Genomic DNA, 56,943 nt, shown 5'->3' with positions numbered 1-56,943 from the left:
TAAATTGTTTGTTAAAGGCCATTTGTTGCTCATTAATGAAATAAAGAAGTTCATCGTAAGAGGGAGAATCCTCATTGGATTTATTATCACTTATATCGCTACTCATACCTTTGCTCATAAGGCACTTGTGTGATGACTTACGCGATAATTACTTACGTGATGATGACCTTGAGGATGAGTTTCTCTTGGAGGAATGAGTGGTGAAGCTCTTATCACTTGAGCTTGAACTTTTATCTTCACTCACCCATGTTTGCAAATGCTTGAGCTCTTGCTCTTCATGTGTGGGTATGGTGCTTGTTTGCTTGTGAGAGTCAGGTTCTTGACGTCGGATGAGTTAGAAGCTTCAACCCTAATATTCATGGTCATCTCTTGGGTGGTGATCTTAGAGTCATCTTCTTGATGTCGTTGTTGTCGTAGATGATAAAGACTATCAACTTGTACTTCGGAATAAGAGCTTGAAGTATTCTTCTCAACACTTGATCATCGTCAATTGGCGTCAAACCTAACCTATTGATATTATTGACCAAAATATACAAACGTGAGTATGTCATATCACTTTTATAGGAAAATTATTTGATGTCATTAAGCTTAGCAACAAGCACATGATATTTCTCATTGCGCACATCTTTTGTATCTTCATGTATTTCAATGAGACTATTATAAATATCATGTGCATTAGTAAGATAATAAAAACGATTAAATGCATCAATATTTAAAGATGATAAAAGAATACTCTTCACTAATACATCTAATTGACTCTCCTTATTGGTGATGTGAGGTCGCATTCCTTCTTTAGTGACTCTACAAACATCTAGATACTTGGCTTGCAAATAACAAGACACTAGAATTTTCCAATGGGCGAAATTTGTGTCATCGAAAAGTGAAACACTTTAGGTATTCATCCCAACCCCGAATGTCATAACTCTAGAATGTTAAGCCTATAAAAAATATGAGGCTCTGATACCAATAATGAAGAATGGTGATGTCCTAAGATATGGTGAATTAGAACACTTAAAAACTAATGACTCTAAAAAACTTCACAAGATTAATCTATCTCAATTTGTATCTACATATGCTCTAGATTTATCTAGTGTGTCTCATCTACCACTCAAGAGGATTTAGAACCTATTCTAGCAAGATAAATTGTAAGTATGTAAATGCGGAAACGTAAATAAGGTAGAGAGACAAATTGTAAGTATGTAAATGCGATTTTTATCCTGTGGTATCGATGACATAAATGTCATATCTAGTCCATATTGGAGCTACACTAAGGATATACTCTCGGTCATCAAATCTCTTCCGGTTACGGCTCTTGAGCTACCAAGTCACCAAGACAAGATCTCAAACACGATGAGCCACCAAGCTAACAAGGCAAGATCTCACCACTAGCCTCTCTTCCAATCACTTGCCACCGTGATTACTTCGAAGGTTGAGCCACCAAGGTAAGGGTCTCCACATCTCCATACACATGTCATACCGTCGCTACACACCAAGTCAGAGGGTCAACAAGCTTGAGCCACAAAAGCTTGATGCCAACGAGTCACCAAGACTCTAAGGCGTCGATGTACCACTTGGTACAAATTAGGATCAATCTTTGATTCATTCTTCAAGCTGCAACACCTAGCTACAACTCACTCTAGGCCTATAAACACTAAACACTCTATAATCTTGTGCTTAATCGCATTGGATGATCACTTTAAGCACTTTGGTGGCTTGAATGTCTTCTCAAGTGTATATGAGCTTTCTCTAGACTCCAGCAGCATGCCACACCTTCAAATGACTGAATGAAGGGGTATTTATAGCCTCAAACTCACCAACTAGCCGTTTTCTAACGGCTCAGAAAAGTTGTTAACACCGGATGATCCGATGAGAATAGTAATACTAACAACGTATCGTCCAGTGAGTACAAATTGAGAAACTAGCCGTTAGAACTCCACTTAATACCTATGTGAACACTGTACACTCCGGTGTACCTTCAAATTTATCACCGAATCTTCCGAAGAGTTATCTTGAGCTATCTGACCCTTTGTAGCCTCTTTGTGTAAAATGTTTCAGTGTATTCATTTGGTGTTCATTCTATTCATATTGTACCATCCGGTGAGTTAAATCTTCTCTTCTTTTCTATAAAAATACTCTGGTGCAACTATTTTTGTGATCAACAGACTATCTGGTGGTTAATCTTCATTCTTCAGCACTTGCAGTCGCCTCTGCAAGAAATACCCTAATGCTATACTCCGGTGTGCACAAACCAAGCACCAGACTATCCGATGAGTTGATCTTTAATCTTCTGCACTTGCATTCTTCTCTGCAGAAAATACTCCGGTGTTACCCCATACATATCACCAGACTATTCAGTGAAGTTATCAGTTTTCTCCCCTTTGTTAAAAATATTCCGATGAGTTTAACCTAAACACCGGACCATCTGATAAGACTATCAGCCTCTGAACATAAAACTCCAGTGAGTATAAACTCCTCTACACTGAACTTTTCGATGGGACAAAATTTCTGGTACTTTTCCGATTAATCAAATTTTGTACCGGCTATAGTGACTTCTTGATATATTGTATTTATGAGACCTACTAACATATATTCTTGACAAACATGTTAATCTCAATAACTATATTATAATTAATTACTAAAATCACAATCATAACTAATAGAACAATTTTTGCTACCTACCCTTCGCACACAAGTTCTGCAGTTCATGCATGGTGTCAAGAACCTTGTGATATCCAGTTAGATGAGAAAATTGGTAATATACAAACTCCACCACTGTTCCCCATTTATGAGCACAATGCATTCCCCCGGCGCGCCAACCACCGTCGCCCGACGCACCAAGCCGGGAAGAGCCAGCCGCCTGAATCAAACGCCCGCGTCTCCAGGTCCAGTGCAGGAGGGGCGTCGGCGTCACCAATTAACTCTACCACTGGTACTTGGCCTTGACGAGCACGTCCTCATACAGCTCCGCGGCGTGGTCCCAGCTCAGGTCCTGCGACATGCCGCGCGCCTGCAGGCCCCGCCAGCTCTCCTTGTAGTTCCGGTACGTGTTGAGGCAGTGCCCGAGCGCGTCGATCATCCGGTTCGCCTCGGCGCGGTCGAACGTCCACCCGAGTCCGGCGTCCCCGAACGGGTCGAACGGTGCCACCGTGTCGCGGAGCCCGCCCACGGCGTGCACCACGGGCACGGTCCCGTACGCCATGGCGTAGAGCTGGTTCAGCCCGCATGGCTCGAACCGCGACGGCATCAGCAGGATGTCCGCGCCCGCCGTGATGCGGTGCGCCATGGGAACCGAGAACCCCACCCACGCGCGCACCTTGCCGTTGTGCTCCGCCTCGCACCGCCGCAGCATGTCCTCCAGGTCGGGGCGTCCCGTGCCCAGCATCACCAACTGCACATCCTGCCCGGCGATCCACGGCATCGCGTCGGCGATGATGTCGACGCCCTTCTGGTGGTCCAGCCGCCCGATGAACCCGATGAGCGGCACGTCGTCGCGTTCCTGCAGCCCCAGCTGCCGCTGCAGGGCGGCCTTGCACTGGCGCTTGCCGGTATCCAGCGTCTCGAACGTGTAGTTGGTGTAGCCGTCGGAGTGCAGGTGCACGTCGACCGCGGGGTTCCATTCTCTCATGTCAATGCCGTTCACGATGCCATGCAGCTTCCAATCGTTCTGGTTGATTATGTCGTGGAGCCCCCAGCCACCTTCCGACGTCTTCAGCTCCCACAGGTAGCCATGGCTGACGGTGACCACCCGGTCTGCCATCTTTAGCCCGGCAGCGAAAACGTTGCTGTGATCGCCACCAACAGGGTCGTACAGTTTGAAGTTATCGATGTAATGTTCAGGCAAGTCAAAATTGAAGAAGTCATCTACAGGGCCGCGGCCCTGCAAAGCAAAAAATCATGGTTCCTGGGTGTCAAGCAGCAAGTGCTAACTGAAATACATTATAGCCTAAGCAATAGTAATAGCATGAATTAATTTAATGTCTGGAGCACATTATTGGTCACTAGCTTTCATGAACAGAAGTCACTCACCTATTCGTTTTCATAGGAACTAAATTGATGCCTGAAAATAGTAAATGATTTGCATACCAAGCAAAAGCATTCCTAAAATGAATTAAGCACAAACGTGTTTCTTGATATGGGTAACATTCCTCTCCAAGAAAAAAAAATCAGCCTGCATGGTATCGCTCTGGTATCTCCGAAAAAATGAATTAAGCACAAACGTGTTTCTATTTTTCGAGAACGTGCTGGGCACGTATTTCATGAAGGGGAAGAATTTCGAAGCATCATTTCATGTGAATTTCAGATCACTTGACAATTGGAGAAAACTAAGACTATAATAGGCTTTGAGATTGACTACATCACTATAACAGGCTTTCAGATCGACTAATCTTCAGATTATTACTATTGCTATGCTAGCTAAGTCTAAAGTAAAAAACTTGCATGATAGGTACTTGCGGAAATTTCAACGACATTGGTGGAACTGATTTCAAAATAAAGTACAATAATGGGTCAAATATTCAAACAGAAAAAGAGGCAGGCTAAGATTAAGGTGCAAAACCTGATGAGCAATGTTGTGTATCACAAGAACAGAGCGAGTATACTGCATCAAGCCGTTGTCTCGGTAATAGGCTTTTAGATATACTGACAGAAGTGCAGTATGCCAATCATTAGCAATGAAAACTAAATTGCCATCTCCATAGACGGTACCACCACATGGAGCGTACCATGGAACCTGCAAATGTTCAAAATAAATTTGAAAAGAACATAACGGCAGAATAATTCACCTATAATAAGCTTAAACATATATGAGCTGTCATCGGTATTGTTATGACAAGCTAGTCAATGAGGTGCATAGACAGTTTGCTGTAATAAACTCAAAAGCGATTGACAGATTTCTGCAGAATAATATTTTCCTGCTAGAAAAACAGCTGAAAAATTATTGACTGACAGGCGCAAGTACATATTGCACAAGTCCATGAGATCAGGACACAGTTGACTTATCAAATTCTACAGGAATGGATTTATTTTATCATTGATCAGTAATCCGTTAAATATTAAAAAGTCCAAATTAGTTCTTGTGAATTGCTAAGACATATAGCTGTTAGCAGTACAGCAGGGGAAGGTACCTCAACAGCAGCCTTGCAGAACAAAATCATGCGCTTCAAAACATCCTGCCATCAGATGATAAAATGTACAAACATAGTTTAGATGAATATAACAAGCATCCAATTTGATTTTCTACTGTTTAAACAACGCAATAGAAAGATAGGGATTTACCATTCTTTCTCCTCCATAAATATCATTGTGCCGGTGCCGGAAGGGAGGGGCTTCTAGGAACACAAAATCAACTCCATCAATGTATGAGTGAAAATAAGTCACTTCTGAATCCTGCAAAGCACAGGAAAGAACAATTCAGTTCCCTGTCCTTTTTCTTTGCACACTGCAGACTCTTTGTTTCATTATTTACATACTTGTTTGGCTGTTTCAGACTTTTAGTCAAAGGAAAAGGTGTACATACCTGTCCAGCTACCTTGTAACGTCTGCGGACACCTAGATCCCGGGCTTCTGCGTACTCTCCATACCTTGGTATCACGACCTGAAATTGTAAGACGTATTTGCATTACTTTTCTCCTCACTTCTAGTTTTCCCTCCTTACTTTTTTTTTCTTGTGGAACTGTTTAGAACACTGACAGCTAAATCAGTATGAGGTTGTTTTCCATTTTGCACAAAGAATGAAACAAGAGGAATTCAGAAGTGTCGCTCTAGCATATAGGTGCTTGACAGCTAAATCAGCATCTGTCATCTCTTTTGGAGCTCTACATATAGTAATTGGGTTTACCTTTCATTTCATCGAATTGGGAATGGTGGGTAGCAATTATAAAGTAACAACTTCTCATTTGCAGTCGATGACAAAGAAAGCAAAGGATCACTTACCATAACACGATGTCCTCTTCTTGCCAAAGCCTTGGGCAAAGCACCCACGACATCTCCGAGACCACCTATAGACGACAGCGATTGTTAGAGTGAGCAATGAAGCGAGCTTAGAACTAGTACTACATTGTAAGTAAGAATTCTTAGTTTGATTGCGAATTGCAAAAAAGCACACTGCGAATTTAATTTACCTGTTTTACAGAAAGGAGAACATTCAGAAGCCACCACGATGACGTTCATGACATTTGGCCCAGCCAAAGGGCCAGAGTCCTTGCCCTCACTATCATCGGCAGAACTCGCCGCCGTATCTGTAACCGCAGCACCGGCATCAGCCTTAGCTTCCGCCGGTTCGGCGACACCAGTATTGTTCCTGTCATCCAACGCGGGCTTCAATTCCGCAACCTGCGCAGTGCCATCCGTTTCGGCCTTGGACTCGGAGGCAGGAGCTGACGGCTCGGGTTTGGGTTTAGACCGCGGCGCGGCGGATTTGCTAGCACTGCTGCTCCCTAGCGCCCCGTTTTGCTTTGCCGCGCGGCGACGTTGCTTCGGCGCGGATGTCACAGATTTCGGTGACGAAGCAGAATCCTTGGTTTCTGCAGCCTGATTACAAGGCGGGATTAATCGACAACTCAGCATCAGTGAAGCTGAGCAAAGTAAACTTCAAAGCGCGTGTCACATGTAGTACAACAAAAAGGAAGGAGAAAGCCATGGCCAAAATTGCACGAGATGCTACATTTCCGACAGAAACGGCGATTAGCTGCGCAATTTGCACTAAATAAACCTCAATTCTGACAAACAAAACTGTGCACAAATCCAAAATATTTTTTTAAAAAAATCTGTAAAGCAGAATGAAACGTTCAAAGTGTCAATTGTTTAGCGGATTAACCTTGGCCTTGCTGCCCTGCACGGCGACCCCCTTCGACTTGGAGCTCTCCCCCGGCGCCGTTGCCTTCGCCGCGTCATCAGCACCCCCAGCCGCCACGGCGCACGCCACCACCGCTCCATCCCGAGACGGGCCCCGCCGCTCCCAATGCAACCGCAACCCGGCCGCGCCCCCGTACGAGCGCAGAGCAGCGCCCACTCTGCTCCGCCTGCGCCGCGGCGAAGAGGAGGCGACGAGGAGGAGGAAAGCCGAGGACGAGGAGGCGACGGCGCCCGACATGGGATCCGGATGCGCTGAGTACGGGACAAGGACTGGAGCGATGAAGTGAGGACGGCGAACGGCTCGGCGCACGAGGGAATTAAACGTGATAAAAGATCTGCGCGAGATGTGAGGCCGGTGTTGAGGTTGAGGCGTGACCGGTGGGCCCTGTTGGGGAGGAGGAGAACGAGTTGGAGGCGAGAGACGAGCTGGGTGGCAGGTGGCTTGTGTGGAGAGAGGGGGAGAGCGAGGGCGCGTACGGGGAGACGACGAGGAGAGGAGAGACAGAGACGGGGTCCAGTGGAGGTGGAGGGAAGGACGGGCTTTGGCGCGTTCTTAGGTCTCTTTGGTTTGGTTTTTATCAGCTTTAGAAGTAAGAAGTCGGACCAAATAGTTTAGATGCGAGTTGGTTTTTGAAAACTTAAATATCTTTTTTAAAGAAATAAATTAAAAACTGAGAAGTTAGTTGAGAGAAATTTTTTATTTTTTTATATGTTATGAAACTAAAAGTTTATTGTAAAAAATAATACAAAATATCAAAAATTAAAAACTAGAAAAACCAAAAGCTCAATCTAACTAAACAGGCCGGAACGATTGGAAGGTGGCTGGGGGCTCCACGACGGACCCGGATTCTCTGCATTAATACATCATTAATGCAGAGGATCACTGTTTACACAGTAAAATGAGTCTGATGCTACAGTGCTGTGCATTAGTTAATTATATATACTGTAGCAACAGTAATCTGGTTCTAGGCTCAGAGCAGACCTAAATGCACTTTACTGTAGCTACAGTAGCCTCTCTGCAGTTGCCAGGAGCAACTGCAGAGGATCCCGATCCCTCCACGACATAATCAACGAGAACGATTGGCCCAGTACAGAAGCGGGGCCCAGCGATGCTGTGAAAGGTACGAGAGGGTTGAGGGCTTTATTACCCAGTTGCTGTAACTGACAGGTGGGCACCACGAGTGGTGAGGGCAGATGTGTCAGAAGTGTGGTTACGTCCTCAGCACACAATACAAAAACGCGGCAAATTTCAGAGGAGGTGCGAGAAGGAGCAGCCTGAAACACGTGGGCTCGGCTGTCTGGCTTATCTCGATATCATCGGCTCGATAATACAGTAACATTCACGTCTCTGAAAATTCCTGATTCCAGCAGTGCTTTCCAGAGCCGGTCAACTAGAACGTGCATACTAGGTAGGCACAAGGACCGGTTGCCTGAGTCCACACCGTGCTGGCACGCCTCACGCTACCCCGTCCCGGCGTCCCGCCCTACCGCTCCACGCCTCCGTCCTGCCCTGCCCCGGCCGCCGCCACGCCCTTCCACTCGGCACAGCACAGGCTCTCATGAGTCAAGCCTTCAGCACACGGATCAGCATGACACGTACCTAGCTCGAACAGCTCAAGAGACACGGATGTCTATCATTCAATGAAACGTCTAGCTGAGTAAAACTGAAAATAAAGTTAGTCTTTTGAGCCCGCATCAGGCTCTGTGCTCTATTTGAGAGAATTAGTAAATTGCCCTATTTTATCCATTCATTTACAAAGGCTGAGAAGGAGTTCATGTAGAAGAAGTTTGAGTGCAGTACTCATTGGTGAATCAAAGAGGTGGAAACCCAATTAAGCTGGGAAATATTAGTTACAAATGGGTTATCTAAGGACCCTACTAATCCACACACGCGTGCTAGCAGGAGTCCGCACACATGACTTCTGATAGAAAGCAACAAGAAGGTGTCTATGTCATCGCGGGTAGCAAAAAGTTTGTACAGAGAAAATTTTGGTTCGAAAGTTTTTTAAAAAATCTTTTTAGAAAATTTGAAAAAAATTACCAAAAAAAAGTTTAGATAAGGTTGTATTTACATGGGCCCCATGCAATATGTGCGTGTAGAAAAAAAATCAGTTATATGATGTAGAGGTGTAAACAATAGATGTCGATCGTCGGATCCTATTCAATGGCTAGCGTCTGGATAGGCGAGATCCCTCATCCAATTAACCACTTACACAAAACCCCTCATATTATAGCAAAACATCATGAAAGAAAACTTGGACAACTCCTGAGCAGGGTTCAATTTATCGTTAGTAACCACTCGATTATCGTGATTATTGGATGATTCGATCCGCACGGCATTCATAAACCGAGCGGTTCTCAACAGGTTGGTGGTGATGCCGTGGCTTGTGAGGGAGTTTTCTGGTTCGTATGTGCGAATACTGGGCGGGGTTTTTCTGCAAGAGGCTTTGTTGTTTGCAATTTTGCACCCAATATTTGCTCTAATTGTACATGCTATTTCATTTGATGAAACAAATAAATTTTGAAGAGCTGTTAACATGTATCAAAGTTAGGTTATATTCTTTTTTTAACTATCAGCAGAAGCGCTGCTTTTTCATTCAAGAATAGTGAACACATCAAAATCCGTCGTTAAGATGGTAGGGAAGTTGGATTACATTCTCGTTATAATGATTTATAGAGATATACTACCTTTGTTTTCATTAAAAAATAACATAGCCACTTGAAAGATGTGCAAGGAATTGACGTGGCAACGCACCACCCACCAACTGCACACAAGGATCCAAGAGTTCACCGCTCATGTGACTTGGCACACAGCTCAACCACAAAAGCGGAAACGAACGAAACCTGATCCTTACCCGATCCAGACCGTAGAACCGCCAGATCCAACGGCCAGCTTCCCTCGCAATCTCCCGTCATCCTATCCTCTACCCGCTCCACCCTCACTTCACTATTTCGTACAACCCGCCGCTCACACTCGCTCACCTCGAGCTCAAACGAAAGATCTTCCTGAGGCGAGGCCGAAGCCAAGAATCCCCGCAACAATGACCTCGCTCTCCTCCGCCGTGGCATTGCCGTCCTCGTGCCGGGCCCGTCCGGCGGGGGGCAGCAGGAGGGCGCGTCTGCTGGTGACGCGCGCGGCGGCGTCGAGCCCGAAGCTGCCGGACGGGCGGCGGCTGCGGGTGGCGGTGGTGGGAGGCGGCCCCGCGGGCGGGGCCGCGGCGGAGGCGCTGGCGAAGGGTGGCGTGGAGACGGTGCTGATCGAGAGGAAGCTGGACAACTGCAAGCCGTGCGGCGGGGCCATCCCGCTGTGCATGGTGTCGGAGTTCGACCTGCCGCTGGACCTCGTCGACCGGAGGGTGAGGAAGATGAAGATGATATCGCCGTCCAACGTTGCCGTAGACATCGGCCGCACGCTCGCGCCGCACGAGTACATCGGGATGGTCAGGCGCGAGGTGCTTGACGCCTACCTCCGCTCCCGGGCCGAGTCCGCCGGCGCGGAGGTCGTTAACGGCCTCTTCCTAAGGTACTCAAACGCAACATCAAGATTCTAGAGGAACTGAAGTGAATTTTGTCATACTCACGCACTGATACTGGCAGCATTAAAATTGCATGAAAAATGCCAACATACTATACACTACTTGTACCTACAGATTTGGTCTTAATTTGTGCATGCATGTCTTTTTAGAGGATTTGTGCGTCTGCATGTCTTTTTAGGGAGTTTGCGCATGTGTGTTAAGACCCTCAATTTCAGTACTTCCACAAATTTTAGGGATTTTGATTAAAATTGATTCAAAAGTACACGTGGAAATGGAATACCCATCTGAATGCTGGCATGCTTCAGAGTTTCTGTCATGTCAACATCTCCTCTTAGAATGTAGCTTGCATTTCTTTGAGCAGTGGGTAATGAATCTGAATGTTTTGCTCAGGTACGAGGCACCCAAGGAGCGGAACGGCTCGTACGTGGTGCACTACAACCACTACGACAGCAGCAACGGCAAGGTCGGCGGCGAGAAGCGCTCGTTCGAGGTGGACGCGATCGTGGGCGCGGACGGCGCCAACTCTCGCGTGGCCAAGGACATGGGCGCGGGCGACTACGAGTACGCCATCGCGTTCCAGGAGCGCGTCAAGATCCCCGACGACAAGATGGTGTACTACGAGGAGCGCGCGGAGATGTACGTCGGCGACGACGTCTCGCCCGACTTCTACGGCTGGGTGTTCCCCAAGTGCGACCACGTCGCCGTCGGCACCGGCACCGTCACACACAAGGCCGACATCAAGAAGTTCCAGGCCGCCACGCGCCTCCGCGCCAAGGACAAGATCGAGGGCGGCAAGATCATCCGCGTCGAGGCGCACCCCATTCCCGAGCACCCCAGGCCTAAGAGGTAACAATGCGCAAGATTTGGTTTTGCTTGTGCTGCATGAACTCAGAATCGCATCGCAGTTGGCCGATGAGTTTGACCATGCATGCATGGGCGTATGGATATGGCAGGGTGTCAGGGCGGGTGACACTGGTGGGTGATGCGGCGGGGTACGTGACCAAGTGCTCCGGCGAGGGCATCTACTTCGCGGCGAAGAGCGGGCGGATGTGCGCGGAGGCAATCGTGGCCGGGTCGGCGAACGGGAAGCGGATGGTGGAGGAGAGCGACCTGCGCAAGTATCTGGCCGAGTTCGACCGGCTCTACTGGCCGACGTACAAGGTGCTGGACGTGCTGCAGAAGGTGTTCTACCGCTCCAACGCGGCGCGCGAGGCGTTCGTGGAGATGTGCGCCGACGACTACGTGCAGAAGATGACCTTCGACAGCTACCTCTACAAGCGTGTCGTGCCGGGCAACCCGCTCGACGACATCAAGCTCGCCGTCAACACCATCGGCAGCCTCGTCAGGGCCACCGCGCTGCACCGGGAGATGGAGAAGGTCACCTTGTGAGCCAGTGACGACGTTGTCGTCAGAGCTGCCATTGATCACTCGAGGTGTCCCGAGTCGCGGCGCAGCGCATCGGTATATCAGTAGAGGTTTGCGGCTGATGATCAAGCGAGTTTGGACCAACGTACGTAGGCACGGAGAAGAGAGGAGGTTGTGCAAGTAGATCAAAATGCTATCTGTTGCTATTGATCGATCCTGCCCTGTTCATGTAAAACATCTGGTGATGTTCAGAACTCAGAGCAATTCGATTGAATTACTGAAGACGCCAATCATCGGTGTGAATGAATGGTATCATACATAAAAAATCCCCTGCTTTGATTACCGTATGTCTCTATCCTTAGTTTCTGACGAACGAGTAATTGAAATGAGATCGTTGAACTGTCTCCAGCAGAAAATATGTTTGCGGACGAAATTCATGACCGAAAAATTCTGAACTTCGTCGTGGGTGGTTGGCAAGAAGACATAAATACAGCAGAATACTGTAATTCTATCCCATTGTCCTGGTGAACTTATTGCTAAGCCTAAATGACAAACCTGACCTTAAGGTTAACACGCTATCGCCAAGTCGCTAACACTACTGCCAATTCCGAGCTGTTCGGTAGAGATCTCTCTGATTCAAATTTTTTGTGGAGAGTGATTATCTGAAGAAAGTGATTCTGTAGCTAAAAATGATTCAGAAAGCTGTTTTTCTTTCACCTCCCTAGCTTCTAGTTTATTTCAGAGAATCACTCCTACAAATTCCACTCAGAGAACTAAAAGCTAAAAGCTGCTGCTTGGTAGAATTCCCCTGATTCCAACCGAGAAGCTGCTCTGAGAGCTCTACCAAATAGACCCTGAAATGAGACAAAATTCCTACGATCAAACCTGCACAAAGCAGAGTCATCTATGATAAAAAAAACTCAAATATCTGCTTCTAAATTACCAACATATACCATTATAAGAAAATTAACCCCTGATTAAAAAAACATTAACCTAAGGCGTCAATGCGTTGCAACGTTCCATATGTTTTTCACTTATACATTTCTTTCAATTATGTCATAAAGTCCAAAGACAAACTAAAAAAGAAAAGAATATTATACCATAGATAGCCACAAACATATTATCAAATATTGTGAATGTGAGGAAAAAATAAGAAAAATAGCTTTGCGTAAGACTCTGCATCAATAGAGGAATATAGTAAGGAAACATGATCAATGTATGAACATTAATCACCTCTAAATCCTAAAACATAGGTATTTTATAAAGTTCTATTATCTATATATTTTTTTAAAAATATTTCTAGCTCGCGCATGCGTACAGGTTGATTGATTAGTATTTATAAAGCATAACAAACTTATAATATTGTGAAAATCTTTTCAAGACTTTCATATGTTCTGCTTCATCTTGTATAATTATATGTTTCTAAAATTTGTCTTTTTTATTTCTCATTGTACAAGTTATATTTTTACCTAGAAAGTTTTAGAGAGCTAGATAATGACATCCTCTACACAACATAATATTTTCAAAATTTTATGACTATTTTGATAGTGTTTTGAATTTTGCAAACATTAGGATATAATATTTTTATTTTTAAATATGTCGTCCGTGGGAACAGCGACATGAGAGTAGATCTGTAAATTTTCAAAATGGACTTATATATTTGTATTTTTTATTTAAAAAATAATAAATTCTGAAGGTTACAATGTTGACTTAATAAGGCCTATTTACGAACAACCAACTCTAATAAAAGACAAATATGGATGTAGACAGCTGGCGCGGGCCCATTTACCAACAATCACTTAGCGAAGGCCCGAAAGATGCAAATAGCGACTCGTAGGATCCATTTACCAACCACCAACTGACGTAAAGGCTCAAAGGCTTACCTCGTAAAGGCTCGCAAGTCTATTGAGAGCACAACATCAAGTTACAAAACTATAAACAAACAAAATATACATCCACTAAAAAGCAAAAGGGTCTATTTCGTTCATATACTAATATTGTCATTATTTGCCATAATTTTCTACCACATTCGTCTAAGTTTAGTCGACAGAAATCTTCGCTACATTTTAACAAGCCTAAGGGAATCTTGTCATATTTTTTTTAAGTTGTTGACGCGCGGGATCATAGCAGCAGGAAGAAAATCTTATCACAAATGTGACTACTAACCAAATAGATGCTTAATTGATCAAACTTGACTAACTTTAGGCATGACAAACCGTGATAAGTTTTCGCTATGAACCAAACATACCTAAAATATGCATGGTACCATACTGAATTTAAAGCAGTAGTAAAGAAAATAAACATTTAAATAGTAAAATAAATAAATGATACACATTGGCCAACTAAATATTAGGGAACACATATAAAAAAGGTTAGAAAATTGTATGAAACTTTGGCTGTGCAATTGTGCTACAGCCTTCTAGAAAATCCTTAAATCCAAAATTCAAGACACCTCAGTCATCCTTAAAAAGGAAAATATTAGGTGACAAAGAAAATCTTGAGATTCTCAGAAACGTAGAAAATCACGGAAAAAGCTAGATATGAATTTGCATTGACCATTAAACACCTAAAAAATCCTTAAAAACTAAATAAATAAATAATTGAGACCTCAATGGTCCTTAAATCAGATTTTTTTAAAAAGTTCTCGAAAAAAAGAATCACAAGTACTTATTTTGTGCTGTATTTTTAACAGTGTACTTTGACTAGAGTTACAGTTGGCGTACAATTATATAATTATAACTTAGACATCAACATTGCATAATAATTCTAATATTCCCTCCAGTCATAAAATTTTGACTGATAATAAAATTCTAATATTCCCTCCAGTCGCCTATAGGGGGGTGAATAGGCGTTTTTACAAAAATTCAACCCTTTCTACTGTTGGCCTAAACTTGCAGCGAAATATAAACTAACGAGTTTTTCACAAGAGAAAAACCTAAATATGCTAGGCTCAACTAGTGCACAATCACCCTAAATAAGTGTGGAAATTACAATCCTAAGGTGACAAAAATTACTCAATTCTAGCAAGAGATATGCAATAAAACTTAAATTGAAAAAGGTTGAAAATACTGTTCATATGACTGAAATTACTGTTCACCGGAGACTCCGGTGTAGTCCGGATACTCCGGTGTGTACAGGTCCGGAAACTCCGGTAAAGGCCGGATTCTCCGGGTTCTGTACAGAACAGAGCCCGAAACTGAATGAAATAGATGTGTAGAGAGTTTTAGCTCAAACCAAGTGATGTCGTGTGTTCCCGGAGATGATTCCAAGTAGATCCACGAAGAACCTACACTCAAATACACACAAACAAGTAGATCGAGCAATATGCACAAAGATTTAAACAATAACTCAAAAGTAAAGAAACAAGAGAGGAGACACAAGATTTGTTTCCCGAAGTTCGGATTCACCACCGTGAATCCTACGTCTCCGTTGAGGAAGCTCCAACGAGCCGGGTCTCTTTCAACCGCTTTCCTCGATCCACTCTTGATTTCTTCCCTTGCGAAGGCGAAATCGAGCCCTTCACAAACTTTCCCGCGGCTCACCACAAGCACGGGAGCTCACCGGCGACACCTAGCCGGCTAGGAGGCTTCACCTCCAAGAGTAACAAACGCTTCGAGAACTTCTTGTCAAGAACTCAAGTGCTCAAGAATGGATTTGGGCCCACTTGCACTCAATCTTCCAATCTCTCAACCCAACTCACTTTTCTTCTCAAATCACACACTAGAATGGAGCGGGAGAGGTTCTTTTGGCTCTAAAAATGTGTTGTTTCGTGCCCCTTGCAGCAGCCCCAAAGGATGGGGTGAGTGGGGTATAAATAGCCCACTCCAAACAACTAGCCGTTACTGTTTTTGACAGAACTGACCGGAGTATCCGGTGAACACCGGAGTATCCGGCCCTAAATCCAAATACGGCGTCAGAACGGTCACAGAATGTGTCAGAACTAGCCGTTACGCTCTTTTCTGGACTTTTACCGGAGTATCCGGCCTACACCGGAGTCTCCGGTCGACACTTAACCCAGAAAACAGCCCCAGAGACTTCCCGGAGTCTCCGGCCACTCCAGGTACCGGAGTATCCGGACTTCACCGGAGTATCCGGACCTCACCGGAGTCTCCGGCCTTTCCAGGTACCGGAGTCTCCGACCTACACCGGAGTCTCCGGCCACAGCACAGCTGACCTCCGAAAAACGGCGATAACTTTTGATCCCGGAGTCCGATTTCGACGATTTTGGACTCTATGGAAAGCTTATTCAGAGGGCTACACATCCCAACTGAATTCATGACCTAAAACACATAGGATCAAATTAGGAACACTCCAAAACCCATTTTGGACACTTCCCCACTTTCCGCTCCGGACTCTTAACAACAAACTCTCACTTTGGGTTTGGTTGGGAACTCTTGAGCACTGAGACATGACAATTAGCTCACGTTGCATCCCTCTTAATAGTGCGGCATACCTATACTCAAATTCAAAGATAAAACTCGTTTGAACCACTTTGAGCATTTGAAAACTTTCAAGTACCGCTTCTTTTTTCTTTCAAACCTTGAGGGTTGCCAACTTCCATATATTCTTCACTCCATCTCTTCTTGATTCTTCATATGATTGATGTGAATCATCCATAGCTTCCCATGACCTCGCACGGTCCATCGGCGCAAAGCCTTTACTCGCTCTTCACCACCGCCTTGGTCCTTCGGCGCCAAGCCATTTGCTTGCCCTTCACCACGGATAGTCCATCGCAGCCGAGTCTTGCTTTCCCTTCACCGTCTTGCCATAGAAAACCATTTTGTATTCGACATCTTCAAGGAATTCAATTTATCAAATATGGAGTCCATTCTTGTTCTTCACTCTTGGCATATATGATTTCAATTCAACTTATGTCTTCTTATGGATCATAACCCCAACTTACTCTCAAGCACAAAGCACATGGGTTAGTCCATAAAACCTAAATGACAAGCATACCTTTAGTTACTTGATCTTCACAAGTAACTTAGCCTTCAAGTGTATTGCTAATCTCATTGAGCTTCTTCTTCTTCTTCTTATGAGCATCACTAAAATCTCAATGACTTTTGATGCAATTCTTTGAACTCATGACATTTCTTAAAGAATACATGCTTCATCATTTATGCATCTCCTATGGAATAACCTAATAGCAAATCTCAATATGATTGTTAGTCCATAGGCATTGTCATCACTTACCCGAGCATCACCTAGAGCTCATGCATCTTGATGCATTTTCAATCTCCTCATTTACCTAGAGCTCATGCATATCTCTCATCCATGCATCACCTATGGAACAACCTACTAACAAACTCAACACCATTGTTAGTCCATAGGTATTGTCATTAATTACCAAAACCACACATAGAGGCTAGATGCACTTTCAGTTTGAAAACACTAAAATCGTATGTGTATGTGTAGATTTATCTTTAAAAATATTTTTATAATATCATAAATTCAATATATTTTATAATTATATTATAATAAAAAATAGTGGTCAAAACTATGTACTGAAGAACCGATCTTATCCAAAACAACATGCATTTATGATCGAAGGGAGTAACACTTTTAATCGTGGAAGTTAGAGTATAGCGAAATGTCCATATGCTCAAGCCTAGACATGCAATTGCACGGGCTTTTGGCTAGTTTTCTCAATAAAGACCAGATCCCCCTGCCGTGACGACTGGATGATCAAGCGGGTTAATTTAGGTCAGCCGTAGGCGTGGAGAAGAGTAAGAAGTTGTGCACGTCAATCAAAAGGCTGCCTATTGATCGATCCTGCCCTGTTCATGTTAAGCGTCTGGTGATGTTCAAAACTCGGAGCAGTTGGATTGGATTACTGAAGACGGCAAACTTGGACGTGAATAACGAGTTTCTGATTGGATTACGGATGGATGACTCTACATAAAAGTCCCTGTTTTGATTGCTATATCCTGAGTTTCTGACGAATAACGAACAAAATGAAACGGTTGAACTGTTTTTTCTAGCAGAAATTCAGTTCACAAACAAAATTCATGACTGAACAGTTCTGAACTTCAAAATGGGAGGATGGCAAGAACAGATAGATACAGCAAAATGGTTCTTGCCCTGCTGCCCTGGTTAACTTACTGCTAAATGACAAGCCTCACCTTAAGGTTAAGACACTATGGCTAACAAACACTACTGCTAATTACACTATGGGACGGCTAGCACATTGAGATCAGACAAAATTCTTGTGATCGAATCTGCACCTGCATAACGTTCAGAGATCAGCATCAGGGAGCAGAGTCATCCATCACCATGCGCCATGACCCATGAGCCGCCTCCTCTTGAATCTCTCCTTGAAGCACGCCTGCCTGAGCTCCTTCGTCTTCTTATCCAGCACCACCTCAGGTCTCTCCTCGATCAGCTTCTTCGTCTGCTGCAGCATCTCGACCACGCTCCTGGTCAGAGCACCTTCCTCTTGCCCACTCTTCTTCCCAAGCTCCTGCGGAGGACACGACGAATCATCACTCATCAGTCTCCCAAAGAAATTTCACACGTCGAAACAAATAGATTTGTTGCCAGTGCTAGAGCGAGACGAGACCTGGACATTGATGATGAGCGTCTGCAGGCTCTTCACCTTGCGGTGCGGCCACCGCGGGATGTCGAGCTCCCTGCACCGCTTCTTCAGGGCCGTGAGCCCCACGTTAAGCTCCCGCGCCGCCTGCTTGATCGGCATGCTGAAGTGTCGCGACACCTGCTCGAACGTCAATGCTGCCTTCTCTGACGACCCACCGCCCTGACGGCCCTGCATCTTTGCGCCCTTCTCCACACTGTCAGACTCCAGCTTCTCACAGTCACCTTCTTTGCTCTTGCGATCAGCTTCTTCCATCTGAGCCCAAAAACTCTCGAAATCAATCTCAGATAGGGTGTCCAGCTCATCTACATATAAAGAAGAAATATCATTTAGCCTAGAAAACTTGCAGTGCTTGCTTGCTCGCAGGCATCCTTATTACAAAGATTTGTAGTACCTTGAGATAAGCTACCCTCTGAACTAATAGGGTTGATATAAAAATACTGACTTGAGAAGAATGCTTTCCCTTCAAACATGTAATCGGTACTGAGTATGACAGAAACAGAAAGGTACATGAGAAGAAGGCATTCCAATGTAACCAAGTACTTCATCTTGCAAACAAGAATGCTAAAGCTTGTACTCTATACAGCCTAATACGTACACAAGGATGCCATCATCAGAGAGTACTGAAACCTTAACAGTGGTAATCTTGAGTTCTTACCTGAAATCCTGGAAGCTCTCCTCTTTGTAAAACTTGAATTCCTGGAAGTAGTTCCCCTCCTCATAGAAGCTGAAATCTTCCATGATGAAGAATACTAGCTAGAGAAAGAAGTGGCAACCTTATGGTAACCGCATACTTAAGTACCGGGCGATGTGCAATTGTTGTGCAATGGGACTACGAAAGTGGCCAATGATGGCTTGTGCAGGGGAATAAACCATGCAGTCGTATACGTACACTGCTATATTCTTATCACCGATCTTTTCATGGCATGGTCATTATTAGACAATATCAGTTCCCAACTTCTCCATAGATACCACTCCCTATGTTTTTTTTGTTAATTAGAAGATTTTAGACTTATGAACTCTTATAAAAAAGACACAAAATTAGCATCTGATCCCAATAAACTTTTCCCTCTTCTCCCTCGTTCAATTGGCCTCTACTAAGGGGGCATGTGCCCTCCCCCCTCCTCCTCTGGAAAATGGCAATCACGATAGACGTAGAGATGAAGTCCACGATGACCTACACCTCGTTGTCTATTGCCGCGACTGTGTCGGCCTCATCTCAGCCATCAGGAGTGACAATCAAAGATAAAACGGTCTTTTTCAATAACGCAAGCATGCACTACATGAGGTATACTTGTTGTTGCTGTTTCTGCTGCTCTCGTGCTGCTACTAACTATGGTTCAAAAGAGATAATTATGTAAGTTGCAAAATTGATTACTACGTTATAGCACACACAAAAATTATAATTCTATGAATGCACTCACGGAAATAGTCATGATGTAGACTTGTATTTATCTATCTATTACTAAATGTTCAATTAGATTTGCGATTGAATAATAGCATAAGGTCACACTCATAGAAACGTTTGTGCATAAATCATATGGGAGGGACTAGCGGGCAAGCGTCCGAAAAGGAAAACAAATACAGCAGACTTACCTCGGCTGTCCGCTTGTGATATGATGCACTGCACATCATTCTCTCTTGCATCGTCCTCTTGCTCTCTTCTTGGTCCATCTCCAGGGGTTCTCCCGCCGCTGGATTTGTGCCTGCCGCCCCAACCCTGTCCACCGACCGCCCACCGCCGCTGGATTTTTAGGCGACTAAAGCCTAGGAAATTCGAAATCATAATGGTTCAATATATCCCTAGCATTGAATGCACCACTAGCGCTCATGCCGGTCTTCAAAAACATGATCGTGTCGGTCTAATCAACCAAGTTCGATGGTTGCTTGCCCAGCCTCAAATGGCATTGCAGGCCGTGATTTGGCCATGTGCACGAATGACATTTGACAACAGAAATTAAAAGGTCGACCAGGCACAGGAGCTAGCACGCCTTCCAATAGTTTAGCAAAATATTATACTAAAACAGCTTCCGATAATCCAAATCAAAGAATGCAATGCTGAATGTATACCACTGGATCCCTCGTGGATTTCTTTTCTTTTTCCAATACGCTTCCGAGTTGTATTTATTTAAGATGAGATCTCATGTATTGGCAGTCTTGCAGTTGCGGAGACCGGCAGAAATGCTTTTGGTATCGGCTTACAGAGCAGAGCTGACTCCCGAGGCAGAAATGCTTTGCATGGGCGGCGCGCATGCATGCTGCGGGAATCCAAGACAAATCACGCTCAATTGCCGCTGCTGCGCGCCCGCGTCTTGTCTTTACCCCCAGCTGTACTATTACATCACATTAATGTAGCCAAAATTACCGTGCCAAGCATTGCTGAGATAGTATACCCCAGCTACAGAGAAGTGATCTCTTAACTCTCAAGACAGAACTAGGCAAAGAAATCAAGGTTAAGGATCCTGAACAATTGCATCAGAAAGGAGGACAAAAACTCACTTCTTGTAACAAATTTACATGGCGCGTACAAAAAATATTTTTTTTTTTACAAATTTGTGGAACCAAAAGGCCACAGGTGTTGCTATCTAAGGGGTAAAGAAGCAGCAATACTAGGTATTTCGGCTGCATTGGCATGATGTGGAACTATATCCAATCTGGCATCACTGCTAGATAACAGGTCAGCGAATGCTAGTGCAGCAAAACCCTCCAATTCGATGCTTTCTACTCAGATTTAAGGTACCGGGATATGGTAAGCCGCATTGTGGCTGTGAAGAACTGCCCAAGTTTATACTTGAAGTGTTCACAGTTTGCAAAGCAGTTCGCTAGCGCAACAAGCTAAAAGCGATATTGAGCTATTAAGCACCCAAAAGGGATCCTATTTCCAATTACTGAAGTTACTTCCACACTATATCACCCAAAAACTTGAGAGCAGGAACACCTCTGATCTCCATGTCCACAAGTGGTGCTTGGATAATGTTCAACCCCATCAATTCTGGATCATTCCTTATCATGTCCAGAGCACGTGTTTGATCCTGTGTGAAAGGAAATAGATAAATGTCCCTGTAGGTTGGTGGTTTTTACAAGAACCAGATATTCATTGAAAACGTAAACTGCCGGAACAGTATTGTTTATACCTTTCTTTTTATAGCGCAAAATTTACAGTCTGATGTTGAAGGTGGTAGAACTTGGTTCACGATGAGTTTCCTTACAGGAACACTTTCCTTTTGCAGTGAAGAATGCAGTCTTGATGACTCACTGATTGCCATCACCTGAAAAATGCCAAACCAAACGAAGAGTGAAGGGTATTACCTTCGAGACATACATATACAAGGGGGCTGGGGAGTTAAGCACACAATTCTTACCGTTGGGATTGTCACAATTATAAACTCTGTTGTTTCCGTGTCACGAAAAAGCGCTCGCACTTTTACCATCCTTTCTCTGAGTTGCTCCAATTTGTTGACCTTTAGGAGGAACATGAGTTGAAAGTTCGAAACACCTAGTGAAGAAACAATATGCTATTTCAGAGGAACTGAGCAGAACACTTACTGCATCATGCTGTTGAGCCTCTTGTCCAAATACAGATTTAATAGCTGATGTTGCAGAGGCAATCTTGCTCCTCAGCTGGGAAAAAAGAAGGGAAAAATCAATATGAGAAACCGCAACATGATACAGACAACATCATTTCAAGTTGTCAGATACAACAATAATCCTAATATTATGGGATATCTATCTCTTGGTTAAGGGATCAGAAGAACAGCTTCATATAAAATTTTAATTAAATTGAAGAGACAGCAGATGGAATGGACAAAGAAAGGTATATTGACCCCTCCGTCCAAGAATACAAGGCACATTTTATTGTGGCTTAGTCTAAAAAATTAGACTTTGACCATTGTTTACTCACAAAATATATCGTTTATACCTACAAAACCAACATAGTGTGAAAACATTTTGAAATATGAATCTAGTCGTACAATTTTTTTATACACTAAACATACTTATAATTTGAGTAATTGTTTGTCCAAATATACAAAGCTTGACTGACTTTCCCAAAATAAAACGCGCCTTGTATTTTTGGACAAGGGGAGTAGCAGTCATAATCTTTGGCCTTATCAAGCAGGTGAAGGAGATGCACGTGATGTTTGGAAACCACATGTAATAAAAAATGTCAAGCTCACTAACACTGAGCTGAAAAAATTATAAGCAATGTATTGAGCACATCAATATACAACAAGATATAATGCTTTCCAATTTCATAAATTGAATATATTAACAAACCAGAACAGTGAGAAGGCTGCACAGGATAAAGCGATGGAAACCATGCCAGAAGGAGATGCAACCACTACAAAATTGTTTAGCCATAAAAAAAAATGAAGGGATTCTAAGGAGTAATACAAGAGTAGTCAATTTTTCTTCATTCAGCGATCAGTATACACTAAAGGTCTTCAATCATAGCATGATAGAATGAAGCATGGAAGCTAACAGTACCTTCAATATTTTCCCAATGGATGCATCCAAGAAATCTGGCAAGGATAGTAACCGGAGTGTATGGCCCTGTCAATATTAAAGCAAATAACAGCTGACAATTTGATTGGGTATCTGGAGTCAACATTGGATGCACAATGATATGGTCATTACCGTCGGGGCGGTGTCAAAAACAATACGACTAAACATGCTGTACTCTTGTGCTTCGAGAAATTGCATAACCTGAGTGATATGCAAAAAGGAAGTCACAAATAACCAGAACAATGAGAAGTAGGATACCCCAAGCCTATACACATGTCCTCTTACCTTTGAAATTGCGATTGCTTCATCCAATCCTGGTGGTGGTGTGTCCAACAATTCCCCCAATTTCAACTCTCCAAGCTGTACAGAAAAAGATGGCCATTAGCCAAATACAAAACTGAACTTGGACAGAGCAATTCACGCTAATCACCAACATGAGAACTAACATGGCTAACCATAATGGGGGTATGTACAACACTGAAAGCAAAAGTATACAGAAATATGACCACACACCTGCTCAACAAGCACCCCAAGGCCCATGCTATCCATGAAATCTTTCACCCCAGTCCCTCCATTCTTTTGACTTGCTGCCTGAAATTCTTCCCGAGCCTTCTCAGGATTTATCTGCATTCGAATTCCCAACATGCCACAATTAAGCAGAATCCACATCAATCTATTCAAGAGTGAGTCATAAATATCGTTTAAGATAGCCCTCCACTGCCTATTATTCTATAGACTATTGACCTTTGTGACCTCTAAACTTATTATCAAATATCACAGTTGATGTTCTCAAATTATCGCACATCTAATGGTTTCATTGACCTGGTCCTGTCACCATTTCATCAAAAGTACAGAACGCACCACAAAATGCAAAATTTGCAAGAGAAAATCAATAGTGGCAACAATTTGCGACATAGTTTCATCATACATTGATCAAATCTGCTAGTGGGTAATGGGAATCATTTGTATATTTGCTTAAGTTATAGAAACTAAACGCTGAGAACCATTTGTATATATGCATAGTTCCCTGTCACAGTTCAGATTCTAATTTCACTAACCTCAAGTGCGAACAAAGGCGAATCAGGGCCCTCGACCGGCACGAGCGCACCACCACTCAAATCCTGAAACACGCAGGAAGTAAATGGAACCAGTTAAGGATGGTATGCCAGAGACAAATCAATTTACAAAGGGCAGGTATTCGAATAATGGATAACCTGCGCGAACGAGTCGCTCAGCGAGTGCGCGGGATCGGTGGAGACGACGAGGGTCGGGTGTCCGCTGTTGGCGAAGCGCACGGCAAGCGACGCCGCGCAGCTCGTCTTCCCGACCCCGCCCTTGCCCCCGAGCATGTAATACCGCCGCCGCGTCCCGGCCGACATCTCCTGGAACCCCAGCTCCTCGGCCCCCTCCTTCGCCGGCGGGGCTGGGGCCGCCGCCGCCGCCGCCGCGGCGCGCACCGAAGCGTAACGGCCTGGGCGACGGCGCGGGAGGCGGACGCCGCAGCGGGCCAGCGCGGCGGCGGGCGCCACCAGCGAAAGGCGGTGCGAGGCGGTCGCGAGCATCGTGGCGAGCGGGCGGAGGATGAGGCGGAGATGGGGCTTGCTCGGGTTTCTCTCCACGAACTTCTCTCCGCTCTCCGCTCTCGGTCTCGCACCACCGCGGAGCACGGCGCAGGCAAGAACTGCCACGCGGCTGCGGCAAAGCAGCCAAACCAGCCCAGCCCGCTAACCCACGCCGCACAGCCAGCCGACATAAGAAGATCGGCCTGTTGGCCCAGGTAAGCCCAGCCTACAATTTGCAGCCTGCTTACCCAACCTTTTCCAGGCCGGCGAACGAGTCAAATATTGCCCAGATGATCTGACCTCCAGACCAACGAGGGGCAGAGGCCCGTATAACCATGCCACCTGAGACAGCCCAGACCATTCTACCACACAAAGTACGAAGCCCAAGTCAGTACTTGGCCCAATACAGTGGAGGCGCGGCATACAATATTCCCGATCTTCTTCCTATCGTAATCCAACTATACTTTAGACGCTTAAACTATACTTTAGACGCTTAAAATAGACAAAATCTTAATCGACGAACATACTTTGTCTGATTTTTTCCCTCTAAGTAATCTTTCTGGACAATCTAAATAGTTCGGATAGAATTCGGATAGTCTGAGTAGTTCAGTGAAAACCTCGATAAATTATGCTTGAAAATCATTAGAATTTAGGTGCAAATTGAGTCTAGAACCCTTTGTATAGTGCATATATATGTTTATACAAAATAGATTTAACATGCGAGTCAAATCAATCGAGGAAGATCATCGAGAAGTACAAGTCTGCCTAACTCGGATAGTCTGGCTTAAACCCAAAGGTTCCGGGTAATTCACGGTGCTTTTATCTGAGCACCCTCGCTCGGAGCCTCACCTGGATAATCCATCCAACCCGGATAGTTCGGATTAAACTCATAGGATCTGGGTTAATTTGTTTTAGATTTAGCAGAAAACCCCCGTCCAGAGTATAACCCGGAGGTTCCGCGTTCAACTTGGAGTCTCCAGCCTCCTGTTAGATTTATGAAGTCGTTTAGATCGTAAAGTTTGCTATTATTTCGCATGTCTTGCACTTTTATATTGTTGTTATGTATATTGTAGCATATATTATTGCACCTTATTCATGCTCATCATTGCATGTGTTCTTCTTTAGTGAACAAGGATCTGGAGCGTAACGTGGGTGTGATTGAAGGTGACACTGGGCCACACGGGTTCTGTGAATTCTATGTGAGTAGCATCAGGCAGCTGCCTAAGCAGCAAGACAAGCATCTAACCATATTTCTCCTATTAATTTAGACCATATGTGTCTAATGTAATAAAATATGCTTTACGTACGTTATGCATGTTGTTGAATCGATGTCAGGTCTTGTATTGGTAGAACCTATGTTGATACACTACACCCCATCTTAAGTTATTGGTGATACATCTTCTTGTAATCGGGGTTTAACTTGATGATGGTTTAGTTTAAAACTTAATCGAAATGCTTAGCCATGCATAGATTCTTCGGTAGAAGTCGAGCGCTAGTTCAACCCCGTTCACAAGCTATATGCTTTAATTACTGTTACATTGATAATAATGTTAGGTTAATGGTGTTGGTTGGTTGAGTAGTGAGGATGGGGTGAGATATGGATGGAGTTAGGAGTGTTTCTCTTGCCCTGATGTGGAGTTCACTAGAGTAGAACGGGAGAGTAATCTGACACTATAGACCGCTTGCGTCGCTTAAGCACTGATCGCTGTTGCAGTTGGCTCTAGCACTTACTGTACTTACCACATGTCAATCTAATGGTAAGATAAGCCAAATACCTCTGTAGCTATAATCATTCGATCTTGCATATCGACGATGTAAGCGGGTGGGCTTGTAAGAGACACTTGAGATTGCTCTGGGAGTTAACCTAAGTGTGCTCCACACCAAGCGATGCCTGATTTGAATGGTTGTGGCTTATTGAGAAAGGTTGATACAAGTACCCCCTTAGATGGATCTGTGTGGTCACTCAAGTCGTATAATCATCGAGTTGTGTGGGTAAAGTTGTACCCCTGCAGGGTATAAAAATATTTCAAAATACCACGCTCTCGATCATGAGTATGCTTTTATCCATTTATAACAGTCTTAGAGTTACGAGCTTGGTTTGGTTGATGGGTTGATATGATTCTTTGCAGATATTATTACTATAATTCTTTTTGCATATATGTTCAGTTGATGGTTACGAGTTAGATAGTTGTGTTGGTTAAGTTTAGATGCTCACACATGTTTGTGTCAAATTTTACTTTCACATATAAATTTACTTAATCATGTGGCCGTATTCTTGCTAACATCCCAATTCATAATTCTTAGTATCGGGTTATATATAAGTACCTAATATAGATTAAATCTTGTGAGTATCTTTATACTGATGTTGCTATTTCAATTGCTATCGGTCAGGAAGAGCTGATCTTTAGCTACTTCACTCCCTTCAAGGGTGGTGGCGGATATGAGTAGGCAACTATTTGGAGTTCATTCTTTTGCGATTGAGCCTAAGGGCATATGGCTCCATCGTCCTTTTGTTATTTATAGTTTTTAGCTTCCGTTGCATAATTCTCTTTTTTTCTAGGAGTTGATTAGTTTTAGTCTCCTCTTAACTCTCTTTTATTGTAAATTGTAGGAAATTGTGGATACTTAAGAACTTGTAATATAATTAAATTGCTCACTCTTTGTTAAGCTTTGTTATGATATGATATGTTAGAAATGCATGTGTTCCGATCTTGGACACAAAACACGTGTCGGGACTACCAAAGCGATATTCTGATTAATCATTGAAATCATGATTAAGTAAATGATCGATTTACTAATTAATCAGAACACTGTTTAAGCGGTTCCTTACAGCTTCGTCTTCCACATGATAGAACACTAGACTCCCTCGCCCCACTAGTCTCTTTTTTCTCTGGCGATGCTCCCGCTATCGGATCCGCTCCCGTCGTCTCACTACCTAACCTCGCTCCGTCGGGCCATATCCTTGTCTCGCCCACCGCTGGAATCGCCCACCAGCTGTTCTCTGCTACTTGCGGCTGATGACGTCCCCACCCTCACACCCGTCTCCTCCGTCGAACCGGTCTACCGCCAGCCGACCTCCCTCTAAGCGTGGCAGTAGAGAAATTCCCGTCGGGAAGCCATCACCACTAACCCAAGAGCCCTAATGCTGCCGCTGTCACTGTGTTCACACCGTTGCGTGAGTAACAATGCAAAATCAGACGCCAAACTCTAGCAAGCGTGAAAAAATAAATACTTATTTTTGTCCAGAAAAAGGTATAGATTCTTTTGTTGTTCGTCACTTTTGATTTCATTCAGGCCAAGGAACAAGGTGCACATCACAAACGAGAAATCGACTAGCATGACCAGAGGAAGAAACCTTTGCCTCACTGATGAATCTATGATCAGTAGGTTCAGCCCTGCACAGTAACCCTACGCAACGACACAATGTAGACTAGAAACGTTCATTCGCCGGGTCACCTAAACGCCAATGGCGCAATTCCAAAACCTGTAGCTAGTCAACACAGAGCTCGCGCCGATCAGTGACTCCATTGCCGGATGATCCAAGCGTCCGACTATCTGTCGCTCATTGTTTACTGCCTCTCTTAACCACCTTTCGTGCTGCCACCGTGTGTCCGGTCAGTTTTCCTAAGCACGCGATTCCCATCTCCAAATCGCCCCGCGTCCTTAGCCGAATCGGGGAATAGAGAAATGGCAACGGACGGTTGAGTCCAGGCCGCCACTTGATCCACTTGCGTCTTGTTCTGACAGAGGAAAAAACAGAGCTGTCGCTAGATTAATCTCGAGCTCCATCGCCTGTAACTGACAGGATTGGTGACTTGTGAGAGCTTCTTATCGTTGGGAGCTAAAAGGACGTGTAAATGTCGATCCCTTTTGGAATGGAGGTCGAGAGCTGGGTTAGCCAGCTGATGGGTTCTTAGAAGATAGCTTCCTGCTGTGGTCACTAGCGACCTTGATTGGCTTCTGGCTCCTCTTGATCGAATAATGGCTACACGCCAGTGTGATGCTATCTGAAATAATTTAAGCATCAGAATTGTATGGAAGCACTAAACCCATACTGATCCCAAATTCTTGTTACGACATACTGTAAGAAATAAAGCACGACAGGATCGAACACGAGACACGATTTTTACGTGGAAAACCCTTTCGGGAAAAAACCACGGGCGCTAATCGGTGATCTTCACTATATCAGGGATGTGTATAATGCAGGGAATTACAATGAGCGTCTTAGCTCTCCATGCAACTTACAAGATATATTTATAGGGGTGGACACATACGACTCTAGCCTAATACGGTCTGTTCCAGAATATGGGCCGAAGGCGTCCCTTGTCTGGCCCAACAAGAATTCGGATCACAATCCAACAAACTCCACCTTGAAACGAATTCCATCTTGTAACAAATAAAAAATTATCAATAAACTCCATTCAATAATAAATATCACCGACGCCAAAAATCTCTAGAACTCAAACTGTAACATCAACTAAATTTGAGCATAGCTCAAATTTAGTAGCAGGAACTGGTTTCGTCATCATATCAGCAGCATTATCATGAGTGCTTATCTTGCATATTTTAATATCACCTTGAGCAATGACATCTCGAATATAATGATACCTCACATCAATGTGCTTTGTTCTTTCATGAAACATTTGATCCTTTGTAAGGCAAATAGCACTCTGACTATCACAGAATATATTAATGCAAGAATTATCTCCACAAAGCTCAGTATACAAACCTCTCAACCAAACAGCTTTTTTGCATGCTTCAGAAATAGCCATATATTCAGCTTCAGTAGTTGATAAAGCAACAGTAGCCTGCAAACATGCTTTCCAACTAACAGCACAACCACCAACGGTGAAAACATAACCCGTGAGAGATCTCCTCTTATCCAAATCACCAGCATAATCTGAGTCAACATAACCAACAAGTCCATCTCCAGATTTTCCAAACTGCAAACAAGCATTATAACTACCACGCAGATATCTGAAAATCCACTGAACAGCTTTCCAATGCTCTTTGCCAGGATTAGCCATGAATCTACTAACAACACTCAGTGCATGAGATAAATCAGGACGAGAGCAGACCATGGCATACATAAGTGAACCAACTGCACTAGAATATGGAACTCTAGACATGTACTCAATATCATACTCTGACTCAGGACATAAAGCTGAAGATAATTTGAAATGAGTAGCTAATGGAGTACTCACTGGTTTTGCATCATGCATATTGAAACGACGAAGGACATTCTCAATATAACCTTGCTGACTAAGATATAACTTGCCAGCTTTCCTGTCTCTAATGATCTCCATGCCAAGAATTTTCTTTGCTGCACCTAAATCCTTCATCTCAAATTCATTACTCAACTGTGATTTTAATTTGGCTATTTCTGATTTATCATTTGCAGCAATCAACATATCATCGACATAGAGAAGCAAATAAATAGCTGAACTATTAACAGTCTTCAAATAGACACAGCTATCATAATTAGAACGCTTAAAATCATTAGAGAGCATAAATGAGTCAAACCTCTTGTACCACTGTCTAGGAGACTGCTTCAAACCATAAAGAGATTTCTTTAATTTACAGACAAAGTCTTCTTTTCCAGGAATAACAAAACCTTCAGGTTGATCCATATAAATATCTTCATCTAACTCCCCATGTAAAAATGCAATTTTAACATCTAATTGCTCAAGTTCATAATCACGTATAGCAACAATACTGAGTAAAGTGCGAATAGAACTATGCTTCACAACAGGGGAGAAGACGTCATTATAATCAATACCTGGAATCTGGCTATAGCCTTTAGCAACCAACCTTGCTTTATACCTTGCTGCTTCATTAGGAGAAATACCCTCCTTTCTTTTGAAAATCCACTTGCAACGAACAGACTTCTTCTCTTTTGGCAATTTGACTAAATCCCAAGTACCATTCTTTTCAAGTGACTCCATCTCATCTTGCATTGTAGTCATCCAATTATTGCAATCAGCAGAAGTAATAGCCTCATTGTAATTAGAAGGTTCTGCATTACCTTCAACTTCTTCTGCACAACTCAGAGCATAAGCAGCAATATTACACTCTTCAATTAACCTCTTGGGTGGATTAATTTGCCTTCTAGGCCTATCAACTGCAATAGAATGTTGTGTAGGCTGCACAATGGATGAAGGATGTGGAACACTAGATGAATCATGATTAATAAATAAATTTTCAGCAATAGGTGTATCTTGGATAATGGTATCTGGTGTACTTTCTGCATTAATAAAATGCTCCACCTGCATGCTAGAACTCTGCTGACTCTGAACAGGAGCATTTGGCAACATAGCAGATTCATTAAAGACAACATTCCTGCTAATCACCACCTTTTGTGTTGCAGGATTCCACAATTTATAACCTTTAACACCAGATTTATAACCAAGAAAGATACATTTAACAGCTCTAGGCTCCAATTTACCATTATCAACGTGAGCATAAGCAGGACAACCAAAAACTCTCAATTCTGAATAATTAGCTGGAGAACGAGACCATACCTCAATTGGAGTTTTCTTATCAATGGCAATGTTGGGTGATCGATTAATAAGATAGCAAGCAGTGGAAACAGCTTCAGCCCAAAAATATCTATGCATACCTGCATTAGACAACATGCAACGGGCCCTCGAGATGATAGTTCTGTTCATACGCTCAGCTACACCGTTTTGTTGTGGAGTACCAGGAACAGTATAGTGTCTCACAATACCTTCAGACTTACAATATGAATCCAACTCATCAGAACAGAATTCCATCCCATTATCAGTGCGAAGCTTCTTTACCTTCTTTTCGGTTTGCCTTTCAACCATAACCTTCCACTCTTTAAATGCTTTAAATGCTTCTGATTTATGCTTCAAGAAATAAGGACAAACTCTTCTCGAGTAATCATCAATAATAATTAACATATAACGAGAATCACCTAGTGAAGACCTACGAGATGGTCCCCATAAATCAGAATGCACATAATCAAGAATACCTTCTGTTGTATGAACTGAAGTGTTGAATTTCACCCTCTTATGCTTGCCAAAAATACAATGCTCACAAAATTTCAGCTTGCCAATACTATGTCCATCAAGAAGACCTCTCTTGCTCAATTCTGCCAAACCAAGTTCACTCATATGCCCAAGACGCATATGCCAAAGATTAGTAGCATCAGAATCTGATAATGAATGTGAACTTACAGCGGCATCACCTGTGATTGTAGTGCCTCGGAGATGATATAAATTGGCAGACTTTAAATCACCTTTCATTACAATAAGAGAACCTTTTTTCACCTTCAAAATACCATCTCCACCTGACCAATCATACCCTTTATTATCAAGAGTACTCAAAGAAATAAGGTTCCTTTTCATACTTGGAACGTGCCTCACATCTGTCAAGGTTCTAACAATACCATCATGCATCTTTATCATAATTGATCCAATTCCAACAATTGAACGTGGGTTGTCATCACCCATCCTAACAGAACCAGCATCTTGAATAGAATTATAAGTGGTGAACCAATCTCTATGTATGCATATATGAAAAGACGCAGCAGAGTCAATAATCCATTCATCACCACTACTAGCACATCCAGTAAAAACAACGAGAGTCTCTCCATCAAAATTATTATTGGAAGCAGCAACAGATGCTTTACCTTCTTTATTAGATTTACCTTTCCTCTTTTCTTTATTCTTCAACTTGTAACATTCGGATATGTCATGATTATTTTTCTTGCAATACCTGCAAAATTTTTCTTTTCCTCTGGACTTTGAACGACCCCTGTAACCGTTCGAACTCTTATCTCTTTGGCTATTATGCGAATTCTTCTCCTTTGTCCTGCCACGCACAATCAGACCTTCTCCATTGGAAGTAGAGCTATCAGTAGACACCATCTGTTTCATCTTTTCCTTGGCATGCAAGGCCTCATAAACTTCTTTCAAAGTTAGTGTATCATGACTGTATAATATGGTATCTCTGAAGTTTGCAAAAGAAGTAGGTAATGAGCACAAAAGAATAAGACTCAAATCCTCATCATCATATTTTACCTCCATAGACTGTAGGTCAGCAACGATCTCCTTAAAGACCGAAAGATGATTCAATACAGAACCACCCTCCTGTAATTTGTGCGTGAACAACTTCATCTTCAGATGCATTTTACTGGTTAGATCCTTAGACATGCAGATCGATTCCAGCTTTAGCCATAAAGCAGCAGCGGTTTTCTCCTGCAAAACCTCCTGCAAAATATTGTTTGATAAATGAAGATGAATTTGTGACAAAGCCTTACGATCCTTTCTCTTTTCTTCATCAGACCAAGACTTTTGATCCTTATTTTCAAAATTATCAAGCGCATCATCCAGATCAGTATGTGCAAGAACAGCTCGCATCTTTACTTGCTATAGAGAAAACCTTGTATCTCGATCTAGCAGCGGAATATCATATTTCGTAGAAGTCATAGCGAAAAGTAATCAGCAACAAAAATAGTTTGTGTGTACCAAGCAATAAACCGTAGAAGTCCTGGTACACGAGCTAGTGCGTATAGAAATTTGTGGCCAAAACAGATCTGTGAGCAAATCCCTGTGTGCTAATCTGTGTGCACTTAGCAATATCCGGACAAAAAAAGCTTGATGCAGTACGATCAGACTTCACGTGGGCACGCACAAATCAAGTTCTGGATTGATTTAGGCTAACCGGGATCTTCTTTGCGGATGGGATCAGCGCGGGCCTCCTCTGGTGTCGCTCGGATCAGAGTGAGGTGCCTCGGTACTTATCCGGCGGTTTGATGTCAATACGGCAACGCGAATCCAAATCGTAGGCAGCTTCGGACAGCACGATGTGTAGCAGGAGACGTTGAAATCTCGACGAGAGGCGACAAGTTGCATGCGCAACCGTGAGCGGCACGATCTGAGGCGGCGGCGTGCGGCGACGAAGACCGATGGCACCAAATCGCGTGAACGCAGATGCAGACTCCAAATTCGTGATGAACCGATTTATTTATTTTTAATCTCGTGTAGATCTAATCCGGCTCTGGTACCACTTGTAAGAAATAAAGCACGGCAGGATCGGACACGAGACACGATTTTTACGTGAAAAATCCTTTCGGGAAAAAACCACGGGCGTCAATCGGCGATCTTCACTATATCAGGGATGTGTATAATGCAGTGAATTACAATGAGTGTCTTGGCTCTCCTTGCAGCTTACAAGATATATTTATAGGGATGAACACATACGACTCTAGTCTAATACGGACTGTTCTGGAATATGGATCGAAGACGTCCCTTATCTGGCCCAACAAAAATTCGAATCACAATCCAACACATACGACTGTTTTTCTTCAGGGGGAGGAAAAAGGGGTCTTATTACGAACTTTTTAGCTTGGCTGGAGCTTCAGAATTCAGATACACAATAAATATCTCATGCAAATGATCTGTAACTAATAACAAGTGATTCAGAAGTAAGAACTGACATGCTTGCAGAAGAATGCAGATTATACATTCTCTAAAGGGCTCTTTTACGGTACACCTCTTACCCCTAAAGAGTTAAGAGGCGTAATGAATCGTAGCCATTGATTAATTAAGGTCATTTTAGAGAAAAAGAAGGTTAGTTTGCTATACGTGGACAAAGAAAAAATGGAATATCCTAAATCAATGCAACAATATTAATCAACAATCAATCACGTATGCAGATTTTTATTTAAGTTACCGTATGTATGTACACACAACTGTATTCAATATATAGAGTAGACAAAGTCTCGATGGGCATATTGGGCGCCGTCGGGTGGGCAGCCTCTGGTCGTGAAAAAAAAAACTTTTTTCAGCCAAAAAACATTGAATCGAGGCTGACTATCAGTGTCGGTTGAAGTCACCAACTGGCATTGATAGTGATTTTCAGTGCCGGTTCTATGCCCGGTACTGATAGTTAGTGACTATCAGTGTCGAGTAATCAGGGTTGGTTCAAAACCCGCCACCGATAGCGATTTTGAACCAGCATTGATAAGGTATTTTGGTGTAGTGATACGTGGTGGGTATAAATTCAAATTAACTTGGTGTTTAAATAATACATATAAGGTTTCACTATAGATTAAATAAAAAATCAGATGTATTTCCATTGTAGTCTCAATATTGTGGTTTCAAATTTGAATTTGAAATTTTATTAGAAGAATTTAATAGTTTATTGTACTATTCAATTTGAAATACTCATTATTGAGGACGTAGATGTGTATGACAGTAAAATGTAGAAATCAGTAAAAAAAAATAGACGAGTACGCAAGTGGTATTATTGTTGTCACTAACTACCATATTAAGAGTCACACTATTAATAACATATGCAGAAAATATTCTTCTTTCCTTATTTTCTATGTGGTAATTGATATTAATAGCCTTTGTATGGTACCGCATAATCTATTATCTTACATGGGATAAGAGAAATATTAACCATTAGATCAACTAAAATAGACGGTTCATATCAACTTGGGTGTACCTAAAAAATCCATTCTCTAAAAGAAGAAGAGAGAGAAGTCACAAGAGCATGCAATTGCAAGTTCAAATGAAGGGGAAAAGATGGTGCTACTATCATAAACAGTATCAAGTGTTCGATCGCCACTCCAGCTAGGCTGTATAGGGTTCGCTCCAATCTCCATGCGTAATCCGGCACAACCACGTGTCACACTGACGCATTCATAGCCTGATAGATAGGCTAGCAAATAGGTCAAAACCAGCAAGCTTCTCACCAATCAGGCCTCCACTATCAACTGTCATTCTCCCTCATGTCGACATTGCTCATGCACTCGGGGTGCAGCGAATCATATATGCACGCCTACTCGGCTATGGAGACGACACGACCGCGCAGTGGCCAACATGTGCCGATACTTCTATTGCTCTGTGATGTGAGAAAAAAAATTTAGTAATAGGCACAGTGATTCCCTGGTTGTGTTGCAATGGTGGATCGCTCTAGAAGTTTCGGCAACCATGGGATTGGTGTTCCTATGTCTCTGAACACTACTAGTGCTGTGTGCTAAGATGCTTAAGGTCACGATTTTGGGGTGATTTGATGGCAAGGCTGATATGGTTCTTGTGTTCGGATCCAAGTCCTAGGGTCAGGCGTGAGCCAGTACAATTGCAGGAGCCTAACCTACCTACTAATTGGACTTGGGAAAAGTAAGTAAGCCATGGATGGATGGTGATTCTGAAACTGATAATGCTTCTTCAGAATCAGACACCAGGTACCCAGGGTCCAGGACACTAGTGACCTAGCAGATATTGGATGGCACACCTTGACACAGGTGTCTTGGCTAGGTTGGACTTGAGCTCAAGCTCAAACCAGTCCAGCATGAAGCCTACATTATCTCCTGTGATATTATGCAGCTCCTCTTTCCCCTTTTCTACTTTTGAACCAGACTGAAAAAATTATGGCGATCGGACCGGTGGGGCAAATAGGCGATTAGTCTCTGGCGGTCAGACCGGAAGCTTGGCAGTCAGATCGCTTGAACCAGCGATCTCAGCATATAACCCGAAGGGGTATTCTCTGTGAGGTGAGCAAGCTCATTTGTAAAAGGAGAGAGTTCATTGTTGAGAGAGAGCTAGGGTTGGGAGAGAAGAGAAGAGTTTAAGATCCACCAAATCCAACTATGTAAGAGTGAAATTTATATAGGATTTGAAGCCTCCTCTCTCTTGTTAGCTCCCACCTCTTGTCCTTCATCTTTATAGTGGATTTCTTCTTCACCGCTGCCCGTGGTTTTTTCCAGCAAGGGGTTTTCACGTAAATCTTCATGTCTACTCTTGATTTGTTATTGCTCTTGCCATATGTGTTGATTAATTCACCATCTTGCTTGCTATTGGCTCATATGTTAAGTTGTTGCTTGTATGTATGGTTGACATACGAGGCATACATATGTTCTTTGATATGTTGATATTGGGATCATGGGGATTGATGCTCTAGTGAGTTAATTGCTGCAAGTGTATGCTTATCGATTCATTCGATAACTTGTGATGTGATACTTTGAAGCTTAGGGCTTTGTTCTTGTTCATGCTCACAAGGTGTTTGGTGAAATACTTGTGACACATTAGCTCATCGATTTCTATCACTTTTGCTACCCCTCTGTGCCCACAAATGATATCAGAGCTGTGTTATATCAGAGGCATTTGTTTAGTTGTTGCTTTGCCTTCAAGATGTCAAGTTTGGAAGTGAGCAAGTTTCATGACAATTGGTGACATTTGCTTATGGCGAGAATTGGTTTATGCTGTAGTAGATGTAGACAATTTATGCGGCTAATTTGTGATGAAGGCTATGTTGCTTATTTGAGATAAACTTGATGCTATCATTTTGTACAAGTCATTTTGTGGATGGCAATTTGATGGTGTATTTGTTCTACATGCACATTCTGGAAAGTATCCCGGTCAAGCATGAATAATTTGTTTACTATCTCTTGGTCATATATGATGAAATTTGAGACAAAACCCTTTATGCTATCTCTATGGTTGGTGCTTTTGTTGTTCTCCTGACATAAGGTTTGCTTCAGAAGATTGCATAGAGACTTATGGTGTGGGTTATAATCTTGTTGTGTCATATTTGAGACTATTTGAGTATAGTGTTGTTGATGGTAGTGATTATGGCTTATGAAGAAATTGTAGAAGTGTTGAAAATTCTTGTGCAAGGAATATGTGAGGTTTGATGTTGCAAGGCCTTTGGATATTATTTTGAGATTCTTCTTTGTCAGCTTTCGCAGTCTGAGGTGGAAATGCAACATTTGTTGAATTCTTTGTTGTTTTCTACTATTGGTGTGAGTTTGTGACAGTGCTTCTGTTTCAAATGCTATGAGACAGGTTGAAGTTCTAGTTCTATTTGTTCATACTGTTTGTCTACATTGAATGTGGCTGCCACCTTTGATCCTACTTATGGGGTTCCGTTTGTAGGGCAGTTGCTTGACATGTAGAGTTTTTTGGTATGTGTTATGTCAGGATCTGACATTGTTCATATGCTCACAGTTTGTTGCCTTCTCGGTGTGCTAAAGAGATCTATCTCATTTGGGCAACCTCAATTGCTTCTACTTCGAATTAGATTTGATATCGTTACTATCATGTGGTATTTGCAACTTGGTAAAACTTTACTTTGTGATATGGTTGAATATGGTAGAAGAGTATCTTAGTATTAGAAGTATGAGTTTCTTCTATTCTATCAGTCTTGGGCATCTAGAAAGCATACTCTTTGGTTTGAGACTGTCTTATGTTATGCTTGAGACAATTATTGTATACTAATGAGATCACTTTTGACTACAATTACTCAGTATTCAAGAGGTATTTCATTTGGGCTGTCTTGTGGTGGTTAAACCTTTGTTGTACATCCTACAGTTTGATGAAGCTCTGGGTCACATTATGAGTTGAATAGCTTCTTTATGTTGTGCAACATTATGATGCTTTGGACACTTATATGGCTTTGGGTTCTGTTTGGGAGAGTTTGATTTGCTATAGCATTGTTTCACCGCTCCACCACTGTGGTGATATTTGAGATGAAGAATAGAACATTAATTTATGAAAGCTCGTTGCATGTTCTCCCATGCGTGGTTGAGATTGTTACTTTGGCTCATTACTTGGTGTTTCATTCTACAGTGACTGATTGTAGACATCAGGAGGAGGTGTGATCTTTCATTGTTGTTTCGGCCTTTTTGGAGGCTTGACAGTTTGTTGGATCCTTAAGGCTGATTATGGTGTGCGGGGGTGCCGCTTGTGGTGATAAATTTGAATTCTCCATATTTGTTTGTCAGTAAGAATGAGTAGCAGGTATGTAACATTTGAGATGGATGCTTTTGTCATCATCTAACCCACCATTTAGTAGCATTTGCAGCCATAGTCCAAGCAATTAGGAGAGGATGTACTATAATTTGGCACATCATTCCAATCATTTCTTACTTGAGATAGAACAGATAGCTACCATTGATGTTGAGATTGATGATGATGTGATTGAGTTGATAGTCAGCCCCTTTGCGGAGATTCCTTTTGATTGCTGTTGTTAGATTATGAGGAATCATTGGTTTCTACCATCCACGTTTTGTATTTGGGCTAGCGATTTGACATTAGCTTTGTTAGTTGTATTTCAGGTAAAAGTATGAGAAGCCAAGCTCATACAAGAAGACCATTTGTGGTTTTCATGCTACTAGTTGGGCTCAAGCAATGCATGATAAAATTTGATGGCTAGTGTTGCCTTTTATGGAAGAGATGCACTTTGTTGGTTGTAGTTGGGTCTCTTGTTCTACAAGCTAATTTATTGTTGCTCCATTGTTCAAGACTTGTTGGGTTATGGAAGACTTCAATTTGGTGGAGACATTTGTTGTCATTTGGTATTCTCTCATTCGATGAAGTTTCTTTAGCAGCTTTAGTTGGCTAGAGATGTTGGTATCCTTAAGTCATTTGGTATTCTCTCATTCAATGAAGTTTTGTTGTCATTTCGTATTCTCTCATTCGATGAAGGTGTTATCTCTACTGTGAAGTTTTCTTTGTGATTTCAGTTAGTCAGAGGGATTTGGCTACCAAAAGGCATTCTCTCTATTTGTGTGAAGTTCTTTTTAGTTTGGAGTCTTGTTTGTGGTTGTCAATTTGTCTGTGATAGTTGACATTGAGTTGGAGCAGTTGAATATTTAGGATTGCTTGTGTTGAGATTGATCTGTAGTTTGTGACTAGTATTGGTATTTATTGGAGATAGTGTTTGTCTTTTGATAATTATCATGCTGGTTTAATGCATCTTCAGTGGCAGTGGAACACTAGATTTGTTTCCTTTGTTCAAGAAGATCCCTTATGAATTTATTCATCTTGAGGTTGTTTTAGATGGTTTGGTTGATAACATCTTGATTGCAGCCTCATTGGGACCATTCTGAATTGGGCCTTGGAAAGTGAAGGTTGTGCTCCTATTTAAGTCTGAGATGGAGGGATTTGAGTACAGTGTGGAGTATGTTCTCTGCATGGACTGCTATGCTTGAGTTAAGGTCAACGCTTGGTATTACGCTTAGTAGTACATTGTGGTTATCTTAGCTCTTTATGGGAGGTCTTATGTAGAATTTGGTTGTACTCCATTGGCAGCACATTCTCTCAAATCATTGTTCTAGGGGCAGTTATTCAGTCCATAGCTTTCGTGTGCTTTCAGTCGGCAGTTTGTTGTGGATAATGATGTTCACATGTGCAAGTTGCTCATTTAGTGAGTGTTGGTTGCCGAGTTATGTACTTCAGGTGGAGCATATTTGGAAAATACAGTTTAATGTTTGATCAAAGGGTAGCAAATCCGGGAGATGTTGGTTATTCTGATTTTGTTTTTGTTGGGGATCTTGATGAGAGGCACTATCGCACTGGTTATGTATTTAAGCTTTGTGGGTCTTATGTTAGCTGGAGGGCAACTTTGCAGCATACGGTTGCATTATCCACCACAGAAGCTGAGTTTATGTCTTTGGCTGCGGCAATGAAGGAGGCTATTTGGGCATTGAACAAGTTGATTGTGTTGTCTTTTGTGATAATTAAAGTATGATTCACCTTGCAAAAGATGAAAAATTTCATGAGAAAATCAAACATATTGATATGTGCAATTTCTTTATTTAGCTTCATGTGAAAAATAAAGCTTTGTATGTTGAGAAAATTGGCACAGAAGACAACCCAACTGATATGTTAACCATGGTGGTCCCGAAGGCCAAGTTTGAGCGTTGCTTGGACTTGGTTGGTGTTTGTGCTTGCCCGAGTTTCCTCCATGTGGAGCATCGAATGCGGTGAGGTTGTTACATGTTACTTGGTTCACTTGAAGATGAAGCATTTGAAGATTGAACATTTGACATCATGATGCTCAAATATCGTTGAGGTGGAGAACTGTGCAGCTCCTCTTTCCCCTTTTCTACTTTCGGACCAGGCTGGAAAGTTTGTGGCGGTCAAATCGCGGGAACGCAGAGGTGATTAGCCTCTAGCGGTTAGATAGGGAGACTGACGATCAGACCGTTGGAACCAGCGATGTCAGCATATAACCCGTAGGGGTATTTGTCGGTGACATAGGAACTAGAGGTCCCCGAGTTCCGAGGCTAGAACAGCGGAATGCCACGTGGCGCCTTCCCTCGGGGACCATCTCCCCGAGGCCCGAGAAGACCTAGTTCCTGGAGGGGTGCTCGGGGCCATGAACAGTGGCCCCCGAGCACCCAGAGTTCCCCGAGGATCTGAGAAAACAGTTCCGGGAGAGGGTGCTCGGGGCCATGAACAGTGGTCCCCGAGTACCCGTAGTTCCCCGAGGACCCGAGGAGTACCAGTTCCGGGAGGGGGCGCTTGGGGCTATGAACAGTGGTCCCCGAGTACCCGTAGTTCCCTGAGGACCCGAGAAGACACAGTTCCGGGAGGGGGCGCTCGGGGCCATGAATAGTGGCCCCCGAGCACCCGGAGTTCCCCGAGGATCCGAGCAGAGATATATCCGGGAGAGGGCGCTCGTGGCCATGAACAGTGCCTCCGAGCACCCAGAGTTCCCCGAGGACCTCAGACGCCCCTTGCCGGTGGACCCCAGAAGGGCTCAACGGTGAGGTGTCAATCGGTGGAAGACCTGATGCTGCATTTAAGAGGGAGTGTGGCCTGTCACTTCCAACCACTCCCCCCACGCTTGTCGTACTGAGTACGCCAGCCCCTGCCACCGCCTGGCAGGGGTGTGGGGACATTTAATGAGACGGGTCCCATTGCACGTCACTCTGCGGGGCCCATGAAGGAAACAGCTTGGAGATAACGTCTCAGGGCTCGAGGCATATCACCTGCCCCCGTGCTGCGTCAGACCAGCTCTGACCGAGTGGGCATGCGGGGTTGTTCGATGGCTGCCCGATGGGCCCCCCCACTGCACCGGCTAAAAGTTGGCGTAATGAGCGACAAGACCAGCTGAGGGCGGATTTTTAACCCCCTGTAACATCAAACTGCAGCCCTATGATGGTTGCTTTCTATTTATGGCTCATGTGAACTCGTGCCCTCCTTTCTGGGCACGCCAAGCCTCCCCGATCAGGATAAAAGGGGGGTGCACTCTGGAGAAGAAAAAGTCTAACAGGTGAGGGTCAACAAGTCTAACAAGTGAAGGGAAGCTCAAGCACAAGTCTGGGAAGCTGCGCAGAGGTTCACCAAGCTCAAAGCAAGACCAAAGCTCTAGACTTAGACAGAAAACCTTGTAACACAAGAGATCCAGAGAGAGGCATTCCCAGAGCATTAATAGCATACACATAGGAGTAGGGTATTACGCTCCATGCAGCTCGAACCAGTCTAAAAATCCCTTGCGTATTTACTCCCACTAGCAGTCGATCATCCGTCCCGCCTACATCTCATATACTCGCATTAAATCCACATACGAGGTAGATTCAGAATCATCCCCCTGGCCGAATCTCAAAGGGGGTCCCCCAGGATCCCTGCTTGAGGAGTTCATCCTCCGACAGTTGGCGCCAGGTAGGGGGTTCCATCCCTGATTCGCCTTGTTTTCTGCAGGAAAAATGGCAGCCGGACATCGTCTTCAGCGCACTGGCTCAAACTCAAGCGAAGAAGTGGAGCACGAGGACCAGGAGGCCCCAGCTCCTGCTGTTCCTCAGCAGCAGCAGTAGTCAGCCCGTACGGCGCCCCCCTCCCTTGGGGACAACGGCGCAGGGCCAAGTAGGGCCGCCGCCGTCGTAGGCGGGACACCCAACCCTCAGCAAGCGGCAAATGCCACAAGATCTACGTCTAGACAGCGCCAGGCGCTGTTACGGCGTAGGCTCACCTTCGGTGATGCCAGCCCTGGGAGTGCTTTGCTTGCGGCGCAAGCACTCCTCAGGCACCCGTCTGTCCAGGCAGCGGGGGAAAACCCGGAAGGCCGTTGGTTGCAGGAGGTGGCTGCCTTGGTAGGCACGGCTCACCGGCAGGTGCTGGCTGAAAGCTCCCGCACCACCTCTCACCGCGGTGCCACAAGAGCCGGTCCATCTTCGGGTGGTGGCAGAACCGGCCGAGGGGGCTCCAGGCAGAGCGCCGCCCCCCTGGCTACAACAGGAGCTTAGGACCTCCGCTTGCACCTCAACGAGCGGAGGGCTGTCGAGGATGCGCACGTCACCCTGGACCGTCACCGGGAGTCCCAGCGCGAGGCCGAGGCAGGGGACCAGGCTTCCTCTATGCCGGCTCGCGACCGCTGGGGTTCCCCGGCGTGCCGGTGTTCGCCCCCTAAGGGCACTGCTGGCACCGTGGGATATGGCACGGGCTGCCGGGCATTCACCAGCGAGCTCCATCAACTGGCCCACAAAGTTCCGGCCAGAGCTACCGAAGAAGTACGACGGGTCCATCAACCCCGTCGAGTTCCTCCAAATCTACACCACCGCCGTCCAAGAGGCAGGCGGGAATGAAAAGGTAATGGCCAATTACTTCCATGTAGCCTTGAGGGGCTCTGCCCGCTCTTGGCTTATGAACTTACCCCCAGGATCCATTGGTTCCTGGGATGATCTGTGCGACCAATTTGTGGCTAATTTCTAGGGCACTTTCACGCGCCCTGGCTTGGAGTGCGACCTCCATGCCATTAATCAGCAAGAGGGGGAGACGTTGAGGCGCTTCATACAGCGTTTCAACCAGGTCCGCAACACCATCCCACGGATCACCCCCCACGCCATCATAGTCGCATTCCGGCAGGGCGTCCGCGATGAGCGGATGCTTGAAAAGCTAGGTACGCATGAGGTCGAATCCACCGCGGAGCTCTTCTCGTTGGCCGACAAGTGTGCAAAGGCGGCGGAGGCTCGGGCATGGCATGTCCCGCTCCTTGAGAAACCCGCTGCCAACAAGGCAGGTCCTTCCCGCTCCGACAAGTGGGAAAAGAAAAAGAGAAAGAAGCGCGACGCTGCCCCTGTCGTGCTGGCGGAGGGCCCTGCCCACAGGCCGGCATGTCGGGCGGCTATCGACAAGAAGCTCGCTCCCGCGAGGCCCGAGCCGGGAAAATGGTGTGAAATCCACCAGACTAACTGGCACGACCTCACTGAGTGCCGGACGATCAAGGGCATCGTCGAGCGGCGCCAGAAGGAGCGCAAGGAGCGCCGCAGGGGTGGCGATGACAGAGCCGCCCCCAAAAATCAAGAGCACGGGTTCCAAGAGCCCGAGCACACCGTCGCTTTCATCGACGGAGGCGCATACACGCCCTCCTCTCGTCGCTGCGTCAAGACAATGCGGCGTGAGGTGTGCTCGGCAGCCCCGGACGCTGCGACCGCAAGGCCCCTGAAGTGGTCGGAGACCCCGATCACCTTCAGTCAGGTGGACCACCCCGCGAGTACTGCAGGGGTGGGGCAACTACCTCTAGTGGTATCCCCCACCATCTGCAATGTGAAGGTCAGTCGGGTGCTGATCGATGGGGGAGCAGCCCTAAACCTCCTGCCCTAGGAGGCCTTCAAGAAGCTGCAGGTGCCATCGAGGAGCCTAAAGCCGTCTCTCTCCTTCTACGGGGTGACACCGGGACACACACTCCCCCTCGGGCAGGTCGAGCTGCCCGTCACCTTCAGGAGCCGGGACAATTTCCAGACGGAGAACATCATCTTCGATGTCGCGGAAGTCCCTCTCCCCTACAACACCATCCTTGGGCGCCCGGCGCTTGCCCGGTTTATGGTGGTGACGCACTATGCTTACCTCACGGTGAAGATGTCAGGCCCCGATGGCACCTGCAGCTTCTTGAAGGCCTCCTGGGATAGGAGGTTTAGGTCTGCTCTCCCATCGATCAACACCCGGCTGACCTTCACATTGCAGATGGTGGGGGACACCACCAGAGGTAGTCGCCCCACCCCTGCAGTACTCGCGGGGTGGTCTGCCTGGCTGAAGGTGATCGGGGTCTCCGACCACTTCAGGGGCATTGCGGCCGCAGCGCCCAGGGTTGCCGAGCACACCTCACGCTGCATTGTCTTGACGCAGCGAAGAGAGGAGGGCATGTATGCACATCCGTCGATGAAATCAACGGTGTGCTCGGGCTCTTGGAACCCGAGCTCTTGATTTTCGGTGGTGGCTGTGTCATCACCACCCCTACGGCGCTCCTCGCGCTCCTTCTGGCACCGCTTGACGAGGCCCTTGACCTACCGACACTCAGTGAGGTCGTGCCAGTCAGTTTGGTGGATTTCACACCATTTTCCCGGCTCGTGCCTCGCGGGAGCGGGCTTCTTGTCGACAGCCGCCCGGCGTGCCAGCCTGCGGGCAGGGCCCTTCGCCTGGCGCTATCCGGACGTAGATCTTGCAGCGTTTTCCGCTTGCTAAGGGCTGGGCAGCCCGCCTGCGACGACAGAAGCCCTGCTTGGCCCAGCGCCGTTGTCCCCAAGCGAGGGGGCGCCGTACGGGCCAGCTGCTGCTGCTGTTGAGGAACAGCAGGTGCTGAGGCCTCCTGGGCCACATGCTCTACTTCTTCGCTCGGGTTTGAGCCAGTGCGTTGAAGACGATGTCCGCCCACCATTTTTCTTGCAGAAAACAAGGCGGATTCAAGGATGCAACCCCACTACCTGGCGCGCCAGCTGTCGGAAGATGAACTCCTCAAGCGGGGATCCTGGGGGACCCCCTTTGAGATTCGGCTGGGGGGATGATTCTGAATCTACCTCGTACGTGGATTTAATGCGAATATATGAGATGTAGGCGGGACGGATGATCGACTGCTAGTGGGAGTAAATGCGCAAGGAATTTTTAGACAGGTTCGGGCCGCACGGAGCGTAATACCTTACTCCTGTGTGTATGCTATTAATGCTCTTGGAATGCCTCTCTCTGGATCTCTTGTGTTACAAGGTTTTTTGGTCTAAGTCTAGAGCTTCGGTCTTCAAGCGCCGATCTCTTTGAGCTTGTTCTTCTTCGATCCGTCAAAGCTTGTCCTTCTCCGGAGTGCACCCCCCCTTTTATCCTGTTCGGAGAGGCTTGGCATGCCTAGAAAGGAGGCACGAGTTCCTATGAGTCATAAATGGAAAGCAACCATCATGGGGCTGCAGTTTGATGTTACAGGGGGTTGAAAATGCACCCTCGGCTGGTCTTGTCGCCCATTACGCCAACTTTTAGCCGGTGCAGTGGGGGGGGCACCGGGCAGCCGCCGAACAGCCCCGCATGCCCGCTCGGTCAGAGCTGGTCTGACGCAGCAGGGGGGCAGGCGATATGCCTGGAGCCCAGCGACGTTATCTCCAAGTCGTTTCCTTCATGGGCCCCGCAGGGTGACGTGCGATGGGACCCGTCGCATTAAATGTCCCCACGCCCCTGCCAAGCGGTGGCAGAGGCTGGCGTACTCAGTACGACAGGCGTGGGGGGGAGTGGTTGGAAGTGACAGGCCACACCCTCTTAAATGCAGCATCGAGCCTTCCACCGATTGACACCTCACCGTTGGGCCCTTCTGGGGTCCACCGGTAAGGGGTTTCTCAGGTCCTCGGGGAACTCTGGATGCTCGGGGGCCACTGTTCATGGCCCCGAGCGCCCTCTCCCGGATATGTCTCTGCTCGGATCCTCAGGGAACTCCGAGTGCTCGGGGGCCACTGTTCATGGCCCCGAGAGCCCCCTCTCGGAACTGTCTTCTCGGGACCTCGTGGAACTACGGGTACTTGGGGACCACTGTTCATGGCCCCGAGCACCCTCTCTCGGAACTGTCTTCTTGGGTCCTCAGGGAACTACGGGTACTCGGAGACCACTGTTCATGGCCCCGAGCACCCTCTCCCAGGACTGGGTCTTCTCGGGCCTCGGGGAGATGGTCTCTGAGGGAAGGCACCACGTGGCATTCTGCTGTCCTGGCCTCAGGACTCGGGGACCCCTGGTTCCCATGTCACCGACAATCGCCTTTCATCTCGTAGATATGAATGCGTGGACAACTCCCCACATGAAGGTGAGCACGTATGGACCTCAGGAGCGATAAATGGATAAATAAAGTAGTGCGGTTTTCCTTGGTTAAGTACAAGTCGCTAGAACGCTAGGGAGTAGCCACATACTAGTAGGGTCATTTTTTGGAAGCATGCATAATGCTAGCATGTGGGGAACCGTCCAAATAATATTCTAATTAATCACCAGGAGGATCATTATTCATAATCACAACCTCGATGATTAAATAGAATACCATCCCGGTAGTCCCGGCACGTGTTTTGTGCCCAAGATCGGAACACATGCCTTCCAACGGTTAGCATCACAACATAGCTTAAGAAAGAGCAAGTAATTAACATTTATATTACAAGTGTTTAGCATGCAATCATTTCCAACAATTTACAACAAAAGATAAAAACAACTACGCAGCGGAAAGTTAAACTATAAAACAAAAGAGAACAGCGCCGCATGCCCTTAGGCACCGTCTCAAAACGCCATTTTCAGAGTAGGATGCACTACTCTTGCCCGTCACCCTGATCGACAGGCATGGAGTAGCCAAACACCAGCTCTTCCTCACCAGCAACACCTGAAAATGCATGCATGAGTACGAAGCTATTCGCAAGACTTAAACCATATAGAGCACATATACATAGCTCGAATCCAAGGATTATGCATTGAGTCATTAGAAGGAAAAGTCACAAGGTTAAGTTAAACATAAGCTAAAAGCAAACTAGACATATATCTATGAGCAACTAACTTAACCAACAACAACATAACTTTAACCTGCCATAACCAACTGAACATAAATAACAGGAACCATTATGAACATACATGAAACAAGGACCAACTCAACCATCTCCCATATATCCAGCCATAAACCACAAGCGAAAACTCTACGACCGATGCAGATGGACAGAAGCATGCTCATGACCAAGAGCGCGGTATTTCAAAATATTTTTACACCCTACAGGAGATACTCCTGGACCCACATGACTTGAGGACCATACGGCTTGTATGAATACACAGATCCATACAAGGGGGTACTCATGTCAACCTTTCCCAATAAGCCCCGATCATTTGAAACATGCATCGTTTGGCGCGGCAATACTATAACTACTCCCGGAGCAAACTAGTACCACTATAAGCCCGCCCGCTCACACCGTCGATGTTCAGACCCCAAATGACCACAGCTACAAAGGTATTCGGCTCGCCTTACCATTAGATCGGCATGTGGTGAGTATGATAAGTGCTAAATCCGACTACACCGACGATAGGTGCTTAAACGACGCAAGCGGTCTATGGTGTCCGGTTTTCTCTTTCGCCCTACCCAGGGGAACTCCACATTCGGGCAGGATAAACACCTCCTAGCACCGCCCACATCTCGTCTCATACTCACCACTCATACAACCATTATCAACAACCCGTATCCAACATTGTGATCAATAATTAAACCCATCGCTCGCGAACGATGGAACATTCCACCGTTCGACTTCTACCGGTGACTTATGCATTGCTAAGCATTTCGATTTAACTTGTAATCTAGACATCAACAACATACTCAAGGCTATAAGGAAAGGATAAATAATATTTAAAGGTAGAAGTAATGCATTCAACATAGGATCTACCCACTTATACCCAACCTCGACTCATTACATGCAAACATAGATAAGCATAGTTTATCAACTTTAGACTTCATTTAATTGAACAAAGGTGCAATATGCTTAGTTGCCTGTCTTGCTGCTCAGGTGGCTACCTATAATTACCCACGCAACACTAGTAGAAATCTGGAAGATTGGAGTCGTCTTCAACTGCAACTGCGCCACGCTCCGGCTCCTTGTTCACTAAACAAGAACACGTGCAATGATGAGCATGAATGAATGCAACAAGGTATGCCACAATGCTCAAAAACATGCTGAAAGTATAAGACATGCGAATCAATACAACTCTAAACAATCTAAATGAAATCTAAAAAATAACAGTTATTCGGAGTATCCGGGTTGGATCGGAGTATCCGGGTTCGGACCCTCCGGGTGAACCTCCGGAAGAGGCGCTTGGTTACTGCCTTTTTATTTGACTGGTCCGGAGTATCCGGGTGAATCCGGAATATCCGAGTTCCGGAGTATCCGGGCCATCCTCCGGTGAAGGCTCTTGGTTAGCCACTACTCTAACTTAACCCGGAACCTCTGGGTTGGTCCGGACTATCCGGGATGTGCCGGACACTCCGAATGAGGCTCCGAACGAAGCTCTCAGTTACTTGATAACGCAACTACCCAGAGTCTCCAGGCTTAACCGGATTATCCGGGTGATACAGACTTACGTTCTCCACAACTTTTCCCTCGGGTGATTCGACTCAGTTTACAAATCTGTGCTACACAAACATGCATATGCCCCATCCAAAGGATTCTAAACCAATCTCGCACCCTAAACCCTAACAAATTTTGAACATAATTCAACGAACAATTTCTGCTGAACCCGGAGTATCCGGGTGAGGCCAGAATATCCAGGTCAGCCCAGAAAATCTATTCTCAAGTGGATTTTTGGTCGATTCGAATTGCGATATTTTCCAAACCTAAAAGGAACATGTTAGGGGTAGTCCAAGGGTCCTGGAACTTACTCATCAACTAACAACACGACTCTAGAACTCATTTTTGACCAAAACTCTATTTTTGCTCCAAAAAGCTCAAGAACGCCAAGAACTTAAAGAACTACTCGATTCCTCCATGAAAACGAAAATGGATTGGATAGATGAGCAGCTCATGAGCTAGAGAATGCAATGGTACCAATTCAGTTCAACTTTGTCCCGGGTGTGATGGATTCTTTATGTATTGTATCCATGAGACCTACTAAAGCATATACTTAACAAACATGTTAGTCTCAATGACTATGTTGTCATTAATTATCAAAATCACAATCATGACCTAATAGGGCCATTTTTGCTACACCAGTTGTCTCTCATGTTCAGTGCACCTGCCGGCAGCCACTTTCTTATCATCAATCAACTTGAGAATAGTGGCCGGGAAGCGGGTGGCCAAGGAGAGCAGGTTAGAGGCCAAAATGGGCTCCACAACTGGCTCAGCAGGTGTGGAAGTCACGATTGATGCTCCTAAGGTTAGAGCTGCTGCAGGCTAGGGGACCGGAACATGTTGCTGAGGTACTGGTGGAGGAGTTACAATCAGAGTTGTGGGTAGGGTCGAGGACCTGCGATGACAACAGATTTATGAAATTAGGAAAAGAAAGAAAACTCGGAGTATCTGTGCCTAACAAAAAATCTTACAGTGGCGGCGTAGAGCTGAGCACAAGCTTGAACCACGTAAAGCGCTGGATCGGCTAGTTAGGGAGGACAATCCATCAATCAAGTTGCCGGAGCTCAACGTCCCATGAGCACGTTTGGATGCCTTCGCGGTAGATGGGCCCTCCATTGGTCTCTTCCCCCCTTGCATCAGCACTGGGTCAATGGCAGCCTGACCACTCCCGTTTTATTCGGAGCACACCTGGTCGAAGTGAGACTGGTCGGAGCATGCCTGGTCAAAGCGAGTCTGGTTAGGGCACAACTAGTCGGAGTGAGTCTAGTCGGGGCGATGCTGGTTGACCCTCTGCAGACCGGTGTAACCTACAGAACCATCGCTCGCAGCTGCTACTCAAATTTGAGCAGTTTGGTTGGCTCCTCGATCACCTGGGCCAACATCGTGACTAGATGAGTGGCCAACTGGAGCGGTGTTATGCAGTGGAGAAGGCATGCTAGCAGTGATATCAACTTCCCAGGCGGTCTTTGTGATCTCATCGATTATCGGACGCAAGACATCGACCTCGGGAAGACCTTGCGACGACGCAAAACATGAAACTCTAATCCAGGAGAAGACTTGAAGATGGAAGTTCCTAAAAAAAGGCCAAAAATATCAATCTGAGCCGAGCCCTCTCCTACAGGGGAGAGGTCGCACAATGGAGGAGCGTCTCGCGGTAGGCCATCCTTCCTCGGGGCTGCCTCCATGAGGAATTTGACCCGCGACTCGACTCGACGGTCTCGATAGAGAGATCTACATAAGAGGGATACTTAAGACACCGCATGAATAAACAAAGAGCACCATGGAAACGGTTGTGATATTACCTAAAGATCTCTCCCTGGTGACATCATCACTCCCTGTGTACTTGTATGCCGGATGTACTCTTTTCCATAAAGGGCACAACCGGCGCTTGATGAAGTCACATGCAACATCTGATCTGGTTAGCCCGGTGTTCGTAAGGTTTTTGACTCGGGTTGTGAGGCTCAACAACTTTAGAGTGGTCCCGGGGGAGTTCCCTCAGCTCTCAGAGACTTGTGACAGTCTGTTCGGCATGCAATGTTGTCCAAGGAATCCTCTGTATTGAGGTAGAACTATTCTTCCCTCCAGCCCGACCACTATGAATTAAGGCCCATCTCAAGGTAGGAGTATGCAATGCCATCACGAAGACGGAATCCACAACTCCCAGTGACTGGCCCGGTCTGCAATCTGGCCATATAAAAGTACCTAAAGAGATCGAGGCATAGATAGACCAAAATGAAGTTCTCACACATGTGAGCAAAGACGCTCCTCATGATGATGGAATTGGGATTGAGGTCGAGGTGGCAGATATTATAGAAGGAGACGCGGTGGTGAATAATTCAGAAAAGGGCGACACAAGGCTAGCCAAAAAGAAAGAGGCAAACATCACGATCTCCCCCTTGCGAGGAGCAGGCACATCCTCCCCCAGGCGGTACCCCGAAGAAAGGTGGCAAGGGAGCAGATGGTTCTCGTACATCTACTTTAGCTGCACCGCAGTGCATTGGACTTGGGAAAATCTAGCTCTTTACCCGTGTGTGGCGCTATTGGGAGTGGCAGGGGTGGCTACGGAAACACGAATGGAGATGGAGACAATGGGCTCTGAGCACAAGGGCTTAAAGGTTATGGGGGTTGATGAAAGGATTCATGGATAAGCTTTAGCTTTTCAATTTATAGGGATAGCTCAATATCCCAACCGTCGCACGAGGCTCAGCCATCTCCAAATTCGAAAGGCCATGCTTTGGGGGCTTAAATTCTCTTAGGTCCAGTGGAAATCAATGTCTCTCTCTCCCACGATGTTTCTCTCTCTCTCTCTCTCTCTCTCTCTGGAACTTTAAAACCTTCCCTCAGGTTTTGTTGGCCCACCACGGAAGTGGACTGCATTGATGGCCACTCACAGGGTGAACTTGTGTTGACTTGGGGCCCAGGTTGCATGACCAGGTCCATCAGTGACCGCGTGGCGAACCACTCAGATCACCACATCTGCAAGGAAGCTTGGGGGCTACTGTCGATGTATAGAATAGGGGGTCCCCTGTTCTAAGGGCCCACATCATCCAAATCCAGTTGGTAGAAGATTCTCTCCTAGACCAGGGTCCCACCGCACGATCAGTCTGCATCTTTGCGATTAGGATCCTTACCATATAAGGGATTCCCGCGACCAGCATTCGATAGTCACGGGACATGTACTCACCAAACTAGTCTATTATCATTACATGCATTTCACTCAAGTGTTTTCCTTCCCTAGACACTCCTCCCCAGCGAACAGGTCGTGGCTGACGCAGTAGTGTCATGCCCCGTCTCGTAGCATTAAACGTTACGAGACGAGCTCGCAGACATGTCAAACTACTTCATAGGCACGCGTGTGAGACCGGTGATAGGACGGGGCGTACCGGATGACCATGGTGGCGTAGACGTGGAGGTGTCCAACGGATGGGATGGCTCGGTTGCTTCATTAGAACAAAAAGGGGCACGTACACCACCTATTTTAAATAGCCTAAGGGTGGGAGGTTTAGTTAAGGTATGGGTCAGTAGAAAAGGGCCCACTTATAAGTTTTTGTTCTCTCTAGTATATAAAGAGAGGAGGACCCGGTTTATAGGAGAGCGGGGTCATGAAATCTTATCTGTAACTAGTTCACAAACTTTGATAACAAAATACACAGGACGTATGGTTGTTATTCTTAGGGAGGCATGAACCTAGATAATCCCTATGTTCTTGAGTTCATCACAAACACACGCACACCACAATCATTGTTCACGCGCCCATCAACCGGTACACATTGAAATCATAGTCAAGAACTAACCCTCGATAGTGTCCTTCTGCACCACAAGCCGAAGCCCCATCAGACTGCCTCCGCAATGGCTTAGAGTCCAGCCTCCATGGATCTGAACTAGGCCTCTGCTAGGCTTTTGCTTGCCGTCGACCACGGGCCTCCGCTGCTTCAGGCTAGGCCTCCGCTAGGATTCAACCTATCACCAACCCCGAGCTCTATAGGTATCCACACTGCCTTTTTAATTGTGCAAAAACAAGAAAAATCTGGCCGATCGGTGGGAATCGAACCCACAACCCTCTAATTGCCTATGTTACTTGGCTGTCTTTGATTATTCGCTGGGCTTGCTAGTTGGTTTGTGATCAAACAATGGAGCCTTTTTATTTAAACTCTCTGCACACTACCTGCTAGAAAACACAATCATGTGATTGGGACATGTTATCCTCCTCGTTATTTTTCTAGTCTAAGGAGGTAGGGCAAGCAAAAATGGTTAGCTCGTGTACCATTTGGTCCTACAGGCATTAACTAGATGAGAATATGTCAACACTATCATCACTTATATTGGCTCTTAATGAATATTTACGTAGATCGTATTCATTGATTAGCATTCTCCATGAATAAGCTCTGGCTTGGCAACACATTCGTTGACCACCATACATAATAGCAAACACGTCATGGATAATCGGCTACCATGCAACCAAAAACACATGAGGCATATAAAAGCCAGGACCGGTCGGGCGGTACTACACTGCTTGAGTCCTTAAGTAGGACCGTTTGCAGCTAGAACACACTACAGTGTGCCTTGAAAATATACATGTCTAAGCCTGAGTTGTGTTACCTCTTTCTTGTGCTATTGCATACTACCTCGATGGCTCCGTGCCTTAGCAAAATCCCATGATGATGACATAAGCCCATCACAGTGACACTAGCTCAGCACATCATAGGATATAGGTCTCGATCGTGCGACGCTCTGCTTTGATGGTCTTGTGTCTCGGCAAAAGCCCACAACGATGGCATAAGCCTATCATAGTGGCACTAGCTCTGCACCTCATAGGCTATAGGCCACAGTTGCGTGACACACTGCCTCTACGGCCCCATGCCTCGATAAAAGCCCACAAAAATGGCAAAAACCCATCATAGTAGCACTAGCTCTGCACCTCAGAGGAAATAGGCCTCAGTCACGTAATGCACTATCTTGAAGCTCTCATGCCTCAGAAAAAGCCCACGATGATGGCATAAGACCATCACAGTGGCACTAGCTCCCCACATTGTAGGCTATAGGGATCAGTCGTGCGATGTACTACCCTGATGGCCCCCGTGCTTTGGCAAAAGGCCATGACGATGGCATAAGCCCATCATAGTAGCACTAGCTCCACACCTCGTAGGCTATAGGCCTCAGTTGTGTGACATACTGCCTTGACAGACCATGCCTCGACAAAAGCCCACGATGATGGCATAAGACCATCACAGTGGCACTAGCTCCGCACCTCATAGGCTATAGGCTATAGGCCTTAGTCATGCGATGCACTACCCTGACGGACCCTATGTCTCGGCAAAAGCCAACGATGATGGCATAAGTCCATCATAGTGGCACTAGCTCCGCACCTCGTAGGCTATATGCCTCGATCGTGCAATGCAATGCCTTGACAGCCCATGCCTCAACAAAACCCACAACAATGGCATAAACATATTATAGTGGCACTAGCTCCGCACCTTGTAGGCAATAGACCCCGATCACGCAACACACTACCTCGACGGCCCCGTACCCTGGCAAAAGCTCACAACGATGGCATAAATAAGCCTATCATAGTGGCACTAGCTCTGCACCTTGTAGGCCTCAGTTGCGCAATGCACTGCTTCGATGACCCCATGCCTCGACAAAAGCCCACAATGATGGCATAGATAAGCCTATCACAGTGGCACTACTCCACATCTTGAGGTCTCAGGACCTCAGTCATGAAATATATAGCATAAAGGATCCAAGCCTCGGCAAGAGACCACACCAGCACATAAGTTGCAATCGAATGGTGGGGGGAGGGTCAGGTGAGCGTCTCAGGTCATCCTCGGTGCTTAAACTTTATTATACTAGTCTCTGGATCTATCCCTGGTAATTACAAGTCTTACAACATGTGATATAACATAAATACAACAAAAGGGATAGTGAAATAAATCCACCAAACTAGTAACACGTAAAGGATTCCGTAAAGGCTCACAAGCAACATAGTCCACAACACCAGAGGGCACAACAGGATCAATATGGGGACATGCCGCACCACAGGCAACTCAGGTGCGGACGTGATCAAGACTTATTCGTCAGCCTCACCGTTGACATTGGTGAAGTCTGGATCTGTCTCTGAAAACATAAACAAGGGTGACTACAAATGTCCTCAGTAAGTCTCAACCCTTGCCCTACATCGAGGGGTATAACTACATGCATACAGTACTAACAATTGTACGTCTATAAGTTTAATTTTGCGGAAATGCCAAGTTTACATATGCAAGGGTTTATTTTCATGAGGCAGATTTTTTGGAATACCATATCATCAATATTAAATGAAACAGGGGTTCAGTCGTGGTGGAAAGTCACCAGAGCCTAAGTTTTAATATTTCTAGACACTCCGTCGATAGCAACCTATAGCATACTGCCAGACCTATTTCCAAAAATAGGTGCACCTTGTCCACTCACACTCCAAGAAAATGCACGCAACCCATGCTAATTATTGTGACCGAATCGTAGTTCCTCCGTGATCGTGAACAAGGCTATTCGAATAGTTTTACCTCTGGAGAGTTGTACACTTTACCCACAAACTGAATTTGGCAACAGATCACTATCGTGGCAGTGCGACTCAACAAAGCCATTACCACCCAAGCATCATCCCATTGGTCACCTACGAGAGCTAACCAGTGGTTCCTAACCTAAACTAGGCCTCCAACTGGATCGTCAAGCCTGCACCTGCTCCATAGTCTCTTGTTGAACTCCTACCTCCAGACGACCAGTGGACTAACCGGTGGGGTTTAGACTAAGCCTTGACACATACAGGGTTGAGTAATTGTACTATGAAGACTATGTAAGATGTCACACCAACTCGATCCTTTATCGAGTCAAGGCAAATATCTTCACAAGAAGCTCGCCACATAGGCAATACTTAGACTACCAAGGCATTCCCAGCGGGAACCCTGATTTGCCCCCACTCTAATAGGTTATCTTCTGTTCTTAATTATTTGGTAAGTCTACCCATCTTGATAACTCACACAACATCAAGGCACCAGGTTCACACATTTCACAAAACTAATTATGATTAAACATGAAATGACAGTGAAGTACACGGTTCCTATGCATACTAGTAACAAGATGTTGGTCTTAGCATAATTAAAGTTTCCCAGACGAATGTCCTAGGGTTACCTAGGTTATATTCTAGTCAAAAGCATTCAGGCTGGCTAATCTAAAATAGGACATAACTAAATCAACAATTCAAATTATCCATATAAGTAATACTTTATGCAATTATTTTGTGGAAGATGGCTACTACGGGTTGTGGTGATTAAACATGGGTTCAATATGATCAATGAGGGAAAACGGATTGAGACATGCCTCCGTCGATGTCCTCGAGAGGGTCCTGCTTGAAGTCCTGCACTCCCGGCTCCTCCTCCTCTTCTTTGAACGCTTCGGTCTCTAAAGCGCAACACACAACAACAAAATAAATACACACAAAAACATAATTAAACTCCAAAAATTATGAAATTGATGAGATAGATAGGCTTGAATTTAGATAAATATTAGCAACAGAATCATAAAAAATGGAACTAAAATGAAGGATAAACGGGCTTCTGAAAATTAAATCTAGGAAAAAGGAAAAATGTTACTGTTCACCTGGGCCCGCGCCAGTATTGACGGGTCGCGGTTGCAACAATACCAGTCACTCACCGGAGTTGGGAGCGACAGCGGCCGATGGGGGAAATGCGGAGAGATGGTTTGGCCAGGGTTTTTGGGTGCTAAGAGTGAGTGTGGGGTGCGAGAGAGGGATCTTCGCGCTAGGCTTGGCCGGTAGGGCACCATCGGCGACCGACAACGGAGGCGGAGGCCGGCGGCCATGGTGGCTCGGGAGAGATGGGGAGGGGTTAGGCAGAGGGGCAAGGGAGGTGAAGGGTGGTCAAGTGAAGATTGTTGCGGTGCCTAATTGATCGGCGATAATCTCTAGTGATGGATCGATGACAGCTGTCATTGGAGGGAAAACAGAGAGAGAGAGAGAGATAGAGAGAGAGAGAGAGAGAGAGAGAGAGAGAGAGGTGGAGGGTGGAGCTTGCCTTGGCGAGCTCGGCGAGTGGATGTGAGGCGGGGAGGGCGAGCGGTCGGGCCTTTATAGCTGGACGAGGGCTACAACGACTAGCGATGGGGTCCAACGGCGGAGCTACGCGTGTGGTATGGTGCGCGATGGCTTGTCAATAGCAACAGGACGTGGTAATGTAGCAGCTTTGGATGCGCGCAGCATGGGCAGACAATGCAACACGATAGCCAAGGTGGTGGTGGCCTTTTCTTCATACGTGTGCTTGAGCCGGTGAGGTTCTTGGATGCCATCATCATGTGGTGCTAGAGGAAAAGGAGCGACAGTGTAGTTGACAACTTCATCATCGATATAGGGTAGAGGTTAGGCGGGTGACAGGGGTTAGGCGGGCGGCATTGTCGTGGCTT

The 56,943-nt window shown here is 45.3% G+C and overlaps 4 protein-coding genes across 4 annotated transcripts; 1 reads left to right on the top strand and 3 right to left on the bottom strand.

Annotated features, from left to right (window-relative positions):
• Nucleotides 1-2,587: 2,587 nt before the first annotated feature.
• On the bottom strand, nucleotides 2,588-7,390 carry LOC133921249 (soluble starch synthase 2-2, chloroplastic/amyloplastic-like). The gene is made up of 8 exons (XM_062366053.1): nucleotides 6,815-7,390; nucleotides 6,120-6,528; nucleotides 5,932-5,996; nucleotides 5,516-5,593; nucleotides 5,275-5,385; nucleotides 5,124-5,168; nucleotides 4,556-4,729; nucleotides 2,588-3,877 (listed from the first exon to the last, which is right to left on the bottom strand). Exons 1-8 carry the CDS (start codon nucleotides 7,088-7,090, stop codon nucleotides 2,921-2,923), a joined length of 2,115 nt encoding a protein of 704 aa, XP_062222037.1. The 5' UTR covers nucleotides 7,091-7,390; the 3' UTR covers nucleotides 2,588-2,920.
• A 2,422-nt stretch (nucleotides 7,391-9,812) lies between these two features.
• On the top strand, nucleotides 9,813-12,095 carry LOC133921248 (geranylgeranyl diphosphate reductase, chloroplastic-like). The gene is made up of 3 exons (XM_062366052.1): nucleotides 9,813-10,375; nucleotides 10,779-11,234; nucleotides 11,342-12,095. Exons 1-3 carry the CDS (start codon nucleotides 9,894-9,896, stop codon nucleotides 11,775-11,777), a joined length of 1,374 nt encoding a protein of 457 aa, XP_062222036.1. The 5' UTR covers nucleotides 9,813-9,893; the 3' UTR covers nucleotides 11,778-12,095.
• Nucleotides 12,096-17,731: 5,636 nt separating this feature from the next.
• Nucleotides 17,732-20,019, bottom strand: LOC133920801 (protein RKD1-like). The gene is made up of 5 exons (XM_062365375.1): nucleotides 19,942-20,019; nucleotides 19,004-19,101; nucleotides 18,740-18,828; nucleotides 18,313-18,650; nucleotides 17,732-18,213 (listed from the first exon to the last, which is right to left on the bottom strand). Exons 1-5 carry the CDS (start codon nucleotides 20,017-20,019, stop codon nucleotides 18,022-18,024), a joined length of 795 nt encoding a protein of 264 aa, XP_062221359.1. The 3' UTR covers nucleotides 17,732-18,021.
• An 809-nt stretch (nucleotides 20,020-20,828) lies between these two features.
• Nucleotides 20,829-24,535, bottom strand: LOC133921246 (ATPase GET3B-like). Its single transcript, XM_062366051.1, has 10 exons — nucleotides 24,063-24,535; nucleotides 23,907-23,969; nucleotides 23,362-23,472; nucleotides 23,134-23,208; nucleotides 22,981-23,049; nucleotides 22,831-22,896; nucleotides 21,892-21,966; nucleotides 21,708-21,806; nucleotides 21,480-21,614; nucleotides 20,829-21,377 (listed from the first exon to the last, which is right to left on the bottom strand). Exons 1-10 carry the CDS (start codon nucleotides 24,408-24,410, stop codon nucleotides 21,240-21,242), a joined length of 1,179 nt encoding a protein of 392 aa, XP_062222035.1. The 5' UTR covers nucleotides 24,411-24,535; the 3' UTR covers nucleotides 20,829-21,239.
• Nucleotides 24,536-56,943: the final 32,408 nt, after the last annotated feature.

The sequence above is a fragment of the Phragmites australis genome, chromosome 6 (genome assembly GCF_958298935.1).
Source record: "Phragmites australis chromosome 6, lpPhrAust1.1, whole genome shotgun sequence".
In the NCBI taxonomy this organism is placed as follows: Eukaryota; Viridiplantae; Streptophyta; class Magnoliopsida; order Poales; family Poaceae; genus Phragmites; species Phragmites australis.
This window is presented reverse-complemented; position numbering and strand designations above follow the sequence as displayed.

Bases quoted from the DNA above. Each gene is read 5' to 3' on its own strand.
- LOC133921249 (XM_062366053.1), bottom strand. From the start codon at position 7,090: ATGTCGGGCGCCGTCGCCTCCTCGTCCTCGGCTTTCCTCCTCCTCGTC. The intron at 5,386-5,515 runs GTATGTACACCT...TGTGCTTTGCAG, and splicing joins GTTACAAGGTAGCTGGACAG to GATTCAGAAGTGACTTATTT. The intron at 4,730-5,123 runs GTACCTTCCCCT...GAACATTTGCAG, and splicing joins TCTGCAAGGCTGCTGTTGAG to GTTCCATGGTACGCTCCATG.
- LOC133921248 (XM_062366052.1), top strand. From the start codon at position 9,894: ATGACCTCGCTCTCCTCCGCCGTGGCATTGCCGTCCTCGTGCCGGGCC. The intron at 10,376-10,778 runs GTACTCAAACGC...TGTTTTGCTCAG, and splicing joins GTTAACGGCCTCTTCCTAAG to GTACGAGGCACCCAAGGAGC. The intron at 11,235-11,341 runs GTAACAATGCGC...TGGATATGGCAG, and splicing joins GAGCACCCCAGGCCTAAGAG to GGTGTCAGGGCGGGTGACAC.
- LOC133920801 (XM_062365375.1), bottom strand. From the start codon at position 20,019: ATGGACCAAGAAGAGAGCAAGAGGACGATGCAAGAGAGAATGATGTGC. The intron at 18,829-19,003 runs GTAAGAACTCAA...TGTCATACTCAG, and splicing joins GAGAGCTTCCAGGATTTCAG to TACCGATTACATGTTTGAAG. The intron at 18,651-18,739 runs GTACTACAAATC...CTTTATATGTAG, and splicing joins AGAGGGTAGCTTATCTCAAG to ATGAGCTGGACACCCTATCT.
- LOC133921246 (XM_062366051.1), bottom strand. From the start codon at position 24,410: ATGCTCGCGACCGCCTCGCACCGCCTTTCGCTGGTGGCGCCCGCCGCC. The intron at 21,967-22,830 runs GTACTGTTAGCT...CTTTTTTCCCAG, and splicing joins CCATTGGGAAAATATTGAAG to CTGAGGAGCAAGATTGCCTC. The intron at 21,615-21,707 runs GTAAGAATTGTG...GGCATTTTTCAG, and splicing joins TAATTGTGACAATCCCAACG to GTGATGGCAATCAGTGAGTC.